The sequence below is a fragment of the Bos taurus genome, chromosome 4, assembly GCF_002263795.3.
Source record: "Bos taurus isolate L1 Dominette 01449 registration number 42190680 breed Hereford chromosome 4, ARS-UCD2.0, whole genome shotgun sequence".
NCBI lineage: Eukaryota > Metazoa > Chordata > Mammalia > Artiodactyla > Bovidae > Bos > Bos taurus.
In genome coordinates this window covers 61,772,572-61,833,519 of record NC_037331.1, presented here as the reverse complement: position 1 = coordinate 61,833,519, position 60,948 = coordinate 61,772,572, and the positions used below count along the sequence as shown (strand labels likewise).

The following is a 60,948-nucleotide window of genomic DNA, read 5'->3' as shown; positions in this document are numbered from 1 at the left end:
TGGTACTCACGGCAGAAAAATTCCTTTCAGAATAGGGCAACCATCTTTTTATTATAGCTGTTAAGTGAAACAAAGTCTCACATGTCAAGGTGTAGAGACTTTGAGTGTCCCTCAGTGAATAAGTAAGCAGTGTATTTACAATGCAGCCTAGAAAAAGAAAACCTCAGTTTTACAATGTAACAAACAGAGCCTCTTATTTCACAATTGAATATGGAAAATTTTTCCTACATAAATGGCAAATAATTGCAAGAAACAGAATTAGGAAGAAAGAAGACAAGACTGTGAAAAAGAACTTGTCAGGTACTGGCCCTTTGGTATTACAGAAAGAACTTTGTGAAGTCATTACCACCTACTCATCCACAAAATAGGATGCATTAGCATCATCTCAGCTCCTTCCCCAGCAAACTAACACAAAGGAAAACGAAACATGCTTGAGCTACAGCACTATAAATACTTCTCTATTGGCTCTCGTTTCCACAGACAGAATTGACTTAAGTTAGTCATTATGCATTATGGTCAGTATGTTATACAGTATTGCCCCTTTGAAGATTCTTTTAACCTGTGGAAACTGGAAAGAAAACCTATACATGTTGACTTTATACATTACTGCATTGACACAGCATTTTTAACCACTAGGAATAATGCACCTTAAGATTCATCTGCTTTGTATTATTAAACTTTCTGGGTAGATTGATATCCTTTCAGTTCCAGGACTTAGGCTAGCTAAGAACTTTACACTGATTCTCTCTCAAACTCAAAAGCTGTCCCCCAGCTACAGATGAAGCCTGGTCCATGGTGCTTTCCCTCAGTGGTAGGTTTTATTGTTGAGTCCAGCTCTCCTCTTTCATAGGTCCCATGTCTCCTGGAGAGCCCCTGCTCCAACACCCCACATCCCACCCACCACCCCTGTCCTATATTTGCATACCCATCTGCACATTCTGGATCTGGACTCTCCTTTTAGAAGAGTCATACAAACGGCGTCATCACAGCAGAGGAATGGCGCAGTCCTTGGATAGCAGCATAGGGACCCTGCTGAAAGTAGTGGTGATACCGCGGCATGTGGAATGAGGGGAATGTCGGGCCACTCCCCTGCATGGAGCTGGCAATGGCTGATGGGGTCAGAGGCATCCCAAGTCGGCTGTATGGTGGCAGAGAGCCCTGTATGGGGTGAGGAATGGGTGTTGCTATGGATGCCGTGCTGGTGCCGAGAGCAGTCAGGGACTGTGGGTGCTGAAATGCAGGAAAACTGGATGAAGACGATACCCAGGAGCTAAGAGACAAATTATCAGATGTTGTAAAGGCTGATCCTGAAAGGAAAAAAAAAAAATCTCATTAGACAAAAACTGTACTTCAACATGCAAATCAAGAATTACATTATCTGTAAGCATCAATTTAAAAAAATATATAGATATAGATCTACAGTTTTAAAAGAGAAACAGTTCAATCAAGAGGCATCTCTACCTTTCCACACAAGAGGATATCATTTATACCATATATGGAAGAGAGAACTTGATAAATAGAAAAAGATTTACTCATTAGATTGCCTGCATACTCTGAGAGTGGCTACAGTGCTAGCACCCTGCCTTAAGATAATGACCTGATTCCCTTTAAAGAAGTTCAAATAGCTTATCACTGTCTTAACCTCCAGCATCCCTGTAAGGCTGGACAAACAAGCTTCAACAAAGCTACCTGGTTGCCAAAGCCATTGTGAAAACCCACAAGAGTGTTTTTCTTTTCTTCTTTTTTTTTTTTTTAGCTTCTATAACCCTTTTATTTTTGAAATAATGAGAACATTTACTATGTTGATTATATTTAAGACAGATACACAAAAATCAAACATATTTTAATGTGCCAGCTATACCCAGAAGTTGAAATGTGGGAGTAATAAACACCAAAAATAAACAAAAAATACTTAGAAATTACTCTAAAAAAATGCATGATACTTACTAGAAGTTTTTCACACAACTACTGAAAGATGGAAGGAAAGGTTTTAATAATTGGAGACACATGCCATATTCTGGGATGAAAAATAAAATGCCTTTTTAAAATTCATTTATTCCCAAATTAATGTATTGGTTTAGTATAAAGCCAATGAATGGCTTCCCTGGTGGCTCAGATGGTAAAGAATCTGTCTGCAATACAGGTGACCTGAGTTCAATCCCTGGGTTGGGAAGATCCCCTGGAGAAGGAAATGGCAACCCATTCCAGTATTCTTGCCTGGGGAATTCCATGGACAGAGGAGCCTGGTGGGTTACAGTCCATAGGGTCACAAAGAGTCAAATACAACTGTGTGACTAACACCTTAACTTTAAAAACCAGTGAGATGCCAAACTTTTTTCCACGTTCAATTTGCAAAATTATCAGGACAAATAATGTTTAGAATATTAAAATATTTTTAATTATAACAAGCATAGATTTCCCCTACCAGATATAAAAACATGTTACCATGTTTTAAAAACAAAATACTGTGTTTAAGAAAATAGCATAGTACTGACCAAGATTAGAAGCCACATCAATAGAAAATAACAAATTATCACAATATAAAATATATGTGCATATTGTATTATCATATACTTAGTATATAGTAGGGGGGCTTCCAGGTGATGCAGTGATAAAGAATCTGTCTGCCAATGTAGGAGATACAAGAAATGTGTGTTTGATCCCTGGGTAGGGAAGATGCCCTGGAGTAGGAAATGGCAACCCACTCCAGTATTCTTGCCTGGAAAATCCCATGGACAGAGGAGCCTGATGGGCTGTATGTAATCCATGGGGTCACAAAGAGTTGGACATGACTGAGGGACTAACAAACATTCAAAGCCTGAGCACACATGCACATCATTACAGACTATGAGGAATAACAGCTTAGTTTCCATAATTTTTTATTAGCTAATTAACAAGTTGCAAGAGTAAGTTTTTCTTATATCACAATATCCAGAAGTTTAAACAAAGGTTGACAGTGAATTTTCCAACTGAATAATTACTAGTAGCTCATTTGGATTTATTTACAAGAGATGTCATATGTTTTGTCTGTTTATGCTATTACTTATCATGGACATAAAAATATGTCCATATAAGACTCTCCCTATACAAACATCCCTGTGCCCAGGCACCCTCTAGTCTCTTTTGTCTGAACTCCCAGATACAAAGAGCTCCTCCCTTAACATATGCAACAGAGCAACTTTTTAATATTCCCGGACTCTCACCACCCAGGACACCACCTCTACACAATACGCTCCACTAAGAGAATCTTCATTTTTTAAATATTTTCCATTCTAATTATTGATCCTAATAAGATATTCCTGATATAAGTAAAACAGATATATTCCCTGATTTTCAGATTGTAAAACAGATTCAGAAAGATTAAGGAACTACCCCTCATATCCACTAGTTCTTTGGTAGTAGATAACAGAGAAATAACTCCTAAGCCCTGACTCAGAGGCTCAGTGTCCTTTTACTGGAAAACAAGCCACAGGAAAGCTTCAGGCAACATAATCACTTAAGAGGTAGAGGCAAAATAATGATCAGCCTCAGGCTGTCCCTTCCTGAAGAGGTTCCTAAAATACTTTGGGGCCATCTCTCCCTTGAGGACTAGAAGTCTCATCACCTCCCTGTCTTTGTTCTCCATTGGGCACTCTTGCTCCTAGCAGTTGCATAGCCTGGAAGCAGTCTTACCTCGATTTTGTGTTGTCTGAACCTCATCCCCCAGCACATCCTCTTCTCCTCCATAGGTACGGATGGGTGAGCGGGCATAGGAATGCTTTTGAATCAGGCTCTCCACACTTTCCCTAGGTTAGAGAATGACACATGGTGAGTAAACCAAAAAGTTAAGTAATCAGAGGAGAGGAGTCTTAAAAATGATGTACTAGTCAGTAAAACCATTTTCTCAGTCAAAAACCCACCACTTCAGAGGCAGACAACATTCAAAACATGCACATTTCATTGTAGATGGCTCAGAAACATGACCTCAAGCATACAAATATAAGAAACTTTGTATTTGTTTCTAATAAATACAAGGAAACAAATAGGACAGGATAGGGACAGTCCCCCGAAATTCTACAAAATTAGGGGCAAACATGAACAAGGAGCTATAAAATATAACCATAAGAATATAGAGATTAAGGACGTTAAAAAAAATAATGAATTTACCACAAGGAGCTGCAGTCCTGTGACTTTATCAGCTAATGAACACAACACTCACCTGATATGAATGGCACTAATTGAACATCTGATGAAATACTGGCCCATAGTTCAAAATATCATTAGCCATACAAAGACTCGGTGTTTACTAATAAAACCAGTAAGTGCATAGAGTATATGACAATTGCTGAGTCACTTACTCAAGGTCTTAATTCATTATAATATTAGAGCATGACTGTCTTTCTGGGTAACTTGGGTAATTAAGAAAAAAGTCAATTGAGATGTGCAAATTTTAATAAAATGACAACTATAATATTCAAGCTGATTAATCTAATTCAAGCTTTTAATCTAAGCCATGTGTCATATTATTTAAAATGAATTTAGGAAAGAATTAGTTATCTTCACATGAGAAAAGAACTTGCTTCAGATACCCTGGAAGACATCTTCTCTTTGTAAAGTCAGAAAGGCTTGATCATCAATGGGCTGAAATCACGGATGATGTATTTCTAAGGTGTATTCCACTGCCCATCCTAGGCATTTAGACTGCTCTCTCTCAGCATTTAAGTTCAAAAACAGAGTGTAGTATCTGCTTCTCTAAAAATGCCCTAATATAAAATTATTTAAACCTTTTTCACATACACCCAAGAAAAATTGTTTAAATAATAAACTGTGGCTTTGTGAAATATTTTGCCTCTCTATAAGAAGTATATTATATTCATTTTTTCCTTGGCAAATCACTGGTATCATTACTTATTCTCATCTCTAAGAGGGAGGAAAAAAAGGATTTTATTGAAGTGATTTATTTGTGTCAGGCCTGGAAGTGAACTGAAAGCAATGGCAGTTCTTATATAAAGGATGGCATAATTAAATTATTGCCTTTTAAGTGATTGAAAACAGTGGTGCAAATCAGGGCCATCTCTTCGAAGATGTTACAAAGAATAGACAGCCCATGTTGTTTACTTTATGTCTAATCCCTGTTTCCAGTAGGATGAAAAGTGCAAAGAATCTGTTTAGCCTGGAAGACTATTGTGAGCATTTCTAGACTACTGTGCTCTGAAAAATAAGGGATGACTCATTTAATGAGTTAAGTGATTTAGGTATTACAAGCTAGGACAGTGCCTTGTAATGCTCAGTTCTGTTATATCCCAAAGCAAGAGACAGTAGTTAGTTTGGATTTTAATAGATAAATAAAATGGGTAACATTATTGAAGGTTGAATTTCCAATATCTAACACTAACTGATTTTTCTAGGAAAAAAGAATACATCATTATCTTAGGTATCTTTAAGAGATCTCTTCGGACTAATACGTAAGCATCAATTCAAAGAATAATATACATGTGAGAGACACAATCATAGCCAGAAGGTAGGCAAGATAATAGGATAGCTTCAGTTATTATGTTGATTCTGCAAAAATGCTCCAGAAATACTGGAAGTCATCTGAACTATTTGTTCAAACTCCAGATAAGCAAAACCAACATACTGTCATCAGTATTGAGTTGACTGCCAGTCCTCTGTCTCTGAAACTTCAGTACAAATTTCTTAATGCTCAAAAAGCAAAATCTTCCTTTTCCTTCACACTCTTCTTTGCACCACTGCTATACCTAATATATTCCTCTTTAAATGCATTTACTAGATGGATGGCAATTATGTGTTTGCATGATCATCTCTACCACTACATTGTTGGCCTCTGATTGAGGGAGAGAACAATGATTTATCTAGGCTGCTGCTGCTAAGTCGCTTCAGTTGTGTCCGACTCTGTGCGACCACAGAGATGGCAGCCCACCAGGCTCCCCTGTCCCTGGGATTCTCCAGGCAAGAACACTGGAGTGGGTTGCCATTTCCTTCTCCAATGCATGAAAGTGAAAAGTGAAAGTGAAGTCGCTCAGTCGTGTCCGACCCTCAGCGACCCCATGGACTGCAGCCCACCAGCCTCCTCCATCCATGGGAGTTTCCAGGCAAGAGTACTGGAGCGGGGTGCCATTGCCTTCTCAGTAGTGGTTCTCAAACTTTAGTGTCTTATGAACTGTTTATGTCCCCCAAATTCTTGTTGAAATCTTAATCCCCATGGTGATGATTTTAGGATGTGCATCCTTTAGTAGACAATTATGTCTTAAGGGTGAAGCCCTCATGATGGGATTAGTACCCTTATAAGAAGAGAAAGAAGAGTTTGCTTTAGCTTTCTTTTCCTCAGCCATGTGAGGACACAGTGAGAAGATAGCTGTCTATGAAGCAGAAAGCAGGTCCTCATGAAAAACTGAAATCTGCCAGCTCATTGATCTTAGACTCCCCAGCTTCCAGAACTGTGAGAAATAAATGTCTGTTGTTTAAATCTCTCACAGTCTATGGCATTTTTGTTATAGTAGCCCAACCAGACTAAGACAGTGTTCATCAAAATTACCCAGAGGGCTGGCCAAAACACAGATTTATGGACCCCACCCTCGAGTCTTTGATTTAGTAAGTCAAAGTATGGCCTGAGAATATGACTCGCAGTGTGTTTTCAGGTAACACTGATGCTGCTGACATGGAGCTCACACTTGGAGAACCACCACCCTAGTGTAGTAGGTACTGGAACCTGCTTAGCTCAGATCCCAGTCCTGCCACTTGTTCTGTGTGCCTTTGGGCAAATCACTTCACTTCTCTGTGCCTCAGTTTTCTCATCTGCAGCATGAGGATATTAGGTTTTACTAATTATTACTATTAATAATTAATTCTAATGGGAGGGAGGTCTGAGAGGGAGGGACATGGGTGTGCCTATGGCTGATTCTTATTGATGTATGACAGAAAACCACAAAATTCTGTAAAGCAATTAGCCTTCAATTAAAAAAGTTTTTAAATCTCACTAGGATTATGTGATACAGGCTTTAGACATTAGTCATCCTTGTTACTCATTTCACTTTGGTAAGTCGTGCAGGTAATTCATTTTCTATTCACTGGAAACTTCTCGCCAATTATCTTTTACATGTGTGGTCGTAACAGAGATGTGAAGGACTTGGTATATTTAATTAAGTCAATACTAGACTGAACTCAAAGAATAAACAAAATAATATAACTTAAAAAAAAAGATTGAATGAATTAAACACACAGAGTTTATATTGGCATTTGGCATATAATAAGTGCTCAGTAAATGTTTATAGGTAACAAAATTAAAACTATTAAGTTTCAAAATCATATTTCTAAAGCTGGCTACATAATCACAATCATTTTAAATTAAATTGAGACTTCTAGTTGCTATAACATGCTATGCTTCATTTAAACCATCCTATAATATATATGTCACACAGAAAATTAAGTAAAAATTAAATGTTATTTCAATTTACATTGTAACTTTCTCTTTTTCTAAATATAAACTGGAAAAAAGCTACATTCAGGGATAAAATGTCAGATTCATTAAAATCAAATCTAATTTATAGGAAACAAAATATTTAACGTTATCCTTGATCATCAGTTTTCTCATGTTTATATCATGTCTTACTGAGCCTTTATAAATAACTGCTTGTCACAATATTCTTCTGAAGATTTATGCAGATAATGTTATAAATTACCATTAGATAATATATCAATATTTGTTGCTTCCACAAAGTACTTAATAAATGAAAACTTTAGATAATATAATTGAAGATGTATTATAAATCATTAATTTTAATTTGAGAACAGAAATACACACAATATATTTTGGAAAAACAAAGTAATTCTAATCTTTTTAAAAGCTCTTTCAGATTTTAGTTTATTTTTATTTATTTGACTTAATCTTACTAATTTTTCTTTTCAATAGTAATCTGCATTTCTGGTTTTATATCATTATTAGCAACTTAAGTAAACTGTACCACTGTGGGGGAAAAAATAGTTCCCTGAGTCTAACCTTTGTGACTAGAACCAAGGTCCCAAGCAAAGTACAGATTATGCAGCCTCTAAAAATAAACTTTAGTAAATTGTGAGGCAGGGAACAAATATCCTTTGTACAGATAGAAAGACACAAGCAAGAAAAAAGGAGGATAAATTATGACCATGAATCAACTGTGAATAACTTTGGTACTCTATCACATTCACTGGTTTGTTTGACACTGTTTTGTAATATAAATGTTTCCTCTTAGAAGCTGTGAATAAATGAGTAACATTTTAAATGCAGGAACATAGCTTGCTAGTTAAGAGAGTTTTGTTGTAACTTCTTATCATTCTGTTAAAAGTCATCCCTTCCTTTCTGTGGTTATTGTCATCAGACTATTTCAATTTACTACATTAATAGATTTTATTTAAAAGCAGGCTTTAACCTGGTTACCAAACAAAATAACTTTCATTTTATACATACAGTCTCTTACACTAACTCTGTCTTCATTGGAGATGATGGAAAAGAAGTTTCTTTAATAAGAAGCCATGTAATCAGATTCCTTATCTGTATCTGGTCTCTGCCTTCTCCCATTAAATGAAGGTATGGCAGGGAAATGGTGGGCTGGATAGATGATCTCTAAGATCTATTATGGCTCTAACAATTTATGAACCTACAAATATATAAATAGAAGTAAAAATTTTAAAGAGTCATTTTGAAAAAGTCCAGTACTAGTTGCAAAGAACCCTGAGTTCTAACCCCAAATCTTGTACTGACGAATTCTGTGATCTGGCAGATCACTCTCTAGGTCCCACTTGCCTCATTGGTATAATGATAGGGAAACTAAAAATAGTTAAAAATCTTTTTGTGGTTCTTTTTGTCTTTAGTGTAGATTCTACTAGAGTGTTTTTGTTTTGGTAGTCATAACACCAACCTAATGATACACATTTAAGTTCATGTTTTATTGTATTTTTTCTTTTTTGGAATTGAAAAAAGCATAATTTTCTTATATGGTTATTTAAGAAATGATTTACATGATTTCAAGACAAATCTAGAGCACATGGCATATTCAAAGGCAAAAAAAAAAAAAAAAACCAAAACAAAACCCAAATACACTCTAGTAGAATCTACACTAAGGACAAAAATAGCCATAAAAAGATTTTTAACTGTTTTTAGTTGTCACATTGTTGGAGATATCTAGACATACATGTTCTGAGATTGCTATACTTCTATATGCTGTGGGATAAAGCAAAGGAGCAATGACAGAATATTCTATCATAATTCCTGGTGTCACTGAGAACTAGAGGCTCAGCATGAATGAAAAGAGATATAGGTGTAAGGTCAGAGAGGTTCAGTAAAAACCTTATCATTCTGAATAGAAGTGGAAAGGATTAGTATGAACTCAAGTAGGATTTTACCTTTAAGGTACATGTAGGTATACACACACACATACCCTTCAAATGAGAACAGAGTCTGTCTGGGGAGAGGAGGATTCTGAGAGGTGGAGACTCACATTTGACTTATTTAAAGTTGGAGCCCTGGATTTTTACACATTTAAAATATCATTATTTTTCCATTTTATAATGCAAGTTTGGGAAACATTGGGAAAAGTATTTTCTACTTCCTTAATAATAAACTGGATTGTGTCTTAGAAGCTTTTCTAACACTTACTTTCCCAAATGCCTTTTATACTGTTTTCTAAAGGCCCTGCAAGTTTCTAGTACTCTGAAAGAGAAAAAAAAATTACAACCTATTTTTCAATTATTCATAATTTCTGAGGCATAAGACAAGATATATAAAAGTGGCATAGATATTAAAATGTATAGATACTTTTTAAAAGTATGCATCTCCAGGTTGTCACTTTGTCCTCCTGCTCTGCTGTCTTTCTTCTGGCTTGAACTACAGGTGCTAAAATGACCCCAAGAACATGTCTCAAAAAGTACCACTGTAAAGACAGGGAGGAGAAAGTCCTGGCAGAGATCACCTCTCACCAGCTTTGTCAACTAGCATCACCACATGGGCCTCGAAATGAAATTCTGAGTTTCTTCATTTCAAATATCATTCTAAGAAGGTAAAATTTCTGGGTAAGAGTTTTCCTTGCTGCCATCATTTCCTCAGGCCCTTACAGCTCTAAGCCTGGGATCAGCAAATTTTCTCTGTAAAAGCCAGATGGGAAATATGTTAAGCTTTGTAGGCCTTAGGATCTCTGTCATATATACACAGCTCTGTCATTGTAGCCCGAAAGCAACCACATATACATAAATTAAAATACATAAATTGAAAAACGTGATTGTCCTTTAATAAAAATTTATAGACAATGAATTTTAATTTTATATTATTACATGTCACAAAATGTTATTTTTATAACTTTTTCAACCATTTAAAATGTAAAGACCATTCTTATCTTGAGGGCTATACCAAACAGGTGGAAGACAATAGGGTTTTCAAACCCCTGTTCTAAGCTATTTACCATATTAGAGATGGGCCCCACTTACCCCACACAGCTCTTATGAAAACTTTACTGCCTCAGAAACTCCACAAGCCAGCTTAGAGCTATGTTAGAACCAACACTACTTTCTTTCTGGCACCAGAAGTCCTTATTTCCTGTGAACGTCTTTAGCAGATCTGCCAAAAAATAATTGATGCTCCATTGCCTGATATAGATAAAACTATAAATTTTCAGAATATCAAATTTGCAACCTTGTTTCCAGAAGTTTTCTTCTTTGGCTAAACTAATAGAGAGTATTTGAGCTCTGAGCAAAAGGACCTGATTTCCCATTGGGCTTGTGTCCAAATTTCATGTGTTTGAAAGTTTTGTTCAATGCCAGGGAGTTTTAAACATATTTTATAGAGACTCTCAATATGAATCCTGAACCACTAAGGTGAGATAAGCCTATGTATTTAATTCTCTGCCCCCCCTGACATGACTGAGAAAACACGGTGGCGTGCCAGCTGCAAACTGACATGTCAGTCACAGGAAAGGACGTGAAGGGAGCACCAAACAGCTCGAGTTCGCTGCTCTATACGGAGGAAGGGTACCTGGGGGCAGTGAGGGTGTGTGCAGTGGGGAAGAGATGAAAAGCCCTCTGTCAGAGCTTAACCTAAACCCCACCTTGGAGCAGCAGAAATCAATGATAGAGGCAGGTCTTTGAGCAGCTGATGAGAAGCAGATTCTCACACTGCTGGAGGCTTTGAGGAAGGAATCCCACAACAGCACGTGCTCAGCTGCACACCGTGGCTTTGGTACACTGAAAGGTGTGGGGCCAGTGACCATCACGGGCTCTGGAAAAGGGCCATGAGGTTGCTTTATTGGGCATGGAGAGGGAGCTGCTGATTTCTAGCTACTGAGGCAGACAGGGTAATTTGATCAAAGTTAATGTAAAGTTAAAACTCCCTTTTCCAAGGCTATCTCCTCCTATCTGCAACAACTTCCTAACCCGAACAGAATAATTATATTTCCACATGGGCATACTCACAATAAATTTATAAATTATTACCCCTTTTTCAGTCTGCACCTGAAAGATTTCATAGATTCACATGGTTTTATTCACAATTAATCTCAGCTCCTAACACTAAACAGACACTCCATTCTATACATGAGCTAGAGAAAGATAAGTGGACATTACAAAAATACTCCGCAATCCAAAAGAAGAAAACTAATTTTAAAAAACGTTAACAAGCAATCTCTTTTGAAACTGCCTTGTTCCAGGCAACAGGGAGAAGTATTTTAAGTCTCTAACTGTACTTTCAAGTTTTTAGTGAGATTTAAGAACACCCTGTATTGATAAAGCAGGACTAGCAGACATGAAAAGAAAACAGTTTGGAAATGTAAAAGTATACTTGAAAAATAACAATATAGTAACTACCACATTTTAAAAGAACTCAATAAGGAGAGCAAACAAAATACCTGATGCCATGGAAAACAGACTCAACATATTAGAAGATTCATATAAGAAATCCTTCCAGTATCAGAGTAAACAGTTAAAAAGATAAAAATTATTAAACAATAGATAAGAGAAGTAGGGGATTGATGTAACATATATACAATAGGAATTTTAGTATGTCTGAATAGAGCAGACAGATTAGAAGCCAGAAGAGGAGAAAAAAATTTTTCTTGAGATGAGAAACAACTTGATTTTTCAAATTGAAGGGCTCAATTATATTGTAAATATTAATGAAAAAAAAATTTACAGTTAAATACTGGTACAATTTCCGAATTTCAAAGAAAACTTTCTAAAAGCATATTTTATCAGACAGAAAAAAAAAGGCAACTTTCCCACAATGGAAAGTTTCCCACAGTGGGTTTAGCATCAGCTTTTACCCTATCTACAGTATTTAAAAACTAGACAACAAAGAAAGGTTGAAAGAGTTCTGAGGAAAAAAGCTGTGACCCTAGTCAGGTTTATGATAATGGCAACGGATCCTCTCAGATATATAGGAACTAATAAAGAGAATAACCCATATCTCCTTCCTCAACCAATTACTCAACATTTATCAACAGCTGAGAATAGCCTGAACACAATTTCAGTAATGAGTACAACAGAAGTGAACATTAAACAGTGAAATGAATAGGACTAGAAGTAAATTGAAGTGATTTCAGTTGATGGATTTCTGATCCTTACATTAAGAAAAAGAATTTAAAGAGAAGATGAAGAAGATACATGAATAAGAAGCTGGACTTTAAGTCCCAGATTATTTAAAACAAAAGTATAGGTTGAGGGAGGGGCACTACAAGGAAATAATCACATAATAAATATCTCCAGTATTCTGGCCTGGAGAATTCCATGGGTTGTACAGTCCATGGGGTCACCAAGAGTCGGACGTGACTTTCACTTTCATTTCACTTTCAAATATCTCCTATTTTACAAGAAAAGAAAATATATAGTTTCATTCCTAACAATAACATAGAAACATCAATTTTACAATTAAGTCTTTCAGAATTTAAAAGCATATTTAAAAGAAATATAATGAATAAGAGAAAGGACTTTGGTTTCAGACAAACCAACCTGGGTGTGAGGCTCAGCTGTCACAAATTACACTATGTGAATTTGCATAAAGTATTAATCTCTTTAAGCTTCAGCTGAATAGGAATGATAATCATTCTTTATTATAGAATTATTTTGAAGTATAACTGAAATAAAATGTGTCAACTATATAGCCCACTGACTGTAACACGTGGTGGCTATGGAATGTTAACCATAATAAAGAGGAGGAAGACTGGATAAATTTAACAAAAGACAGGAAGAGAAAATAAAAGGTAAAACGAATAGCTGAACTTAACAAACAGCAGAAACAGAAAGAAACAAAACAAAACATATCAGCAGGAATACATGTAATACTTGTAATACTTGCAGACAAAATTTTTCTATTAAAACACAAAGACCTTCAGACAAGTTTTTAAAAATACACATACTCTATATGACATTTTACAAAAATACATATCATTATTTACTCAACAAATATTTGAGTGTTTACTATGTACCAGGCACTATTCCAGGTTCTGGGGATATACTAGGAAACAAAAGGCAAAGCACTGGACCAATCAGCAATAGGGGCTGCATATGTGAGTATAAAGGCCCTAACTGGGGCTGAGATGGACCTGGCTATGTAAAAAAAAAAAAAAAAAAACAAGCAAGACAAAGGTAGATGAGTTCAGAAAGATAACTGGGAGGGTCCGGATCAGACTCTATGGAACCTTTCAGGCCTTGTCTGGACTTTGAGTTTTACAGTGAACGGGAAGATGAGTCACTGGAGAGTTCTGAGCAAGACTGATGTGATCTGACTTTTTTCTTAAAAGATCATTCTGATTGGTGAACTGAAAGCTGACTTAAGAGCAGTAAGAATGGACATAGAAAAATCAACAGAAAAACAGATGATAGAGTCCTAGATAAATCTAGGAGTGGTAGCAGCAGGAATGGTAAAAAGTAGTTGGACTTCTCTGGATATAGTTTGAAAAATTAGTCAACTGTAATTAAGAGACGCTTACTCCTTGGAAGGAAAGTTATGTCCAACCTAGATAACATATTCAAAAGCAGAGACATTACTTTGCCAACAAAGGTCCATCTAGTCAAGGCTATGGTTTTTCCTGTGGTCATGTATGGATGTGAGAGTTGGACTGTGAAGAAGGCTGAGTGCTGAAGAATTGATGCTTTTGACGTGTGGTGTTGGAGAAGACTCTCGAGAGTCCCTTGGACTGCAGGGAGACCCAACCAGTCCATTCTGAAGGAGATCAGCCCTGGGATTTCTTTGGAAGGAATGATGCTAAAGCTGAAACTCCAGTACTTTGGCCACCTCATGGGAAGTGTTGACTCATTGGAAAAGACTCTGATGCTGGGAGGGATTGGGGGCAGGAGGAGAAGGGGACGACAGAGGATGAGATGGCTGGATGGCATCACTGACTCGATGGACGTGAGTCTGGGTGAACCCTGGGAGTTGGTGATGGACAGGGAGGCCTGGTGTGCCGCGATTCATGGGGTTGCAAAGAGTCGGACACGACTGAGCGACTGAACTGAACTGAACTGATGTAGAAGTGAAAGTCTCTCAGTCGTGTCTGACTCTTTGCGACCCCATGGATTATATAATCCATGGAATTCTCCAGACCAGAATACTGCAGTGGGTAACCTTTCCTTTCTCCACGGGATCTTCCCAACCCAGGTATCAAACCCAGGCCTCCCACATTGCAGGCAGATTCTTTACCAGCTGAGCCACAAGGGAAAGTGAGAGATAAAGACAAGCCAGGAAGGGTGACTCCCAGTCTTTTGGCTGAGCAATGGGAAAGATGCAGCTGAGAAGGGAACTGTAAGAGAAGCACAGATGTAGAAGTGTGTGATTGGGCATCCTGTCATAGATGTGTGAGATTTGAGGTACCCTTAAGGGAGAGGGAAAAAGAAGAGAGACAGCCAAAGCTTTGACTCTAGGGAAACCAGAACCAGAGGTGTAAATTTGACAGAAGTCAGCATATAACAGCATTTAAAAGCAGGAAACTAACTGCTCATATCACTCAGGACGGGGATGTGGACTGAGAAGAGAAGAAGTCCAAGGACTAAGGCCTGGACCGTATTACTATCTTACAGATAGAGGACAAGGGGAAGAACCGAGAAGTGGATGGAGAAAGAATGGCCAGTGGAGTAGAATAAAAACCAGAAATTGTGAGAGGTCTTGGAAGCAAAGAGGAAAAAGGGAGAGAATAAATGACAATGTCAAACGCCAGTAATAGGTGAAATAGGACTGAGAAGTGACCATTGAGCTTAGCAGTGGGGAGTTTACTGGTGACCTGGACATGGGTGGACTGGTGGAGTAGTAGATGAAACTCTAAAAGACAGGGTAGAAGAGACAAAGGGAAGAGAAGAACCGAGAAGAAAATGCACAGAACTCTTTTTAAGGAGCTTCACTATAAGAAGGAGGAGAAAACTGGGAGAATCAGTAACTCAAGAGACACATGGCATCAGGAGGAGGCTGTTTTTCACTTGACGAAAGAAATGTCAAGATATTTGTTTAATGATGCAAGAGAAGAGAGGTCTCTTGCTGTTAGAACAAAGATTTTTAAAAATTAAAAGGCAAATAAAACCAACAAATGTTAAGGTATAGCAATATAAGGTTAGACAAAGCAGAACTCAAGACAGGCATTAAATGGGATAGAAGTAAATGCATATCTGACTGATAAACTATGGAACAAACCAAAAAAGTAGTTAAAGGTACTTAATTCACCCCAAGAATTCTCCAGATGAGTTTATGCACAAGATTGTAAAGGATCACATCTTTGGATTTAAACTGATCAAGCAATAAAAAGCAGGAAGATATTTCAGTTCATTCAGACTAGCAGAAACCTGATACTAAAAGCTGACAAGGAAGAAGAAACAAAATGTATCTCTATTATGAAGACTGATACTAAAAGTCTTAAGTGTTAATAAAATATGGGTAAATTAAATTCAGCAATGTATTACAAGAAAAACAGAATCCAGATAGGATGTATTCCAGAAATACAAGGATGGAAGGATGGCTCACCATAGACAATATGACTAGAATTAATCCTATTGTTATGTACAGTAGAAAAATAATTCAAATTGTCTCCATGCATGTTAAAAGAGCATTTAAATTCAGTAACATTCAGAATAGCAAAAAGTTCTTAATTTAGGCATGGAAAGGTATTACTTCAGTATGATAAAGAATATCAATCCAAAACCAAAAGCCAATGAAAACCATATATAATGATAAAATACTAGAGGCATTACTAAATAAGTCAAGAACAAGAGAAAAATGCTAACTATCACAATTACATTTTAATAGTGTTCTGGAAATTTTAATCAATGTAATATAACAAGAAAAAGACATTGTAAAAAGCATGAATATTAGAAGGAAAAAGATAAAATTGTCATTTTTGCAGTTGATATGGAGATCTAAGTGGAAAACTCAAGAGACTAAAAAGAAAAATTATTAAAACTAATGTTTTCCAAGTTCAGTAAAATGGCAGGATGCCAATGACATATAGGAATCAATAACTTTTTATAGACTAGAAAATTCTATTTTCAAAAATAAGCCACCCCTAAAATAACCTTCTAGTACATGCAAGACAAAAGAAAGCTATCATGAGCCATATATGTAATTTTAAATAGTCTAGCTGTCAAAGTTTTAAAAAGCAGATGAGATTAATTTTAGTAATTTATTTAATGCAATATATCTGCAAAATATTATTTCAGCATGTTATCAGTATCCTAAAACTACTGTTGAGATATTTTCCATCTTTTTTCACACTAAATCCTGACAATCAGTGTCTGTTTTTTGTTTTTGTTTTTTTGGTACTTACAGTACTTCTCAATATGGAATAGCCACATTTCTTCACTAACCATCTGTGGCCATTGGCTATTAAACTGGACAATGTAATTCTAATAAACCTAGCTATGTGCCTGAAAAAAATGTGTAGGACTTACAGACTTGAAAACACCCTAACTTCTAAAGAACATAAGTTTCATAAAAAGACAAACATATGATGTATTCCTAGAAGTCTCAGTACTGTAAAGACATCATTTTTCTCCCCCAAATCATTATACAAATTCAACACAAGCCCAATCAAAATTCCAATGACTTTCTTTTTTTTTAGAAGACTGGACAAAATGATTCCAAACACTGGAAGTATAAATGTCAAACAGTATCAAGAAAATTTGAAAATGACAAGTAAAAAGATCTGGCGTTTGTCATATCAGATACCTGACTCCTCTTTTCTCTCCTGTTGCCTGGTAATGTCTATTCTACCTTCTCTGTCAGTATTCAGCACTATATATAACGTATTCCTTTCCCACTTACTCTATTTGTACAAAATAAAAACAAAAAAACCTAACAGAAGAAACTTAATTTTGAACATTCAAATATCTTCATAGTCATCTCTCCTTTCTCAGAAGTAATACCATGCGTTCACTTACTATCTTTCTTTCACTTAGAAAATGTCCCTTCACTCCTCCAAAAAGAAAAAAGAAAACACCAACTGACAGACTATCTGTAAGCTATATTTACTATACGGCACTAGTAGATAATTCTCTCCCTGAACTAAATAGCTATAAATCAGATTATACTGAGAAACCCTTTTGGACTTTTGATTTACTTCTTAGCTGTCCATTGTAGGTATATGTACAAAACATCTAATGAAAATACCTTCTACTTTTGTTAATGACACTAGTTTTCTTTTACAAATAAGGGTGATGTTGTCCCTGGGAGTAAGGCTACATGTGAAGAATGTGACACATTCAGGTATCTCAACAGAACTTCACAAAATGAGAGTGAGAAAACCAGAATGGCTTTTAGAGTATCTACAAAGCTTGTGCAGATGTAGAAGGAATAATACTGTGAGTTTAGAGGTATAAGGCATACATATCCAGTCCTAAAGGCATTTTTGTTTGGGTATCTCATACAGTAGCTGTAAATCTGGGAAAGGAAACTTGAAATCATTAAGGTCACATATTTATAACACCATATTCAATTAGGTTAGAAAAGTGCAATTTCTGTCATCATGTCATAAAAAGATGTGTTTTTCTCTCAGATCTCTTATTTTACAAAAGCTCTCTATATTGTTACAAATAGGGCTGTTTTCAATCAGTTACAAGGGGCAATTCAATTACTAGATGGTTTAGTGCAGTAACTGACTCCAGACTAATTTAATTTCTTTAGGTCTCCAAAGATCAATTGATCTGATTTGTTCCATCCCCAAAGGCTGTTTAGGAAAAATTCAGACTTAAATACCTGGAAATGAAATCCAAAACCTTGGCCAATTTCACACTACTTAGGTCATCTTGCAAACTTGCAGCTAGTCTCATAAGATGCTCTTTTACCCCTCAGACCACTGAAAGCTTCTAAGTTTCATGTACATGTGAGTTCCCGGCATCAGGATGTTTACTCAGTTAAGTGGAATATGTGGCTGCATCATTATCAAGTCCGTCACCCTAAATGGCAGTCAGTCTGGGTACTTGTCTCTCATAAACATAAGTAAAACTTAAGGGGCTATTTTTATTCTAGAAGTATTTTATTAAGATTATTGAAAGTAACTTGGATGGAGTAAAACTATGCTCATCTCAGCTCAGTTCAGTTCAGTCACTCAGTCATGTCCGATTCTTTGTAACATCATGGACTGCAGTATGCCAGGCTTACCTGTCCATCACCAACTCCCGGAATTTACTCAAACTCATGTCCATTGAGTTGGTGATGCCATCTAACCATCTCACCCTCTGCCAGCCCCTTCTCCTCCCGAATTCATCATTCCAGGCATCAGGGTCTTTTCAAATGAGTCAATTCTTCACATCAGGTGGCCAAAGTTTTAAGAGTTTCAGCTTCAGCATCAGTCCTTCCAATGAATATTCAGGACTGATTTCCTTTAGGATGGACTGGTTGGATCTCCTTGCAGTCCAAGGGACTCTCAAGAGTCTTCTCCAACACTACAGTTGAAAAGCATCAATTCTTCAGGGCTCAGCTTTATTTATAGTCCAACTCTCACATCCATACATGACTACTGGAAAAGCCATAGCTTTGACTAGATGGACCTTTGTTGGCAAAGTAATGTCTCTGCTTTTTAATATGCTGTCTAGGTTGGTCATAACTTTTCTTCCAAGGAGCAAGCGTCTTTTAATTTCCTGGCTGCAGTCACCATCTGCAGTGATTTTGGAGCCCAAAAAAATATAAAGTCTTGTCACTGTTTCCATTGTTTCCCCGTCTATTTGCCATGAAGGGATGGAACCAGATGCCATGATCTTTGTTTTCTGAATGTTGAGTTTTAAGCCAGCTTTTTCACTCTCCTCTTTCACTTTCATCAAGACGCTCTTTAGTTTTTTTTTGCTTTCTGCCATAAGGGTGGTGTCATCTGCACATCTGAGGTTATTGATATTTCCCCCGGCAATCTTGATTCCAGTTTATGCTTCATCCAGTCCAGCATTTCTCATGATGTACTCTGCATACAAGTTAAATAAGCAGGGTGACAATATACAGCCTTGACGTACTTCTTTCCCAATTTGGAATCAGTCTGTTGTTGCATGTCCAGTTCTAACGGTTGCTTCTTAACCTGCACACACATTTTTCAGGAGGCAGGTCAGGTGGTCTGGTATTCCAGTCTCTTTCTGAATTTTCCACAGTTTGTTGCGATCCGCACAGTCAAAGGCTTTGGCATAGTTAATAAAGCAGAAGTATATGTTTTTCTGGAACTCTCTTGCTTTTTTGATGATCCAACGGATGTTGGCCATTTAATCTCTGGTTCTTCTGCCTTCTCTAAATCCAGCTTGAACATCTGGTCACCTTGGGTGACCCTACATGGCATGGCTCATAGTTTTGTTGAGTTAGACAAGGCTGTGGTCCATGTGATCAGATTGGTTAGTTTTCTGTGACTGTGGTTTTCAGTCTGTCTGCCCTCTGATGGAGAAGGATAAGAGGTTTATGGAAGCTTCCTGATGGGAGAGAGGGACTGAGGGGGAAACTGGGTCTTGTTCTGATAGGCAGGGCCAGGCTCAGTAAACCTTTAATCCGATTTTCTCTTGATGGGCGGGGCTGTGTTCCCTCCCTGTTATTTGACCTGAGGCCAAACCACGGTGGAGGTAATGAAGATAATGGTGACCTCCTTTAAAAGTTCCCATGCAAGCACTGCTACAGGCAGTGCCCCCAACCCTGCAGCAGGCCACTGCCAACCCACGCCTCCACCAGATGCTCATCTAGTAAAATATAATTATTTTACGTTTTCAGATTTTTAAAGTGCTTTCATAAATGTCATCTTACATGGTCCTCATAATAAAGTGAGCAGTGTTATGTTCTCCATTTTCTACATGAGGAAACAGACTCAGGGTAACCTCTGAGAATCACTTAGAAGTGATCTTACTTAACTTACTTACTTAAGATCTTACTTAAGTGATCTACTTAACTTAGGTAACTTCTCTAGGATCACTCAGCCAGGGAAAGGCAGAGCAGGGACTCTAACCCATGGCTTTGTCTTCATATACCATGCTCAACCCCTGACCTGAAACAGAAGATATGAGGCACACTATAAAAACACATCACTACTGCCCCACTGAACCACTGTCTTCATTTTTGCCTGATACCTGATTAGAAAGCAGAAAAAATTCACCTATTATAATCCCACCTGCATAAATCCAGTGTGAATCAGTGCCTTTGGCACTCTAGAAACAGGAGATGAGAAAGATCACACCTAAATGGAAGTAGCCTTTTTAAAACACCTCCTGGTGGCTCAGATGGTAAAGTATCTGCCTACAATGTGGGAGACCCAGGTTTGATCCCTGGGTTGGGAAGATTCCCCTGGAGAAGGAAATGGCAACCCACTCCAGTATTCTTGTCTGGATAATCCCATGGACGGAGGAGCCTGATAGGCTACAGTCCATGGGGTCACAAAAAGTCTTTGTAAATGTGGACTCCTTTGTCACCCACACTGCTGATACCGCTTTCTCACTGCTTTGGATCCTGTGGCCTATTTGCATGCCTATGTTCTACCTAATCGAAGAGTTACCTCCTTGCCATCCATTTTGCAAGGCATTTTCAACCACAAGCTCAAGTTCCTTTCCCTGATCTCAGTACCCCCAATCACTTGTCAGACTCTCAACTAACTAATCTTTTCTACTCAAATGCCTGCCCAATTTTCAGTCTCTCCTGCTGGATTCTTTGCTTCCTCACTGAGCTTCTATATCTCTCCCCCCAAAATCAAAACCACACCTTTATGCTCTGGCATTGGGAAGGATGATGGAAGGATCAGACAGATGTTGCTAAAACTTATAATAATCCTTTAATTTGAGTTGCCAGGACAGGAAAGAGAAGTGCTGAGGTCAGGACATATGACCATGTGGTAGGTAACAAAGAGTGTGACAGAACCATGTAGCAGTTGGTGGGGAAACCACCTAAAGATCTGGAGATAAAATAAATCAGAGGGCTGGTAGTTAGGGTACTCCACCTGTCTGTAAAGATTCCAGGACATATAAGAGATTAAATACACAGGATGAATAAATCTTATGATTTAATTATAAAATGGTGACTATTTTATAATTTAAATTTGCAAAGACAGTAGAATTTAAATGTGTTCACAAAAACAAAACAAAACAGAGTAAGTACAGAAAGTTGCATAGTACACTTAGGGGTACAAATAATCAGTTAGGTTGAAAAAAATCTTTTCTTTGAAAAAAACTTTTTTTCCATTCACATTGGGCAAATATGCATCTCAATATAGTCATTACTCATCACATAAACAGTCTCACACTGTGTGAACCATTTCAGTTAAAAATTAGGGTAAATTACAGGCACATGATTGTCACTTGCCTTAAAGGTCCAGATATCCAATAGCCTTCCTATTAAATACAAGCATTCTACGCTGTAGATAAAATATGCACTTTGATTTAAACTGCCTCTTTTTGCTTCAGAATTCCAAGCTACCTTTATAGTCTTTATGTTAGCAAATATATCCACTTCAGAAGGCAAAGGCTATTAAGATTCTATTTTCTCTGTGGATTGCCACTTAAGACACGAAGCTTAATATCATCAAGAGGACTGAGTCTTTGATAACAAACAAGCCCTATTTTTTGCAGTTGAATTAATGTCCTGTTCAAAGAAACCACTTCACTCAGAAATGGGAGCATAGAATAGATTCAACTGCAGCAACTGTCAGAACTTCAGCAGTTGCATATCTGTAGGGTTTATAACTGGAAGTGAAGGTGGGGCAGAGAACGGGAGACTGTACAGAGTACTGGAGATTATATACAGTAAAGTTATGTCTCTTTGGTGTTGCAAGGAGTGTGCTCTTACAAACTAGTACTTTTCTTTATCTTATCAGGGCAAAAAAGTAAACAGAAAATTCTCATTACCTCTCAATGTCCGTGAGCCTGGAGGAGTCCCGGAATCCTTTGGCAAAAGGGTTACTATCTATTTTCAGCTTGGTTATCTGGAAAGGGAAGATGAGTAACAAAACAGTGTCATGTCTGTGGTCAAGGAAACAAAATCAGAAACAAAAAGTTTGTTCATTTTCCATCATAGCACCCCAAGAATGTCTAAGAATATCTTAGTGTCTCTCAGTATTGTGATAAAGGTTGAAATTGCTAAAGAAATTCACAAATTTGGGTGAATTGGTCAGAGAAGGCATCAAGGAAAAGGAAGTATTTGAGGACAGAGTATCTGTTCCTAAAACAGGCTGGAAGTCAATAAATAGAGACAGTTAGAAATGGGGGCCTTTTATGAACAGTGTGCCTGATGTGAGAAGTATTTAAGAGCAGTGAAAGGCTAGAGCTGGACTAGGGAATGAGGAAACTGTCCAGAATTGGACAATACCCACCAGCATTGGTGGGTAAAGGGAATAAAAACAAGAATGTTGCCTCATGCTGATTTGACAGCCTCATTTGTTAATACCATGGGCACCTATATATACCACAATAGACACCCCAATAATAGCTTCCTGTTCAAAACTGTACTGAAAAATATGACATAGATACATGATATAAACTTTTCAGCATATAAATTTACCCCATTCCCCTTACCATCTGACCAAATTAGAATCAAATTAATGGGTCTCCAGACTCTACGCTTATATGGAAAAAAGTATTGCAAAAAAGATTCTTATTTCCTAATAAGAATCATAGTCTGAAGTATTAAGTGTCTATGCTGTGCTAGCCATAATTCCCACAGTACACAATATTAATGTAGAAAGATCCATTAAAACATATGTACTTCATGTTTCAGAAAAAATATATTAGGTACAAAGAAAATAAGTAAATAAAGGAAACACTAATTAAAAGATACTTGACTTGCAAAATTCCTGAGTATTAGAGCTAAAAGGCATGGAGGAGAATGTAGGACACAACTAGTTAGTATCTGAGTTAGAACCACCCTTTAAAGAGAGTCATAGCTCATTTGTGTCCAAATGAGAGCCCACATTCATCTTTGGAGAGAGAGATAAACACACACACAATAGTCTTAACCTGAAAAAAAGTTAGAGGTTGAGGGAGGCATGCCTTCCTCTTTCAAAGTAAATAGTAAACACAATTAAAAACAGAACAACAATCAACAACAGTTTGAAATACTGTTTTGCCAATACTTTTCCTTTGATCAGAATGTATCTACTGTTCACTTTAAACCATTACCACCTGAAGAATTGCTTTATTCATTACAAAAGAAAATCATTGTTTTTCTTTCTCAAGTTTTCTCAGTATGTGCTATTCAGTGTGCAAACTACAAAAAGCTATATACCTCACTCAGAATAGAACCTCCCACACTGTCCTGGCCAGAGAGATGCTACTTCTCTATCATTAATATTGGCAAGTTATAAGATTGATTCTTTGATATTAGTTTTTTTTCTTATACAAGTTATTTATTTTGATTTTCTAGCATATTTTATTTATTTATTTAAATTTTATTTTTAAGGACACTTGGCAATACCTCAGAAATTCTTATTTTTAGCCTATGACATTTACTCTAGAGCAGCCAAAAATAAAATTGCTAATTTTCCTTTTTAGCTTAGTTAATGGAAAATGGTAAACAGTGAAGAAAATAACCTAGATAAGTAAGAAACCTGTTCTTACTGGACAGCAACAGGACTTTAAGTGTGCATAGAAAGAAATATACAGGAACTTCTGAGGTTGTCCCTAATATATGGCCATCAATAGTTTGTAGAGAACCTCTCTCACACTCAGCCACCTCTTTAATTAAGGGCATGGATTTCTAAAGGGTGACTATTTAACTATTTTAACTATTCTTTTCAGACTAGGATTTAGTACTGAAGGTCAATTTTCAGGGCAAAGGCAAAAAATTTTGTCTGAAATAAATTATAAACATCTTATAAAGCCCAAGCAATCAATATATTCTTGGATTATAAATTATCAACAAGATTTCTGAATTCTCAAAGACAGGATTTTTTTCATCTCTTTCTACTGAATAATTATAAATGAAAATGTTTCAGATTTCTAAATTGCTTTATAGTTCATGAAAACACTTTCACAATAATTCATCAACAAAACTGAGAACATGCAGTTCCTAAAATTCCACGGAGCAGGCAAAGCGATACACAGCCGACCAGAAGTGGAAGTCATTTAAGTGTTACTAAAGAGGGTGGCACTACATCCACTGCAGTCAGTGACGTTAGGGGCGAACCAAACCCAGAAATTTTCAAACTGAAACTGTGAGGTACATGAATAAAGTTAAGGCTCCTTTCAAGTTTAGTTCCTACAAGCTCATTTATAAGATTAAAAAGTGAATGGATTTGCCAGTGGATAAAATTTTCTGAAGACAAAAGCAAATAATATCTGATGGAGAAACAATTTTGAACAAAGTCCTTTTGCAACCATCCCTCTAAAATGTGAACCAGCTCAGGAATTCCCTGGCAGTCCAGTGGGTAGGATTCAGTGCTTTCACTGCCAGGTCCTGGGTTCAATCTGTGGTCAGGGAACTAAGATCCTGCAAGCCATGCAGCACAGCAATAAATAAATGAAATACAATTTTAAAAAATGTGAACCACATCAAGCTTTCTTGAACCCAGGTCTCCCGCATTGTAGACAGACGCTTTACCGTCTGAACCACCAGGGAAGTCCTTCATAAACTAAAAGAATATAAAATATTATCTATATAATAACTAAAGACCTTCTAACCACTTTGTCCCTGAAAAGGATTTTGAGAATTGTATTTGTTGTTATTTGTATTTCCAAAAGGTAAAGACTATTAGCTTAGAATGTGATGATTGTGGAGTTACTATAGAGAGTAAATATTTTCAGTGTGTGTTGTCAGCTAATGTGTTACCATATCTAGTATTACCACCATAACTTTGAATGAGAAGTAAATCCAATTCAGCACAGGTTTTCAGATTTCTTTGGAATTTTCTTTCATTTATTAGAATTTTTCTCTTTCTATTATCTTTATAGTCTTTCTTTCATCATCCCCAAGAGCATCAATGGTAACTTTTCTACTTTATAGTTTGATATAATTTCAAACTGTAGCTTCAAGAACAGTATATACAGCTAGATTTACCAATTGGTTCAGCAGTGATTTAAACTTTAGTGTGCTAGTTAGAGAAGCATCTCAGGACATTAACCCAATATTTACTTTCTCTATGGGCCATGTTACCTAATTCCTGTTATCTAATAATTACTGTTGAAAGTTAGAGGATAAAAGCTGAATAGATCTCTTACTACCATTGTTTGGGGGCCCTGAACTAACCACTACAGTCTTGAACAGGCTTTATGAAGTACTGATTAGCAACAGAGGAACTGTGGGTTAAACTTCTTAATGAGCTCACTGTGGTATCACTAGACTCAATCTATCAGGGTGCCAACAATAAGTTCCCCAGAAATGTTTGTTGAACTTTGCTTCAAAAACAAGCAGTTAGAAATATGATTTCATGTTTACCAGTTATAGACTAAGTGAAATTCTTTTTAAGTTTATATAAAAAGCATTTCATTTTGTTTTGTATTTTCAGAAAAAGAAATTTTTAAATAGCAAAGTTTTAACATTCTAGTTAATCATACATTTTTAAAAGTTTAGGCACAGATTTTATCCCATAGATACTTAAATAAAAACCAGTAGCTAACAGAAATTCATTTTTGCAGATATAGTTTTACATCCCTTTATGAAATTTGGGAGAACTGAAAAAGTTATACATTTGAGAACTGATGAAAGAAAGGATCTGAGTTATATACAGTGATTTCAGTTGGACATCATTTTTGTAATATAAAATGCCTGCAGCTTGTAATGCCATTAAACAACGTCACCCATGTCAAAGGTAAAACTAAAAGAAGGATCCCAAAATAGTCAATTACTGAACATAATATGTATAGAACCCATGTGAAACTACCGAAATGTCTTTATGATTCAACAACAAATTTTTAAAATGCAGTGTTTTTCATTTTGTGAGGAAAAACAATTAGCAAGTAAGGACAGTAGTATGTGCTTAAGAAATCCTGCGGTTTCAAGTGTAGCTGCTGCTGCTGCTGCTAAGTCACTTCAGTTGTGTCCGACTCTGTGTGACCCCATAGACAGAAGCCCACCAGGCTCCCCCGTCCCTGGGGTTCTCCAGGCAAGAACACTGGAGTGGGTTGCCATTTCCTTCTCCAATGCATGAAAGTGAAAAGTGAAAGTGTCAGTCACTCAGTGTATCTGACTCTTTGTGACCCCATGGACTGTAACCCGCTAGGCTCCTCCATCCATAGAGTTTTCCAGGCAAGAATACTGGAGTGTAAAACAAACAAAAAAAGAATACTGGAGTGGGTTGCCATTCCCTTCTCCAGGGGATCTTCCAGACCCAGGGATTGAACCTGGGCCTCCTGCATTTCAGGCACATACTTTACCACTTGAGCCACCAGTGAAGCCCATTCCAGCAAAAATACACCCTTTTTTTTTTTTCTTTCATGTATTATCTTAAAAATATGGATCATAATGCATTTCCTAACCACAAAATTCACTTTTTCAACATCTCCTTTATCTATAGATAAGTGTATGCATAAATAGAGGGCAGATTTTTACACTGCCAGCTGCACCAAAGAGAAAGGGACTTTTTCCAATAGTTATTATTCCATATGATATCACTGGACTCTGAGTAGAGCTGGGGTTCCCAACCACAAGGTGAAATTGGCCCTCAGAGACCATTTCTCCAATTGTCAGGAAAAGATCTGTCCAAAGGCATTTAAAAATGAAACCTGACCTACACTTCAACTCTACAGCAATGGCTTGCCTGCTCAAAAACAATGTATGACCTTTAAATCTTAAATTATAAAATAGTTTGTTGAGAGTGTAATGTATTTAGCTTTAAACTAATAATGTAAAGAAATTCAATCATTTCCTCACAAAAACCAGAGGAAAAAAATAGCAAAAAATAGGGGAAAAAGTACCTTTTTCACTTCTTACAAATAAAACTACAAGACACCATAAATGAGAAGCTTTTTCACAAATTCTATTAGAAACTTTGATCTGGCTTTTAATAGATATGAAAGTAATGTCTATCCAAAGTTTAAAAGATATAAATATGATCTTAAGTGTGAAATTTTACATCTTTTCTTTATTTTCTATTATTTAGCCATGAAAAAATTATTTTATACTGTACTTAGAAGGCAATGGCACCCCACTCCAGTCCTCTTGCCTAAAAAGTCCCATGGGTGGAGGAGCCTGGTAGGCTGCCGTCCATGGGGTCGCTAAGAGTCGGACATGAGTGAGCGACTTCACTTTAACTTTTCACTTTCATGCATTGGAGAAGGAAATGGCAACCCACTCCAGTGTTCTTGCCTGGAGAATCCCAGGGACAGGGGAGCCTGGTGGGCTGCCGTCTTTGGGGTCACACACAGTCGGACCCGACTGAAGCGACTTAGCAGCAGCAGCAGCACATATTTAATTCCTATATATTTATTTTATGTTTATTATAGGTAAATCAGTAGACAAGCATGATATAGCAATGTTTATTTCTATGCTTCTACCTTTAAAGCCATAACCCCTAGCACAATGCCAGTGTGTGTGGGCGGGGGGGCGGGAGGGGGTGGCGGGATGTACATATACATACACACACACACACACACACACACACACACATGTGCACGCACGCGGCGTTGTGCTAGGTAGGGATTATGGCTTTAAAAGTAGAAGCACAGAAATAAACTCAGACCTGGCAGGATCTATTGAGAAAATCAGTTCTGATTTTAGTCATTTTTATTGTGGGTTATTTAGCAATGAAATGATATACTAATCATATCACTCACTACACTTAATGATGCAGTGAAAGCTAGATAGGCACTGGTAGGTGGATTTTTGAGCCCACTTATAATCTTGACTAGAAATAAACATTTCTCAAGAGGAGTAACTGGTTTTGGGATATGTGGTTATTAGAATCTTAACCTATTTTAACTAAGTATTTTCAAATTCAGTTTCGAAGCCCTTACACTGTCAGTGGTCACTTTCTTAATCCTCCATTCTAGCATGATGCTTTCAAAAAGTAGGAATTAACACCCAAAAGGAATTATCCCACTTACCAGATTTGGGCTAGTGTATTAGCCCATTAGCCCATTCTGAACCTCAGTTTCTTCATCCACAAAATGGATCTCATAGAGCCTTATTCAGGGGATTAGTATCAGAATTAAGTGATACATTATTAAAAATATATAGAGTTTTTTTTTTCTAAGTTAAAAGTAACATCCAAACCATGAACCTTTGGTGGATACTAGTTTAGGGGAAGGGGGTAGGAGTTATAAAGACATTTGTTGGTCTAACCTGAAATTTTTAATACGAACTCAGTTTTAAATGTGTTAAAAATATTGTGGTTACAAAATAATCTTATTGTCAGTCTGGGCTTGTAGAAGTACTTACAAGTAAAGTATCATGATGCATACAACTTAGTTTCAAATGATTGAGAGAAGGGGGAAAGTAGATACCTAAACAGAGGTTGAGAAATGGAGCAGGGAAGGTAAAGCAAACTGGAAAAATGTTAATTGTTGAATCTGGGTAGAGAGCACATGTGCTTCATTTTACTATTTGTTTAACTTTTGGATTTTGAAAATCTTCCAAATAAATGTTGACCAGGAACAAAAGAATTCAATGAGATAATGTCACTAAAGCATACAGCTCCTATTAGAAACAGCTAATGCCAGCGGATATTCTGTCAATTTAGAATGATTACCATCTTGTTACACTGACTGCTGTCAGTGTGAGGGGCTCCCTGCACATAGCAGGTAAGCAGTGAGCACAGGCTGAAAAGAAAAGAAATTAACAGAAAGAACTAAAACCCTTTAAAAACAATGTCTTGAATCCATCAGGGTCACAAGCTGAGAGGAAGTGAGGTTCTGCTTTCTTGGGGACACCAAGTGCCTAAGCTTAGAGGTTAAGAACACTGACATTTAACACCTAACCACCTGGATTTAAATCTATGATGGAAGCAGCAAGGTCTCATTGGATAAGTTATTTAACTCCATGCCTCAATTCTTTTGGCTATGAAATGTAACATAAAAATACTGTTGTTACTATCTCAAGATATCATTGTGAGGATTAAATAAGACAATGTATGTTAAATGGTGCTTTGCACATGGTAAGTACCCAAATATTAGCTAGTATTATAATCATGTAGATAATAGCCTCCTGTTCCATTTTCTGTGATATGAGAGGTCCTGCCAATATTTATTCAGGATTGTGCTTTTGCCAGTTAGACCAAATCTCAGATGTTATACTTAAAATTCCCTTAATTTTGTTCTGTCCGTAATTTTCACAGATAATTTTCATAAAAGCAATGAAGTTTTCACATGACAAATTTTTGTTTCATTCTCAAACATCAACAGGATCTCTTGTATTTCCCTAATAGCTCAGATGGTAAAGCATCCACCAGCAATGCAAGAATCCTGGGTTTGATCCTTGGGTTGGGAAGATACCTTGGAGAAGGAAATGGCAACCCACTCCAGTATTCTTGCCTGGAGAATTCCATGGACAGAGGAGCCTGGCAGCTATAGTCCATGCAGTTGCAAAGAGCTGGACACAACTGAGCAACTAACACACACACACACACACACACACACACACAGTGTTATATGAGTCTTTCCCTGGTAGCTCAGTAGGTAAAGAATGTGCCTTCAGTGCAGGAGATGTGGGCTCAATCCCTGCGCTGGGAAGATCCTCTGGAGAAGGAAATGGCAAACCACTCCAGTATCCTTGCCTGGAAAATCCTTTGGACAGAGGAGCCTGGTGGGTTGCAGTCCATGGGGTTGCAAAGAGTTGGACACAACTGAGTGACTAATACTTTATTTTTTCAATGTTTATAGTATAAAAAGCTACTAATTCAGTTAGTGTAAGTTGAATGAATGTTTCAGGAATCTTTTCTGAACCTGTGATATCTATATTACCTGGGTTCTCAAATAAATTGAAAATGGGATTGTTGATGTCAGTGTTCTAGATTCTAAGAAAAGTAGCATTAGTGTTTTAGGCCTCTGTGGGCTTCAGTCTATACCCAAATTTTTAGCTTGGGCATTCTCTGAAAGTTGCCACTCTTGTGTTATTTTAGGGATAATAAAAATGGTATAGTACTTTGCTTTCATTTAAAGATAAACAGTATGATAATATTCATACATTGATTTCATTATTTATACATTATTTCACTTTTTTTAATGCCATTAACTTTTAAAAATCCATATGGTGACAAATCCTCTTTGGACATTCCAGAGACAGTCTAATAGTCACAACATGCCTTTTTTTGATAGAGTGCCTTAGAGTTTCCAAAGGCATATTTATGCACAGCATCCCATTTGACCTTTACAGGAATTCCCTAAGATGGTCCAGTTCTTAGTCCCAGTTTACAGACAAAGAAAATGGCAGCCACAGTGATGAACTGAAGTCTACTCAAAGTCATATAGAAAGCCTTCAAGTTTATGCTGACTATGAAAGAAAAATGAGTTGGGAAGAATCTTAATAGCATCCAATCCTTAGCAACATTTTGATAATTATTTACCAACTTAGTCTAAGCCTTAGAAATGCATAAATTTTAAATATGATTTACAACAGAGTAGAAAATACAAAACTCAATATTATAAATTAGATATCTTGATGTTTAGATAATACAGTTTATTATCTAAAGAGGTATTTAAAATCATTCTACTATAATTATCTTAGCCTAATTTCAGCTGAATAAGTCTCACAAAATATCTAACAAATCAATAGTTTGGGTAGTTGGCTAGACTATGTGTGCTAATTTAGCAGAAAAACTGAACTTTAAAATTTTATGAAGTCGTGAGTATATGGTTATGTACATCATGAGGCCCTACCAAGAGGAGGTAAAGGAAACTGGTAAGAAGTCAGTTTGGGATAGGTTTTGGCAGGAGAATGGGCAGTAAACAGCTTGACTGGGAAAGTAAAGGTTCTAGGAAACACAGATCTTTAAAACACTGAGCTGCAGTCACTTAACATACTTGGAGGTCCTGGGGCTGATTCACCATAGCTTTCTTCAAAGTAAACTTCTGTTTTGAGTACTGGGATGGCCCTTCTCTCCAAGAAGATAAAAGCATCTCCTAAAACCTCATCTTTTTTGGCAAAAAAAATTGTGAAGGGTACACTCACCAGTTGATTCTGGTAGGCAGTGACCGCTGTAAAAACTGTTTCTGGAAAGATGAATGTTCTGAATTCTTCAGACTTCAGATTGAGTAATGAGGCTGTGTGGTCTTTCTTCTTAATGATGTGCACCCGTGGCTGGTACTTATGCATTGAGTTCAAAATTATCTACAACAAAGAATGGAAAGTACAGTACTGAATTTTAGGTTTTTATATTGCTAAACAGGCCCAATTACAATGAGGCAAAGAAAGAATCATAAAATCTACAGTTTCAAATGTAGTTTTAAGATTAAAATCTACCCTTTCCATTCTCCAGGCAAGTAATTTGTACATAATACTGCAGAGTCATCATTGTGAATCACATTTTACCAAAACAACTGCAAATAACACAGGTTGTTTCAAGTGTTCTTTCTAAAATTATAGAGGACAAAGTCATCTGGAGGATAGGTTTATTTTGAAAAAAATAGTTTTTGTTTTTTAGTCTGGTTAGACCAAAGGCAGTATGTCTCTAAATTTTCTAAAGTAAGAAATTACATATTCAAGGAAGCCAGATTGTTACTTGGCACAGTGGGGGTTTGGGGGTTTGGGTGGGTGGCGGATGGTAGGGAAATAAAAGGCAGTGAGGTGTGAGATGGACTTTGGTTGGAATACTGAATTGATACTTTCTTGCTCTTTTAATCTCGGGCCAAGTGATCTAACCTTTCTCACCCCATTTTCTTAAATCCAAAAGCATTTAAGTTTTAAACTCTCAGGAGTTGTGGTGAGAATCAGATGATGTAACTCTTGTAAATCACATAGCAAATAGGAAGTGCTCAGTAAATATAACTGTATCATCATCATCATCATCATGTCTGATAGCTTCACGGATTCCAACTTCCAGTTACCAACTAAATAGGAATGATAATGACAGCTGTCTTCCATTCTATAGCTAATAAAAGTTGCCCGATACTTAGAAACATACCCTTGTTTACAAAGGCACTATTTTTCATGTATCATTGAAATAAAATACAATTGCCATTATGAAATTTGAGCAACAAATTTACTTTCAGATATTAAAGATTTTCTACATCTCCCCCAACACCACACCCAGACAGCTACCTAAGTATACAAAATTGAGTATGTTTTTCTTGGGATAACAGGGCTCACATTGTATGCCCTTCACCCCAGGAGCCTAGCAGACAGCATGGCTCTCAGAGGAGGTGTTTGATACTTGCTGCGGCAGGACCAGGGCCAACAGCATGCAGTATTGTTGCTCTCTTGTTTCCTTGGCTAACTTGGGTGTGTGGGTGAATGTTAATGCTGGTTGACTTTAGGAGAGTTAACTACTAGTCACTGTGAGATAACTGATACAGAATCAATCTGTTTCTGTCCTGAGATATACACCAACAAAGTTACAGGGCATTAACTGGCATCTTTTTCTGATCCCAAATCTGAATAGGAATTACTAAAGCAAATGAGAGCTTAAAATGAATCAAAATAAACTTTAAAAACTTATCTCTTTGTATAATGCATTTATTCCAAGGAATTGAAGATATCTGTGCTCAGTCCTAAAACGAATAAACTTGAAGTGACAAAGCCAAACATTTGCCTCCTGAAACTGGTATAAGAAAAACCTGAGCATTCAGTACATGTTCTACTAAGAAGACAGGAGTTTTCAAATCACATACGCACACACATATATACACACTGGAAAAAGCCCTAAGCTTTAAATAAGGTCCCCTCTTCCTTATTTATACCAGCCCTAGGTTAATTTCCTTTAGGAAAGGGTATTGACTCTGACAGACTATCAGGCAGATAGTCTGACAGACTCAGGTATCTGACAGACTCAGACCCGAGACTGAGTCTCAGACCCCAGGGCTTCTTGAACCTCTGCTCAGGCTTTCATGGATTTAAGAAACATGGATAGAAATGTAGACTTTATTTCATTGGAGAAATAAATTCCTGGAAATAAGAAATTTTCCTATTATAAAACCAAAAATGTATCTGTAAAGGGGGGCTTCTTCAGGGCTGATTCAGAGAACTTGTCTAAACAACACAAGATCTAAAAAATTTCCTTGTAGTTTTCAGAACATACTGTTTCTGTTGAAAAAGAGATATATTAAATAATAAAATTTTAAAGCCAAAATGGATATTAGCAATCATCTAAGATTTAGGCAAACAATTTGTCACGGTCTGATCTTGGCATTATCAGACTAGAACCCAGAGCTCCTGAAGTATGGCTTAGTGCTATTCCTCTCCATGACACTGATGCTGAAAGGAAAACACACCAATTCTGGACAACTGAGTTGTAGGTTAACCTAGTTACTCTGACTTGGTCAGGATAAACAAGGTCTCCTGTGGGCATATGGATGGTGGCAGTGCCTGAAGTGATTTACTTGGTTTTACGTTCAATCCAATTTTTTGAAACCATGTCTAGAGCTCTCTAATTTATTATCTATGTATATGTAACCAATTTTTTTGAAAAGTTTTGAGACTCTTCTTCTAAATTGCATGGATCCAATAAAAATTAAAACCTTAAGTAACAAGAGCCTTAATAAAAGGGATAAGAGAGAGAATAATTATATCAGAATATCTAAGCCAAGGAGAGAAATTATGAAAATACCAACTTGCTTTCTGGCAAACAGGGCAAAGAAAAAAAAAAGAAAAGAAACAGTATTCTCATCAAAAAGAAGCATACATGTCTGTCTGAAGTTTCCTTAGCATAAAATCTAAAACACTTTTTAAAATGTAAATCTTTACTTAAGCGCATGAAATAACATCACAGATAGTTCCTTAAAAAGCATTCTTAGCAATTGTGTAAAAGCCTGTGTCAACGGCTGTTCTATTAAATGTTGATAGGAGCTCAGAATTCCAGTTTCTCTTTTCTCCACATTTGATGAATTCCTTATTGATATATAAAATCAAATAATTTTGTTTTTAACTGCAAGACTTCTCTGTGTTCTAATACTCATAAGATTCACTACAGAAGAGATATGTAATGAGCGAACAGCACTTTTCCAAATGTATTTGTACGTAAAACCCTTTGGTCCCATTGTATCTCACAAGAATGTATTCTGCAGAACATACTTTGGGAAACCACCATAGGAGGTCTCAGCCCCATTCCCTTTATGCTGTGTTATCTATCACTGATAGAAATTAAATATTTAATCCAAGAATGGGCTGTAGTAACCTCCAAAATGCACATTCCCTTTGTTTAGTTGGCACAGGTGGTAAAGCATTTGCAGAAGTGGGATTACACGGTGCCAAAGGTCCCTGACCCTCTTACATAGAAATGGCATACAGCATCTCTGTATGTATCAGGGTTCCCCAAAGAACACAAGAATGTTCTCACAGAATGACTCAGAGCTGGAAGGTTGGAGGGGAAAAGGGAGAAAAGGAAGAGACTTCAACAGAGAAAGTTTCACGTGTCTTCTCCATCTTACCCCGGGAATCCGCGTAGTCCCAGCACTACTTACATGGCCATGTTGATCCAGTTCATTGTTTGTGAGTTTCACCTTTTCAAAAGACACCATCTGTTTGAGTAGCTGCTCGCCAGTAAAAGGAGAGTCTGGATGTACATACAACCTAAGAAAATTATGACAGAATTTTATTGAGACATTTTTAAAAAATCTCACTGTGGGTTTTAAAATATCCTGATTCTAAAGGAACACAGAAATCTCATATAAATGGTGAATTTTTATTTGCCTCATTTAATCTCAAATTTAATAATATAGCAATGCCAAAATGATGCTAAAACATACAAATGTGTTTCTTTGTGTACCAATGATTTTAAAGGGGTAATACTTAATACATTTTCTATTATTGATTTTCAAGGGATAATACTTAATACCTTTTGTATTATTTACTGAGCAAGTTGTTTTTTTAAAGGTTTTTTTTTTTTTTTTCCATCTAATTAATCAACTACTGGTCTGCTTCTGTCAAATATAAAATTCAATTGTAGATATTTTCAAAGCAAAGTCTAGGTTATAGTAATTGCATAATGAGCTCCTAGTATAAACATTGCTAAAAAGCAGTGAAGACAAATAATTTAAAAGAGGAAACAATTCTAGAGAATCTATCCATTTAAACTCGAAGGTGGCTCAGGTTAAAGTTTGTTTTCTTTATAAGCATGACAGTGCCTAATGCAGTGACTCGGGGAACTTTTAATAGATCACATAGTCTATTTGCTTCTCCTGGTACCTTAATATTATTTCTTTCATCATTACCTAGTTAAGTGCTCGCTAATGAGAGTGAACACAAGCTGGGTAAGCTTCAAATTATTTAGTGTATTTATCTGCAAATAGCCTAAGCACTCCCCCCTCCCCCCAAAAAAGCTTTGATGGGGGAAAAATGTACTTATCAGGTATTTGTCTTTTATTGATCAGCTGCTATGTTTTTGGCTAGCTTTTACCTACTGACAGTTAAATGCAAGTCATTTGCTTTACCTGCAAAGCTTTAAACTAAGTACAACTCTTTGTGAATCACAATCCTAATATCCACTTAACATAAGCTTTTCTGAAGTCGTGGGAGATTATAGATCTAATAACAGGGGAAGGAAATGTCCTTGATTTAATGGGATAAATTCCTTTATCCATGCCACAGGTTATTTATATTTATATTTTGTATAGAATCTTTGTAACTACCATTAAACATACATATTATGGAGGGAACAAAGGAAAGGAAAAAAGTTAAAAAACAAACAAACAAAAAACCTTTCCTAACAATATTCGTGTAAAGAACAAGAAGTCTATGCCATGGTTTGTCACACAGAGGACTAACAATAGAAGAATTGGGATCGCAGGCTTCAACTCACAAAGCCCACCAGAATCTAAGCACAAAAAGGCCAACAGTACCAAAGATTCTTACCACACCCACACAAGGACTTTAAAGGTTTTAGGTATTTGTCTGCCTGAATAATTTTTTAAAGGAGTGCTCAGAATTGCCTTTCAGTTGAAGTATTCTTCAATGACACAACCATAATATTAAATAGCTTTTCAAATATCACCCTTCTAAGGCTATTACTCTATATATACAGTTGTTTTACTAATAAGCACCACACCCTGATTAGAAAAGACACTGATGCTGGGAAAAATTGAAGGCAGGAGGAGAAGGAGATGACAGAGGACAAGATGGTTGGATGGCATCACCGACGCAATGGACATGAGTTTGAGCAAGCTCTAGAAGATGATGAAGGAAGGGAAGCCTGGTGTGCTGCAGTCCATAGGGTCACAAAGAGCCAGACAGGTCTGAGGGCCTGAGCAACAACAACCACATCCTACCCACTCCTCCAAAAAGGACTAAAAGTATTTAGTCCTAAAAGTTGGTGAGATGGTCCCTTTTTATGTATCAATTTAACACATATAAGATTAATAAATATTAATTTATTTAAATATCAACTTTTTTAAAAAAGGAAATGTCCTATGAAATTTATTTCATAAATTTATTTATGAAAATAAAACATTATTTAGGTTATATACAATGTCTTGCCCATTACTATGATCAAATGATACTGTCAAGCATCATTTCTTCTGATTAGAAACAACTGACTGATGAATTTTAGTCTAAAATAAAGTCTTTCAAAGAGCTAGAATTGCAAGGAATTTCTACCATAAGTACAAAAATGATCACCTCCCAAATTCTTTACCTTTCCCATATGTAGCTAGAAATCATAGCACTGTCTTTTAATAGCAATAAAAAATAGTTGCTTGTATAATCTAGAATATTTCTATCCTATAAGGCACAAACATTTTAATCTAATATCAATATAAATAAACTGAACTAGGATGAACGAAAAAGCATACAGGAAGCCCCGCTTCTCTCAAGTCTCGTGGGACTTAAAATTCCAGCAATAGCTTAAACATGCTTCAGTTAAGATAGTGTATTGGTACATGCTTTCTTTTTCCAGCCAGAACAGATTAGTAACATAAACAAGGCATGTCATATTCCCAACTGGCCTAAACCAGTTCCCCATACCTTTAGATAGGAGGAAAATGTATGCTAAATAAGAGTGATTAACTTCTTAGAGGAAAGACTTAGGGAAAAAAAAGAAAAGGGGTGGGAGAGGCTGCTTGTAAAAATGGTTAGGAATCTGCTAAATTACTCCGCTCTCTGTCTCCTTTCTTCCTCTCTCTCTTTCCCCTTTAAAAAAAATTGTAAATATTGGAAAGAAGCTCTAGATTAGTGTGAACTGGCTAGTTAATAGGAAATAGTAGAGAATACTAGTTATATTTATTTAAATATCTATTGTAAATTTGTCATTTACAGTCACTCAAAATGAGTGTCATTAAAATTTTTTTTAGTCCTGATTGTTATTTAATATATCGATTTGGAAAGGCTGGGATCCTTCCTAGTCTCTTGTGGGAATGGAAAACTCAGAGAGGCTCCTTTTAATCTCTAGTGTATTTAACAGACTGTAAGCTTAATAATGTGATCGACTACTAAGTAAGCTTAATATTCCATTTGAACTGTATGTGTAAATTATCTGTGTTGATTCTGTGCCTTGACTTAAGACTCCAAACTATATACTTAGAAAGAACCATACTTTGAACCATAACATCAAAGTCCCTAAACCCGTACATTTAAATAAATTCTTAGCCTTGATATGAACTGCTTATCAATTATAAAAATTACATAGTCATAAAACAACTTTAAAGCTGTAAGTTTTGGTTTTAGAGCCCTAAATGTATAATCAGCTATGTAAATGTGAAGTGTAAAATGTAAAGATTCATTGTTTGTATTAAAGAGTGACTGTTAGATTTCTGTTCTTCAGCTAGTCATAGTCACATAAAGTAAAAGTACCGTTTTCTTCCCTTCAGAATGCTCATTTGGGCAAAGCAGCAGCAATAAAGGTTTGCATGTGATTTGTTAAACAGGGTTCTCCTGGAAAAATATCACCAATGACTAGCACAAAAATGGACATGTTTTGTTTGGGTCATTACCTAACATATTAATTGAATAATTTTTCAGTAAAAGTATATTAACCTGATGTTGAATTACATTTATCCACTAATTATGGAGAGGGGGGAAAAAAGAGTTTGTTTTTCATACTTAAACATCTCTGAGCCTTTTACTAGTCAAAAAAACCCCACATTTACCAAAATGATGTTTACTATATGAAGTTATAACCACACTATGACAAATACCTACTAAAAGCTACAAATGTACTAAAATGCACACTTTTAAAAAGAATTTTAGGGCAGTCACTTCATCAGTAGGTTTATTCTGTTGGGTGTTAGCCAAATAGAAATGAGGGGTGTCATATGAAATGGGTCCAGATTTCTAACAAATATTCCAATTGAAATTTAAGAAAAACTTTGAAATGAATTATGAAGAAAGATAAAATTAAAAGCAGTGTTCTGAGTACAAACTCTGCCTTTCTCAGAGACTAATCCATATTTTGTATAGTTAATCCTGGAGTGCCTGGGCTTGGAACGCTTTCTTACCAGAACTCACGGCTTTAAAAACAGACCTGCTGAAAATTCAAACAGCCAGGGCAGGAGACATTTTGCTTGGCTGAAAATCTGGAGACACAAACCTGGCTGGCAGTGGAGGGTCCGCTTTGCCAGCCACCAGCCAGGAGGACCGGTGGTAGGCATAGCGGTACCTCTTGTTGTCCACAGGGACGATGTCCATCAGGACTATGTACTTGGCCTCAGAATCCACACCGGAAAAGGACACACGGATGGTAGGAAACATCCTCCTGACACAGTGAGACAAAGAGAATCACCAGAATTAGAGAGGAAGAGAGGTCCCTTCCCTCTCTACCCAGCCCCCAAACTCTTTGTTTCCTGCAAAGCCACAGAGACGTGAATACAGAGACTGACCTTCTCCCAAGCCTAGATAATCTTAAGTGTCATCTCTACAGGAGTCCTCATTAATACCCAAAGGTCTGCAATTAGGGAAAATCCTGTGCTATATCATCAAGCCCATTAGGCTCTGAAGCGAAGTCTCCAGAGCAGAGAGAGTCCTGTAACCTCCTTATGTTGCAGGGAGAAAACTCACCCCTGCCTTAGTAGAAAGCCAGAGCGGAGTTCTCAGGTTGGTTTTCTTTTTGGGAGATTCTGAGAGGGTGCATCCCAGAGACCTGAGAGCTGGAGCAGTCAGGCGCCAAGGGGCCACCGATCCCTAACCCTTAGCCCCAGTCCCAGGAACTGCCTTCCTGCCTTCCCTGAATCAGCCCCGACTCGACTTCGGCGTCGAGGGGCCCCGCACCAGAGCTCCTTCCTACCAGGAGTGTGGTCATTTCAAATTTCATTCCATCTCCCTGATTTTAATTTTAGTTTTTAATGGGAGCTTCTGCAAATAAAAGGAAGATAAAAAGGTGATAAAAAGGAAGCCATCTGCCTCCCTCACAACATGGAGCAGCTCACCTTGCACCGCAGCAGGCACAAGTCGAGTTCCTGCTTCCCTCCAGATGCAAACTCAGCACCCAAAAGACACAACAGGCTGCAGGGAGGAAGAGAGCCCAGTCTCTTGCCCTTAGGGTGGGGGTAGGGCTTCCTATAGCCAGATCCCAAGAAAGCAAATGCCTGGACATCTGTCTCAGTAGGTCTTACCAAAAGCAAGTCAATGGAAGGAAACCCTCCTTGAGCAAAGCTTCCTCTTCAAGCTCAGTACTGGCAGTTTCACCCAGCTCCTGGAGACTTCCTATGCCGCACAGGGCACCGTTCCCTCCTCCCCACTCCTCAGCCCACAAGGCCCTCCTGCTACCTGCCAGACTTGGTGATGATCATCTCCGTGCCTAACTCATGGAATTTGTCCCAGAGCTCCTTGGTCTCCAGGCTGCAGGCAATTTTGGCCATTTCCTCGCTGGGGATGATGGGGGTGGTGGGGATCAGTGGCTCAGTGCACAGAGAGGAGGAGGAGGGGCTGCTGCTGCCCGCACCGCTGCCACCAAACTCCCCGTGAGCATCTAGGCTGGTCAGCTCTCCCAGGGGCTGAGTGCAGGAAGACTTCTCAACAAATTGTTCTGCAGGCAAAAAGAATTGAGAATGATAGCTAATCCTGTCAATCAGAGATATAAGAAGGACAGCAGCACAACTAAAATAGGTACCTAGATTTGACTTTGGAAAGTTACGCTCAGGATGTCCAGGAGGGCAGTGAAGACCATTCACTATACAAACCAAGCCTGAGAGTCCTGTGGAGTGGCATGGCTCCTGCTTGCTTGCTTGCTGAACCAAATGAATGAGTTCTAGGACCAGTTCTTGTTACCATTACTTGAAACCCATTTTGGAGAGGAAAAAATGTGAGGAGTGGATAATGGGGACGACAATGATCATAAAGAATTAAAAACAAATATTCCTGTTGTTATCCCTCCACATTCTTCTCAGTTTGTGGGTCCTGGTACCAGTTCTTCCTCTCTGACAAAGAGGAGACACTTTTTCCACGGAGATCAAAGCAGCAAAAATATCAGTTCCTTCCTCACTTTGAGAGGAACCTCCCTTCCCTCCTGAAGCCCTCTCCCCATGAGAGAAAATGAAAAGGGGGTATGGTTTGCTGTGGTGTTGGGAATGTGTTTTTTTTTTTTAAATTAAGTCACTTCACTTCTTTGCCCAGTTCTCAGTTTCCCAGACTTTCAAATGTTAGATTGGAACATTTTTATAATTTCCCTCCCAGTCTGAGAGATCTTATGAAAGACTAACATATTGCTTGTTAAATCACGGGAGTACGCTCTCCGATTTTTTGGACTTGGCTTGAAACAATTACTTGAGGGACAATGTGTGTATTTTCTCTCTCTCAAAAAATGTTCTGTGAGGAAAAGAACCCCAAACCCAGACTAGCAGAGTGTTAAAGTAGGAAGAACAGTTTTCCATCAACCATCAGGCTGGAATACCACTGCCTATGAACCAAACATTCTCCTCCACAGCTGATAAGGGCCTGGGACTACACCAGTCACTTTGATGGAATACAGGAGGAGTTTTGTAATTGGCCCAATTATCTTGCGTCCCTTAAAAAAGAAACTACTTGAATCGACAATGTGAAACTGAACTCCAAAACAACTCTGTTCTAAGTGCCTTCAAGGAATTGAAACAAGTTCTAAGTACACACACACACACACACACACACACACACACACAATGTTTTATTTCTCTTTGACTTGGGGCAGGCAAGCAAGAGGTAGAGAATTTTAACCTTCTCTTACAATAATCAACTCACGGAAAAAATTTTAAATAGGAATAATCAAATTAATGATCATATCCTTGTTTTCAAATTCAAAGAGAACCATGCGATCACAAAATTATATTTTCTACTAATATTTTCAGAAACACATTCACATAACATCTTTATAGAGAATTAATAAGTAGCCTTAAAATTTTTCTGACAATTGAAAAAGGCAAATTCCCTAAGCTCCAAACTAACCAGTGTGTCAGGATTGGGAAATGGAAGAAAAAAATGATACAGAAATGTTCTGACACAATATTTTATGTCAGTTATATCTCAATTTTAAAAAATTTAATGACTTAGTTGTCTGAGGTGGTTCTTTTGAATAGACCTAATGTGTTTGAATGAGCAGTCATGAGACACCTCTGACTCCCACCCTACAGTTTCTTTAGCATCTGGCTAGTGTTGCATTCTCTCTTAATAGGTATTTCACGTGCTGGAGTCCTTGGATTATAGTCAGTTAATAGTGCTCTGTTGAACTGGCCCTAGAAAGGGACTAAGATGCCTTCAGGTTCTTTCAGAGCCTGTCTCAAAAGCCCCAGGGCAGGAAGGATGCTCATTTTACAGACTGGAATGAAGTGGGGGTGCTTTGAGCTGTGAATGGTTTTATAGTTTAGAATTCAGAGGAAGGTGTTTTTTTCCCCCTCAGGAAAGTAGAGAAGGAAGCAATGTTGAAACGACAGGAGAGCTGAGGCTAACATGTTTCCCAGTCTACTGTACATCTATCAGGAATTTTAACCTGAAATTCTCTTTTCCTGCTAGCTGCCAAACAGTAATGGGGGCATTTATTTATAAAGAATTTGGAGGCCTCCTAAATAGGAGTGGATAATGTTGGGAAGGGCCACAAAGTTAACTTTGAAATTGGTGGTGAATTTTTTTCTGCACAGTTGGAGTTTATCTGATTGGTTATTTCCATTTCTTTGGCAGGTTTACATTTACACGGGAGGTTAGATGGGAAGAACCAGGGAAAGGGAGTGAAAACCATGGAGGAGAGACTTTTTGACATGTTTTCTGCAGATCTTCCCGTTTCCTTTGCCTTGGTTCTAAGTTTCTGCAGGGATTGTAGCTCTCTCTTCTCTCTGCAGAGGCCCCTTATTTTTCTTCTCTAACATTTCATCTTCCATATTATTATTGTGTTTCAAGGTGTGAGATGTTAAAATGTTGAGAAAGGACAGGGAGAAGAAAAAAATTGAATTTAAAAAGTTAAAAAAAAATTAGCCTGTTTACTTGATGCTTTTCACTGTTTTAGGGCAACCAGATGATCAGGATGTGAACTAATTATTACCCAGGGACCCAGAAGGTGATGATGAGAACACTTCTTTCTCCCAGTTGTGAAGGGACTTGAAACACATCTCCAGCAGTTTCTTTCTCACACTTTTCACTCGTGCTAAGGGGAGTATAGTCACTTTTCTCCCTTTTCTCTGAGCATAGTGTCTTCTATAAATGGTAAAGGTTGTTAAATAAACAGTATAGCTAAAAGTTGAAGAATCTGGGAAATGGTTACTGGCTAATGTTTTTGCCAACCTCCACTGAAAGTGACAGCAGCTATGAAATGTCTTACTGATATATCTGGAGCTTCTCTGAAGAAAATGGTTCATTCCGCTAGAAGTGGCTTATTCTACAGCACCTGACAGGGGTCTTAAGGAGCTGACTTTGTGTAATCTATTCAAGTCAGGGAAAAACAAAATTAAACGTGTTTCTTGTGAAGTGACAGTCTCCTTGGTTGCAAATGCACAAGCAGGTGTTAGATGCATCATAAATTCTGTCGAGTCTTAAAAAGGGGCTCTTATCATTATTCATCTCTAAATCTTTTACCTCAAAAATGTTACAGACACACACACACACCCCGGATGTTCAACCTGACAAAAGGATTCTAGACAAATCGTAAGGAAAGCGACATATGAGGTATGAAACTGGTTGCATATAACAACACTGTGAAGCCCCCAAAGAATCTGGGTCTAAGAGGAAAAAAAAAAAAAAAATTTCCCACCCGCAACGTACAGCCCGCGGGTCAGAGCTGCCGCGCGAGCCGGAAAAGGTGGCCACCCTCAAGAGCGTCATGCAGCTAGGGGACAGAAAGACAAACAAATGTGCAGCTCCCCCCGCCATGCCTGCCCATCCCCGACAGTCTAGCAGCCCGACTTACCCAGTGGTTTGATGGTGTTCTCCGTGGCTTCCTTCTCTTTGGAGCCGCCGCTAGACATCAGCGCGGCGATGGAGAAGGCGTTGGCCCTGGAAGAAAGCTGGGGCTTGGGCGATGCCGTGAACTCCATGGCCCCCAGTGTGCGGTCCTGGCCAGGGACCGGGCCTGCCGAACTGCTGTCCAGCTTCCCCCAAAGAGACAAAGACCGAAACACAGCGCAAAGTTTCCAAGTGCAGCCAGAGGGGAGCCAGGGACTCTAGATGAGTCAGCCCCAACCTCCCAAGAGCTCCACACCGGTGTCTCCTTTCCCCCACCGCAAGAGTCTTTAGCCGCTGAGACTTCGAACTAGCCAGAGAGTACCAACTGCGGGCTCAACCGGGTGTGCAAGTACCGGGACGCTCCGCAGGGGCACAGGCTGCGCCGCCGGAAGCTGGAGACTAGCATGAGCTGCGCAAAGCCCAGAGGTCCTGCAGCACCCGCTCCACGTCTTTCCTCCCTCCCCACTCTGGGGACAGTCGGAGCGGCTCAGAGTCGCTGAAAGGGGGCGGATGCCTGGGAGCCTGAGCGTAGCCGTGCGAGCGCGGCGGGGCGCGGAGGACACTGCGCCCTGGAACTAGAAGCCCTGCGCCTTAATTTGCTGGCAGCGGCGATCCCGGCGGCCCGCAGCCAGTCAGCGCTGCCACACGTCACCGCTTCCTGATTCCGCCGCCGGGGGCGGGGCCGCGGGCCGGGTGGGGAGGGTGCGCCCGGGGCGCGGTGCCCGTGTGGCCTTACTCACAGCCCGGTGGAACCTGGCATCCGTTCGGGGAATGCGGTGCCACCACCAGGCTAGTGCAGCGACCGCGGATGCAGCCCGTTAGGTCTCGCAGTTCCGGAGTGGGAGGGAGGTGCTCGCTGTCGGGAGGGGGCATTTTTGTCTCGCCTTAAGACATGGGATCCTAGGAGTAGCCCACTGCAGGAATCTAGACCAGAGGAAGCCTCGGGGAGTTCTTGATTCTCCCATTCTTTTTCTTACTGGTAATCAAAGTTCCAAAAGAAAGTTGGAAAGTGCTAGAAGTAGGACAGAAACTGGCGCCGCAGAGTCGGCGCCAACGGGATAGATCCCATTTGCCGGGCAGTGTGAAGGGCTGGATCCCAGAACCCGATGAGCTTCAGAATCTGACTGCTAGACAATGGGTCTGGAGAGAAGCAGCGTTGAGAACGCGCTAAGAGTGGGCTGTAAGCATTTGGCAAAGGATGCTCTCAGAACCATGGCTGCTTCTGCACATTGGTGCGCCTCTCATTCGGGGTTCTATTCCCAAAAGGGACTCGAAAATTGGGCCTTGACGGAAGGGAAGGTGAGGGGCGGTCGACGTGCTGGTGGCGCGGCACCATGCGGGGACCCTGCGACGCGCAGTGGGAGAGTGTGAGCCCCGCAGCTCCCGGGCTTGGCGGACGCCGAGCCGTCTTCACAAACTCGGACTTCCCACGGCCTTGTGGGGGTCGTCTTGTTGGCCTTGGTAAGCTTGAATAACTCAAATTCTCCAAATTCGCGGGGTAATCCGCTTCACTCGGAGCCGTGTAAACTCAGGCTGACACACACACTCAAGCTGTACATGTAAATATTTGCGCTCCTTTCCAGTCGGTCTGGCGATTAGGAGCCTCTTGGTAGGTCTTTAAATAAAGAAAAAGAAGAAAGAGAAGACGGAAAACAGCCCCCCATTTCTCACCCCCACATTTTCCTCTCTCCATGGCACAGACATTCTCCACCCCTTGAAATAAACTTATGAGGGAAAAAAGCTGAAACTCAAAAGTTGAAATCAGCCATGTAAGTAACATGATGACAGGTGGAGGACTTGTGAGTTAAGCCTGTCTTGTCACCATATGTCAATAGTTTCTAACAACAAACTGTATAACAGTGACTAAGGAACAATTTTGAAATATCTCTGTGTACAGAGTGTAAATTTGGGGGAAATTCGTAAAACTATAGATTTTTGTGCTGGAAACGATTTATACTGTCTAGCCCCTGTCCATTTGCTTTTGACAGTGAGAAATCGAGTCTGGCTAGCAGGGTGATGCATCTCCCCTAAAATCGACCCAGCCAGCTAGAGGCACAGGACCTGCACTCCAGGCAGAGATCTTGATCACACCCCAGCTCTGCAGCTGTGCTTGGTTTCTTCCTATGGGAGATCCATAGTAAAGTAACGCTGGTTGAGAATGCTTTCAGCTTAAACCTTAGTAAGAATAGAGGCAGCACCACTTCATGTGCCTGAAGATTCGTTTCTATTCTTGAGTCTCTGGTCCTTTGCTGTTTTTGGACAACCCAGACCCTTGGATTAATAAATCTTCCCCCCAGCAGGCAAACACAATCCACCTCAATCAATGCAACTGTGACATTTCCCTTGTTTAAACGTAAGGCGCACAAGCTTGTTCCTGTCCTGTCTCAAATGCTTAGGGTTTGGCCAGGAAGGAAGATTTCTGTCAAGAGCGGTTGTCTTTTTTTCTGCGGTGTGGGGGGGAGGGTTGGTGTGTGGGGGGTGTGGCATTGTTTGTTGGGATGAGCCATGGCTTAGTCAGTCTAGAATTTTACGCTTCAATTGAGCATCGAAAATCTTATTTGCTGGTTTTAGTTTTCCAAGACCTTATTGTGAAATTATACCTCTATTAAAAAAAAAAACAAAACAGTGCATTTCTACACAAAGTAAGCATCATATCTTTTCTTAATTATCTTAATGGTTGAGGCTAGAATTTGAATAATTTCATGACAGGGACAGTTTTAGAAAACTTGGCAGAGCAAGGGGGAAAATGCTATGCCCCCAGTCAGCTTTCACTTTTCCAATTGCCCACGCACCCTTAGTCCGGTTCTGGGTTTCAGTGGGCAGCGAACTTGGACTGTTCATCCTTCTAAAGACAAAATAGGAAGCTAAGCTACTAAGCTAGTGCGCGGAGGGAGGCGACAAATAAGAGGAACTGAAAAGTCCACTTTAAACAAACTCGGGGCTCGAGAGGTGAGCCTTTTGGGGATCCCTAAAAAGCAATGCATCTTGTTGGTGTTGAAACCACAGCAATAAAATGTATACTGCAACATAATTATCTGGGGCGCACTGTCCCTGCTCTTAGATTTATTGCCTTTGCAAATCAATACTGTGCTGTAAAAGCCGGGAACCGGTACTTGGCAGGGAGGTGCCATCACAGAGTGATTAAAAGCCCACCCGAAGAGAAGATCGCCGGGTTCTGAGGTCCCTTCGTGTTAGCGCGGGTTAATAGGTAAAGCCACCGAGGGAGTTGGAACTAAGTAATCACATTAACACTTCCCAGAAAGTCCTTCTTAGGCTGACGTCGGGGGGGGGGGGGGGGGGGTAGGGGTGAATCTGGGGAGAGAGGGGTCCGGAAAGTCCATTGCACTTGGAGAAGACTTTGAATCTTGACTTTAACCGGCTTTAGCCCTCCCTGAGACTCGGTATAAGTTACCTCAATTTCTTAAAGCCTTAGTTTCATCATCTTAATTAATTTATTCCTACCTAGAATATCGCTGTAGATTAAACGAGATAAAGTGCATAAAGCGCCTGAACAGTTACCCCAGTATAAATGAACTATAAATACAGAATTTTATTGTCTTTAATTTTTGAACTGCAATTTTGCGATCTCAGAAATATTTCTTTCGCGTGCTCACATGCAGGTATCTGTGCAGACAGTTTTGGGAGTGTATGGATTGGGATCTCATGGTGATAATGGACGATTATTTACAAGTTGCTAAACTTTGGGACTCAGGAATTAAAATTTGAGGTTATACGCCTGAAATTGGTTATACGGAGTTTGATTATATGGGGGACCGGAAGATGTCTCCTTACACACAGCGCCGCTTCAAATTTTCCTCTGTAACCTCCGAAACTCAAAAGTTGGTCGACTTCAGAACTGTGCAGGAAGAAACGGTTTCACGATTTCGGCCAATGGCTTCTCGCTTAAATGAATGTTGAAGCTAATGCAGAACCCTCCGCTGACAGCGGTAGAAACCCTCCACCGGCATAGGAGATGAGAGCTGTGCCGGAGCTGGAGGACCCGGTGCCCGACCGAGAGCTCCGCCGGGTACCCGAAGGCGAGAAAGGAGACCGGTTTCTCAACATCCGGGCAGCTCTACTCTCGAGATCCCGTCCCCATCCTGTCCTCCGCTCTTTTTGGTAAACGCCTTAAAAGCAAAAGAAATGGGCTTCGATGCCTTTGGATTCCTAAATTCGGTTTACCGAACAGGAAACCCACCCGAAGTAGTGTGGAGAGCGCGGCCACAGCCCCTTGAAAGCAGCTGCTACATGTCCCGGGGGCGCGCCTAGAGTAGCGCGCGTCGTCGTCGTACAGCGTAGGGAGCGCGCAGTGCGGCCTCGGATTTCATTGTGCGAGGAATGGAGTGGTCCAAACATTTCCTCAGAGGAACCGCGGAGTTCCTCTGGAGTTACATGTGCACATCCTGATGGAGTTAAGTTTTCTTTAATCCAAGTGTCTTCGAGAAGCTCCCCATCCAGCTTTGGCTGCAAGAACGGGCCGGTCCGCTGGAGCTCCGGTCCACCCCAGAGGCCCCAGGACCGGGCGAAGCAAGGCACCCCACCCAATTCCGTTTCTAAGGGCGAGGCAAAGATCGGTTCTTCAAGAGGCGCGGCCAGAGTGTGTTATCTGACTGTCCCTGTGTAGAGGTGGGTGGATAGGTGGGTGGGTGGGTGTTCCCACGCGCGCTCACATGCGGCCGGGACTTCACCCTGGCGCCCGGCTGTGGAACCGAGGAAAGGGATGTCGTATGGGCCTAAGGCAGGTCGCACGCATCTGCAGGGCCTACGCCCTCAGACAGTGAAGGGAAAAATTCTTCGAAGGCCAGAACCCCGCGCACTCCTCAGGCTCAAGGAGGCCTTTGACTGTGGGTGCGCGCCACCACCAGGCTACTGGAACTTGCACTCCCGGGGCCTTCTCGTGTTCCCGTCGCGTGGCGCCACCGAGCCTAAACGCGGAGATCACTTGCGGAGTCCCAGAGTCTCCTCACAGACTGTTCCCTCAGGGCTGCTACCCTCCAGCTCCTTCCCTTGACCACTCGCATGCTTGTACATCCCCCAGGAGCTCGAGGCTGCAGGACCTAAGCACCGCAGGCCTCCTCCTGACCAGAGAAGAACTTGTGCGCTAGAATTAGGTACACAACTCGCAGCGTGATCCCAAGAACAGCAAAGATCTCTTCTGATCTTCTGAGCTAGGAATCCAGACCTGTTCTCTTTCACCCCTTCTCCACCCTCCCTCCTCTTCCACCACACTTGCTCCCGCCCGCCTTTTTAATCTTCCTTTTGGGACATCCTCACCTTCTGTCTCTCAAGGCCTGGCTGCTGACCAGTGTGTTTAACACTTAGGTATTTCGTACATCATGAATTTTTGCGTGAATTTTGATTCTTTAAATTACTGCATTAAAATATTTTTTTGTTAGCCTTAAATTTTAGGCTTCATCATAATCTCAGCCGGCTTAGGGATGTTAAGAATTTGATCGAAATTATACTGATAATAAGCAGTAGAGCGGAGGTTCCCACGCAAATCTCTAGTCTCCAAAGCATCCCTTCCCCCGTGGCTATTATCACGCACATGGGACTGACTCAATGGGAACTCCTGCTAGGAGGAGGAAAGCGGGCAGAGGATGGTCCCCTGCTTCAGGATGAAGGTCTTGGCCAGGTGTCCTGGTCCGGCAGTGTGGAGGCATGAGGCTTGCGTGGATAGGGAAGGCAGTAGCCAGACAGGACGACTGAGCCTGCTTCCTGAGCTGTGGTTTCTTAGGTGTTTAAAAACAAACTCAAATGTAAATGAGGCAACTTCCATAGAAGAGCAACCACAACTCTCTTGCAAGCACCTCTCCTCCCGCAAAGCAGCATCAGTTTTGCAGATATCAGATATCAACTAATGAAACTTACAGCGGTTACTATATTTTGGAAGGTGAGCCAGCCTTCCAGCAACTAAGTGATTGCTGGAGGAGGTTCTGCCTTTGCTTTTCAGGAGCTGGAACCTGCTGTTTGGTGACAACTTGTCCAGGTCCTTAACAAGAGATTTGGGAGCTCAAGGCAGGGAAGACCCAGGCAGGAAGTAGTCCTGCAATGTCTCTGCAGCCTGCTCCCATTGCAAATCTACCCAGAAGCAATTTGATTGAAGCTCATCTTAGTCTCTTCCCTGTGGAGGGCAAAATACACTCAGTAACGACTTGGGGGCCTGTTCTCAAATGTCAGCATGTTCTAGACGACTTGAAGCATGTATTAATGTAAGGGAACAAAGATGTATGTATCTTACAAAAGATAAAGAGTGCAGAGTATTTGTTCATTTATCTGATATTACCTGGTACTTACCCTGGGCTGGGTACTGTGCTTAGTTGGATGAATAAACCACTGATCAGAACCCTAATATTTTTGCCTCATGCAACTCACAGTCTGGTGGGAGACAATAATAATAAGCACATAAAACCACACACAACACACACACACACAATAGAGCTTGTGATAAAGACTTGAGGAAACAGGGAGCAGCGATCATTGCCGATTCAACCTATTTTGGGTTATGGACATTCCTTCCTTCTGGACAAGGCACTGGCTCATGGAGGGGTGGGGATGGTGTTGGATAATTTGCATATGATTCCTGCCTGTCAAGGATTCAAAACCTAGCTGGAGATTATAAAAGAGCATCAATGTGAAAGGTATACATTACAGTCTTCTCAACATTGAACTGAAAGATGTAGGGGCATAAAGGCAGACTAAACAACTTTAATTTAAAAAGCTTGCAGAAGAAGGTATAGGGTCTGGCATTAGAAACATTAGAAACACCAGTTTGGGGAAAATGCCTCCATTTTCATATTTGTAAAAAACAAACTACATTAAGTGTGTTGTGAAGATTAATGTCTTCGTGAGGGTAAAGGACTTCACAGATATTAGTATTAGCCAACTCCTGAACTTGGGTGAGGCCCCTTTTCAGTTTAATACATATTTACACATTTGTAGTGGATACAGATTAGATCTGATGGAGAACTGTGTGCAAGAGCCCCAGTTTCCACATTGGAATTGTAAGGAATGTAAGAAACAGCTTTCTCTCTGGGGTCTGTGAAAGTGTCTGGGTCTCATTCAATTTCTGTGGTGTAAGAGAAACCCATAGGTTGCCACTAGGAAGGGGCCAGGTCCCTGGGGATGCTCAGACACTTGGCCTCTCTGTCCTGAATGCCCTCCTTGGAAAGGCTTGGAGGTCCACAGTTGGCCTCTGGACTCCATTTCCTTCCATTAACTCACGTGATTGGAAGGCGTTCTATGTACATTTCAAGCCTGGATGCTAGTTTTTCAATGCATTACAAAGAGCTATTGCCTACTATTATGTGTTAGTCTCTGCAGTAGGCTTTCCAAGAAATAGGTAATGTTGATAATATCAGTCGCGTAGCATTATCGTGTGCATTTTAAAGTTGCAGAAAACGAGGCTCCGAACGCTGAACGCAAAGTAACTCACTTGATCTGGGCACACGAATAGGTAGTTTCACGGGGAAGAGCAGTTGATCTTGGACTGTGTGAGCCGAGTTTTTCGGCTCCACAATCTTAACCTCTAACCCACATCGAATGCTGTCGCTAACCTGGCTAGTTTCCAGTTCTGGAAACAGAGGCAGTTCCGAAGAAAGGGCTGAATTTTCTCCATCTGTTTGTAAATAGCAGCCCCAGAAACCCGTAAACATCTGCCTGTTTTGTTGTTGGTCCACCTGCTCGAGAACGTTGATCCTCCAAATGTGGGCAGATATAACTCGCTTGCCCGTGGTCCACTCTCCCCGCGCGCAAAGGAGAAGGAGGGCCAAGTAAAGGTCTTAAGTTTTCGCACGTAGACCGCCGAGTCCAGGCGCTTTGTCACTATTTTCTTCTTTTCTGGGATTAATTACCGATTAATCTACAGGTTTCGAGGAGGCGGCGAGGGGGATGGAGGCGGGGCGGCCTTGGGGATCGTGCACAGCTTGACTGGCCTCTGCGTACCCCGCCAAGTGTGGGAGGAAGACTTGCTAGCGTTGGAGATTCGAAGCCAGCTTTGTCCTTGGCTAGTCAAATGACCCTGGGCTATCTGGACTGCTCTAAGCCTTAGTTTCCCTAGCGCGAAGCCAGAGGCTCGCACAGTGCCCGGCGCCGGCTGAGCACACTGGAAGCCGCGGCCCCAGTAATGCAGATGCGATGGCAGGAAGCCGGCACTCCGCAACCGAGAGGCACAGACTCACCGAGCCCTCGGGCTTGCAAGGCTCACTGTCGCCTCGCGGATTTGCTGGTTCTCTCCCTCCAACCCACCCTCTCCTTTGCGGCTGTCATAGGGTCAGACCTCCACGTTGGAGAGACCACGACAGACCGGAGTGAAGGGGACAACCGCACTGTACGCCCAACTCCACCAAGTTTCATCACTTGGTGACGCTAGAGGTGGATTCAGATTCCTAAAGATGCTTCCTAAAACGACGCCGTAGGGGTCCCTGCGAACGACCGAACGGTGGAGAAGCAGACCCTAACCCACTTCTCTGCTAGCGGTCCTCGGGCCACCCTCCCGCACACGCGGCTCCAACCCAGGACCCGAGGCCCAAGACAGTACCCTCAGCTCCAACCGCCGCAGTCCCTGCGGCCGGGACGCAGACATTAAAGTTACAGCCCCCGCCACTGCCAGTCCCTGCCTAGTCGGCGCGGTGACGGTGGCTCTGGCGGCGGCGGGGGCCTTCCCTTGGCTGCCCCGCCATTTAATCAGGGCTATTATCAGACTGGGCTTGCAGGATGGCGCCGGCCGAGCTTTACCCCCATTAGCGTAGGGCAGGGTGGGGGCTGGGTCCCCAGACCGCCGTCTGTCCCAACGCAGCTGCAGCGCTTCTGGGGCGCTTTGAGAAAGGCCGAGCCGCGGGGTCTGGTGGCGGCTAGCGCTGTCTCAAACCAGTTCTTCTCAAGCTGAGTTTATTAGACTATTATTTCCTACCTCCCAACTCGACCTTTACTAGCTCTTTGGCGTTCGAGCAAACCACTGAACTTTTTTTGAGACTCAGTTTTTCATCTGTAAAATGGATCTGCTTAGATACTTAACTCAAGGTTCTCTTGAAGATAAACTCAGATGATGCATCTAAGATAAACTAAGAAGGTTCAGACCACAAATGGTGTTAATACTATTATTACACTAGAATTATATCTGTTTTTTTAAAAAAGCATTTCCCACCCCACCCCCGCTGTTTAATTAAAAAAAAAAAAAAAAAAGTGTAGAGGGACCAAAGAAGTCCAAAGATTACTTAAAGACCTGCTGGATTTATTCATGACTTGCTGGGATCTAATTTCTCCTCTGCCACTTGCTTTCCGTGTGACTTTGGGGACTTCACATCTCTTAGTGCCTCTTTGCCTTAGCTGTAAAATGGATGGAATACTACCACCTTCCTTATTAGACTGTTGGGCACATTAAATAAGATGATACATGGGGCTTCCCTGATGGCGCAGATGGTAAAGAGTCCACCTGCAATGCAGGAGACCCAGATTTGATCCCTGGGTGGGAAAGATCCTCTGGAGATGGGAATGGCTACTCACTCTAGTATTCTCACCTGGAGAATCCCATGGACAGAGGAGCCTGGCTGGCTACAGTCCGTGGGGTCGCAAAAAGTTGGACACGACTGACTAACACATGCACGTGTAGAATGCTGAGCACAGAGTAGGGTCTGCTTAAGCATAGGTTATTAGTTATTAGCAAAGTGTTTTTACAAACCACATTCTTTAGGTTTGTTTTTAATCTTCCTACAAGGAAGCAACTGTCCTCTGATGTTAAGGAATATTCATGTTGGGGTTGGGGTGTCAGGTTTAGGGCTGAATGTCAGGTCTGGAAATGCCAGGAAAGAGAATCATACAACTGTGTCTTCTAGCGTCTGAAGTTTCCTCTTTGCATTCCCATCACAATGCCCTATTGACGTGGTCCATTTAAAGGTAAAAGTCCCAACAGCACAATCAGTCACCGTTATTTTCAGATGGCTGCTAAAAAATTAGCACTCTCAGCAACCCCAGTATTCTCGGCAATAGTTTCTAATCAATTAACAAAGCAAGACTAATTATTAAAGTGACCTTCTAAGGAGTGAATGTTTGTGAATATTCTTAAGTGGGATGTGCTGGGCACAGAGCCCAATACTTAAGGACTGTGCTCAGCTTCAGTCAGCACTGATCTCACCTCATCAGTCTCCCCAAAATCCTAGAGGTGCTATTGAATTGACTTTCTTCATCTGACATGAAGTAAACGGCGCATATAATGGTTATTTCAAGAGCTTATATGTGCTTGGCAATATCCTAAGCACTTTACCTTTATTATCTCATTTTCCCCACTTTACAGATGAGGAGACAGTAGAATTTCATGGACAAAGGCGCAGAGAAGTTATTTAACTTACTATAAATCACACAGCTAATGTTGGTGGAGTATAGGTTTAAATTCTTATTTTCCTTTCTCTCATGCCCCCATCTCCCAGCACTTATAGCCCCTTCTCTTTTGCAACTCCAAAAACACTTTAAAACCAATGTATCTGGAAGAAATCAAGCAAACAAAATACCTCAGAAAGTTCTGTGCTTCTAAGGAGGCACCTAGGGATAGAAGCTACCATTCGTGGCAGGATTCTGAAGGCCTTTACTAGACAGGATGACTTCTTGTCAGTCCCTTGTCCTTTGTGCCACAGTACATTCTCCTGGAAGATGATTGAATGCTTCTTATATAACTGCTAGTTATAGTGTATAAGTAACATTTGTGTGTGTGTGAAAGTCGCTTAGTTGTGTCCCACTCTTTGTGACCCCCATGGACTGTAGCTTGCCAGGCTCCTTTGTCCGTGGAATTCTCCAGGCCAGAATACTGGAGTGGGTAACTGTTTCCTTCTCCAGGGGATCTTCCCAACCCAGGGGTCAAACCCAGGTATCCCGAATTGCAAGGTAGATTCTTTACTGTCTGAGTCACCAGGAAAGCCCTAACTAACATTTCAAAGTGTGTGGTAAGTGGTTTTATATACATCATTTCATTGTAAAATACATTTCATAGATTTTATTTGATAGGAAATATTTTCTACATCATAGGGCTTTTGTGATGACCCAATGGATCACATAATTAGGAAGTATTAAAAAATATGACGTTATTATAAATAGCTATACTTGAAAAATTCTTAAAAAAATACTTTTTTGGGACAGTGATCTTTCACTGTGTGGCTCAAAGTCTACCTGAATCCAAAGCACCTAAGAATTTTGTGTATTTCTTTCTTCTACTCAGAGTGACTAGACTCAGGTCCCCTGGTGCCTAATAGAGCACCCCAAGAGACTCCTGAATTCCAGTCTTTTTCATGGCATTACAGTCTTCCTATTGACGACATTTAGCTTTGTATTTGACCAAAGCCACTGAGAAACAAGAAATTCCCAGCACTTCTGAGAAGCCATCTGTGATTAATCAAGATGTCCCACACTGAAACTTACAACTTTCATAATTTCCCACCACACCTTTAACAGGAAAGGGTGGCTTCTTATTCTGATATGTCTGTTGTTTCTGTCAAGGGTAAATACTAGAAAATGCATGACTGACTCTGCACAAGTTGAAAAAAAAAAGAACCACCAGCAATTACTCCCCATCCCAGCCCACCCCACACCACATACAAACATGTTACTTAGAGGGCTGTGAGGTCCTTAGCTTGGATTACTATATAGCAGGGACCAGGACATTGTGGAATGTTTGAAAAGGCCAACAGGGTCAATAAAATTCAGCCTCTCCCATCTTGTGGATGAGGAAAATTGAAGCCTAAATCATAAAGTGACACACCCAAAGTCACTGCTGCTGGTCATATCCTTGAACCAGGTTGCTTGACTTCAAATTAATGTTGATTCTCTGACAGGGACTCTGCTTAGGGGCAAGAAAGCCTTCTCATTATCTATCATTGTTTCCTAATTTATGTAGCTACACTCTTTCAGTCAAGACTCACACATATTAGGTTTTGGTGATGCTCATGAAGTCCAAAGGACCCAATCTGAATTCTGCAGCAAGGCTTCATCTGGGCATGAGCACAGAAGAAAACTCAGAGTCCTGCCCTTGGCATCAGGGTTTGACTTCTAGAGCAGTTCCTTGTCATCTGGATTGCATTGTACAGCAGTCATCTTTGGATTTAAGGTTGCCAGGCCTACAGGATTGATTTGCTCATTTTGCTGGGGGTGGTGGGAGGGTGGGAGTAGAAGAGAGGGATTTACATATGACCAGACAAAATGCAAGTGTATGAAACACAATTTTAAGAAGGGGGAGGGGCTGAGATAATGTGTACACTGGTTAGGATTCTATGTTGCTCAGCTCAGTTCAGCCTCTCAGTCTTGTCCGACTCTTTGCGACCCCATGGACTGCTAGTGGCAAATTTTTTCAACTTAGTTTAACAATAAAAGGAATTTGTCAGCCTATCTATTTAAATAGGTAAAGTGTGAGTCAAAGCACAAAGGAAATCTTTTTCTCATTTCTGCTTCTTGGTGTTGGTGGTAATTTTTCTTAGGCTTTTTTTTTGTTTTGAGATCACAAGATAGCTGTCTGCTGGTCTCATGGCTATGTTCTTCCTTCTCGGTACCTACCTATTAGGAAATAGTCATCAAAGGAGTCCAGAAAATATCATTTATATCTCATTGGCCCTGGTTTAGGATAATGTGCCTTGAACCCCTCAAACCATGATCCAAAGATTGGGGTTCACTGATTGGCTTGTTTGGGAGTTTGTAACCCCTGAAGTTTCCGGGTAGTGTAAGTCCTCCCAAACCATGTGACTGAGACCAGAAAAGAGGTGACTTCATTAAGGAAAAATGAGGTTACTTTTGGCCAACATGAGCTTGGGAAACCTTGCTAAAGAAAGGTTTTTTTTTTTTGCTTTTCAGGAAACTTGGGTATGGTTTCCCAAAGGAAGCTTATGAGAACCCAGGTTGCTTCAGATGTTTCCTACTTTTGTACATCTTTCCAACAACAAAAATAAATTTTATCATTTTCAAATGGTTTTAAAAAAATCAAAAGAATAATAGTATTTTGTGACATACGAAAATTATACCAAACTCAGATTTCAATGTCCACAAATAACCCGTTTGCAGGGGTTAGCAAACATTTTCTGTAAAGGGCCATATAATAAATATTTAGGCTTGCAGGCCATATGGTCTCTGTTATAATATTTCAACTCTGCCATTGTAAAATAATAGCAGCCATAAGCAATATGTAAACAAACAAATGTGGCTGTGTTCTGATAAAAATTATGTTTATGGACACTGAAATTTGAAAGTCATAAAATTGTCACTTGCCACAAAATACTTTTCTTATATTGATATTTTTCAACCATGTTAAAATGTAAAGATCATTCTTGGCTGTGCTGCGCTAAGTTGTTTCAGTTGTGTCCAGTTTTTGTGACCCTATGGACTGTAGCCCGCCAGGCTCCTCTGTCCATGGGATTCTCCAAGAATACTGGAGTGGGCTGCCACGCCCTCTCCTAGGGGATCTTCCTGACCCAGGGATTGAATCCGCTTCTATTAACGTCTCCAGCATTAGCAGGCAGGTTCTTTACCACTAGTGCCAGCTGGGAAAGTGGTATTCTTGGTTATTCAACCACCAAACAGGTGGTTGGTCAGATTTGGCCCATGGGCCATACTTTGCAGGCCCATTTTACTGGCTGCCTTAGGCCAGCGGAAGAGCTGAGTAGTTGTGACAGAGACCACATGGCCTAGGAAGCTTAAAATATTTACCAGTTCGCCTTGTATTAAAAAACTTTGCCACTGCTTACTCTAGAGTGATACTTTTCATGCTTCAATTTGCATACAGAGCACTTGGGGATCTTGTTAAAATACAGATTCTGATTCTGCAAGTTTAAGTCAGTCTGCATTTTAGCAAGTTCTGAGATGGCCCACATTTGGAGGATTTTTTCAATCCTTCTTGGGGCCTCCTATAACAGAAAGCTGAGAGGAACTCCTCTCTCACTCCACACCCACTTGTTGAATTAAAATCATTTTTTCAGAAGGCTAGGGATCTGCATATTACATAAACAGATTCTAACTCTGTGGTTCTTTTTGAGAAGGATTAATGTAGATGCTTTAATGAAAATTCAGTAACAAATTCACCGAGGACAGGATTAGCCTAACAATTGACTTGAGAGCTGGTGAGATTTTGGTGACATTTGTTCAGCCAAGGATTAATACTATATTTTAAAATTTTTATTTATTATAGCACACAGATCATTTATTTGTTGGTTAGTCTCCAAGGAATGAATGCTGCTTATACTATCTTGATTTCCTGTGGAGACAGTGATTTAGGTATACTGATTGCTGGTTGACTGGCACATATACCACATTTCCCCCATTTTAGTTATACATTTATGATCTGCCATATCTGCTAATGTACATGCATGTGCATGCTCAGTTGTGTCCAGCTCTTTGCAACTCCATGGACTGTAGCCTGCCAGGGTCCTCTGTCCATGGAATTTTCCAGGCAAGAACACTGGAGCAGGTTGCCATTTCCTTTTCCAGGGAGTCTTACTGACCCAGGGATTGAACGCACTTCTCCTGCATCTCCTGAATTGGCAGGCAGATTCTTTACCACCGCACCACCTAGGAAACCCCAATTAATGTACAGATAGGTTTAAAGAGTAAGGCTTGGGTTTTTATCTGTTCTTTATGTAGTAGCAAGGTAAATTTTCAGTAAAACCCCATCGAATCCTTTCTTTGTTGACTTTCTCCTTCTTTCTTCCCTCCATTCTTTCCTTTTCTTGATGGCCATCATCTTCATTTTTTTATTTCCAACTTTAGTAAACATCTCAAGCATTAACAATTGAAAAACATTCAGCTTTTATATTAGAGCTAAGAAAAAAGGGGGATAATGGAGAATCTTTACCAGACATGGGATTTGGGGCTTTCAGAATGTGAGGACAACTAGGAGCAGCCAACCTGAGAGCCCTGAAGGGTGGAGACTGAGCAGCTATGGAAGTAGAACACTCTCACCCCTAATTGAGTGGGGAATCTGTGTTGTGATGTGTGATGTGTCAGACACTGTTCAAACAGCATTCATGACACTGTGGTCACATGAGTGGAAAAGCACTGTTCGTTTTCTTCCTTTTATACTTGCTAATGACCCAAAGTCAGCTTCCTAATTCAATCTGTGCACTTGGTCATATAAGCCAGGCCTGTCAGTACTGTCTGCTTCTTGTGGGAGCTTGATAGGAGATGGGGGGATGGAGAGAAGGGTGGAAGTAAATGTTCCATTTAAAGCCTGGGGGGAAGTGTTGGGTGGGTTGCAGAACTACTAATCTATTATTAAGTTTTATTTGCTTCATATTGGATCCGGATGGGTATTTTATTTTTATTTAAATTAGTGGAATTTCTTAGGAAAAGAAAAAACCGAGTAGGTGAAACTTAATAATGATAATTTTTAGAAAGGCTATCTTGAAAGTTGTTAAATGGTTAGGCTTATTTAACTAAGTCATGTTGATAGAGAAAAGCAAACTTCTCCTACTAAAAATAAAAACAAATGAACTTATCAGAATTGTGTAGAGAGAGCTTTCTATTCCTGACTTGATTCTACCATAATGCAGAATGATTAACCTTCTAGCTTAAAAGGCTGCAGAGTAAAAGAAACCTGAAAATGAAAATCCCCTTAGACCTCTTAGAATAAATTATGTGGATTTGCTAAGTACACAGACTGGCCCTCTTAAAAGGGAGATAACCACTTTAACTATTGCTTTGGAAACAGAATCCATAAGACCAATTACGAGTCTTATTTTACATTAGTGATTTTACACCAGTAAAAATAACCACCTTGGGTCCTTCACAAGGTGTTGTTTTAAAACAAAACCCAAATGAATTTGGAATCTGTTTACATTTCAAAGATAAAACAGCAAAGTATAGTAAAGAGCCTGCCAGACCAGGAGTCAGAAAACTGTGTTCTCTGCACTCCTTCTGAATAACCCCAGCCTGCTGTGAACCTCAGTTTTTCATCTATGAAAGGTAGAGAAAAACATCTGCCCTGCATTCTTCATGGTATTTTTTTTTCTATTAGTTGATTGTGGTACTTTTGTGAGGCACATTTGAAATTAGAAGAATATGAAATTTCCCTTTGAAAATTATGAATTTTAGCAAAAGATATTTTGGAAGGTTGGAATTGATTTATTGAGATGTAAAAGCATTTACCTAAGATAAAACTATATTCCATTTTCCTCTTTCCTCTCCTAACCTCAGCTTTCTTAAAGTAAAAATTATATATAAAATATCAGGAAGGGAAGGAAACTGGTCTTTTAAAAAATTTTTTTGTTCTTTTTTGGCTATGTTGCATGGCTTGCAGGATCTTACTTCCCTGACGCACTCTCTTGGCAGTGAAAGTGTGGAGTCCTAACCACTGGACGCCAGGGAATTCCCTTGGTTTTTCTTTATGCTGATCACAGGTTCTGTGGTAGGCAGCCTCCATGATGGCCCCCTATGAATCCACGTTTTGGCATCACATCCTTGAGTGGTCCACTCCTATATTGTTCCAAGGTTAGTCTGTGTGAGTGGTGGTGCATCACTTCCAAGATGAGGTCATAGAATGCTGAAGGTTTCCTGTCCCTGTTTCTCTATCTGTCTCTCTGAGCTGTCTCTGTGTGCAGAACAAGCTGCCATGTTCTGAGCAGCCCAATACAGAGTCCCATGTGCCTAGGAACTGAAGTCTCCTGCCAACAACCAAGGTTAGAAGCAGATCCTCCAACCCACATCAAGTTTCTTGATGATTCAGTCTTGCCCAGCAGCTTGACTGCAGCCCCATGAGAAATCTTGACTTAGAATCACCCAGGCAATCTGCTCCCATATCCCCTGCCCTTGGACACAGTCTGAAGTAATAAACATTTGTTATTTTAAGATGTTAAGTTTGGGGGTAATTTGTTAGGCAGCAATAAATAACTGATACAGGTTTTAACAGGAAGAGAAAATGTCAGACATGCAGCTGATGAATTCTTTTAACTAGAGAATGTAACCAAGAAAGCCTGTTGGGTACACATTTCCTTACTCATCAGTTTAGCTCTGATAAGGATTTGAGAGGCAAAATGTCAAGATATAGTAATTTAATCAAATAAAGTGTGTTTTGACGTTGATGCTGCCCTTGACAAATCATAGCAGACACTTGAGACAATTGTGAAGCATGGGGAAAAAAGGAATTTACTGAGACCAAGGTGGCTTAGTCAGGCTCTAGTTAGGAAAACAGTCCACGC

At 39.8% G+C, this 60,948-nt stretch overlaps 1 protein-coding gene across 1 annotated transcript; it reads right to left on the bottom strand.

The window, feature by feature from the left end:
• Positions 1-770: 770 nt before the first annotated feature.
• On the bottom strand, positions 771-43,881 carry TBX20 (T-box transcription factor 20). The gene is made up of 8 exons (NM_001192237.1): positions 43,755-43,881; positions 40,157-40,415; positions 38,982-39,146; positions 34,924-35,032; positions 31,478-31,636; positions 22,288-22,364; positions 3,673-3,785; positions 771-1,307 (listed from the first exon to the last, which is right to left on the bottom strand). Exons 1-8 carry the CDS (start codon positions 43,879-43,881, stop codon positions 967-969), a joined length of 1,350 nt encoding a protein of 449 aa, NP_001179166.1. The 3' UTR covers positions 771-966.
• Positions 43,882-60,948: the final 17,067 nt, after the last annotated feature.

Bases quoted from the DNA above. Each gene is read 5' to 3' on its own strand.
- TBX20 (NM_001192237.1), bottom strand. From the start codon at position 43,881: ATGGAGTTCACGGCATCGCCCAAGCCCCAGCTTTCTTCCAGGGCCAAC. The intron at 39,147-40,156 runs GTAGCAGGAGGG...TCACTGTGTCAG, and splicing joins ATCATCACCAAGTCTGGCAG to GAGGATGTTTCCTACCATCC. The intron at 31,637-34,923 runs GTAAGTAGTGCT...TCTTTGTTGTAG, and splicing joins AACTGGATCAACATGGCCAT to ATAATTTTGAACTCAATGCA.